The sequence below is a fragment of the Saccopteryx bilineata genome, chromosome 3 (assembly GCF_036850765.1).
Source record: "Saccopteryx bilineata isolate mSacBil1 chromosome 3, mSacBil1_pri_phased_curated, whole genome shotgun sequence".
In the NCBI taxonomy this organism is placed as follows: Eukaryota; Metazoa; Chordata; class Mammalia; order Chiroptera; family Emballonuridae; genus Saccopteryx; species Saccopteryx bilineata.
Genome location: NC_089492.1, coordinates 316,563,320 through 316,630,355, shown reverse-complemented (window position 1 = coordinate 316,630,355; position 67,036 = coordinate 316,563,320). Strand labels below are relative to the sequence as shown.

The following is a 67,036-nucleotide window of genomic DNA, read 5'->3' as shown; positions in this document are numbered from 1 at the left end:
CTCGGCCGCCTAACTCCTTCCCCTCCGCGACCCCTCCTTTTCTAACTCGGATCCTACATTCCAACTCTTTCTTTTACCAGTCCCCCACCCCACCCAGGACCCCCCCACCCCCCTCAAAGGTTTGAAGCGGAAATGGGGCACTGCGACGGCGGCGGGGGAGGGGCGGGGCGGGGGCGGCGGCCAATGGAGCGGGAAGCAGGACAAATGAGGCCCGGCCCGCGCGGCCGACAGGCCCCTCCATCTTCCCATTAGCGCCTAATGGCCCCCCCGCCGCCTTCTGATGAAGATTTATCGGCCCCGGAACTCCCGCCCTCCCCTCCTCCCCCTCCTCCCCCTCCTCCCCCTCCTCCCCCTCCTCTCCCTCCTCCCCTCCACTCCTCCACCCCTCCACCCTTCCTTCCCCTCTTCCCTTCCTTCCCCTCCTCTCCCTCCTCCCCCTCCTCTTTCTCCATTCTCTCCGCCCCTGGGCCTCCCCCTCGGCGGCCCGGCCGCCCCTCCCCGCCGCCGGACACCTGATGAAGCCCTCACCGGTACTGGAGGGGCAGCGAGAGAGCCCGACCCAGGACGGCAGGGACCGACCGAGACTACCAGACAGAGACGCTGCGACGGCCGAGAGAAAGTTCCGGAACGCAGAGTCAGAGACCTGGGAGGGAGTCGAGGGAGGGGTGTGACCAGCGGCCAGGGGGCTCCGGCCACCGCTAGAGCCCAGCACGGCCTTCTAGGGTCTGCTCGGCCCGTCCAGGGTCTGCTCGGGTCCAGAGACGGGTCTGAGAGAACAGTGGACTCGGGGCCCGGAAATCTGGGTCCTGAGAGAGGTGAAGGTTGGGGGTCTGGACTCCTGGGCCCTGGGCAGTGAGGGGGCTGGGAGCCTGGCATGGGGGTGGGCTGGGTTGGGAGCCCCCTGATTGATTTCTGTTTACGGCTGTCCCCGCGGGCGGAAGAGCGAATCGCGCCCCATCCATCAACAGGCTCGCAGCCTCCCTAATAAAAACATTTTACTCCTAAATGATCTCGAACTAATTAACTCAAAGTGTTAATTAAAGTTTGCGCAGACAGCATTGTCATCAAGGAGGGCGGTGGATCCATCTTCTTGAGAGAGAGAAAGGGTTTGGGGGGGCATTTGAAGAAGAAAGGCGCTCCCCCTCCCCCTCCCACGGCGGATCCCTCCTCATTGCTGGGCCCAACACCCCTGCAGCCTTCCTGGCTTCTCTCTTCCCTCTCTGTCTCTGAGTTTTTCTGTTCTCTTTACCTGCCTGTCTTTCTCCCATCTCTGTCACTTGGTTGGTCTCTGGCTCAGTTTCTGTCGTTCCATCTCTGCCTCTTACTATCTTTTGCAGGAACACTGTCTCCCCAAGTTGTTCCCATCTCCCCTAAACGTGGAGTCTACCCCTATGTCTGTGTGCCCTGGGGTTATTATGTGTGTGGTCACGTGTGTGAGAGTATACATGTGTGTCAGTTCATGTGTTTGAGTCTAAGGGCCTGTATGTGGACAAGTGTCAGGGTTTGTGCACACACAGGTATAAGTGAGCATGGGTATGTGTGTGGGCACATGTGTCTCGATGTGTGTGACCAGTGCCAACAGACAGGCTGAGGGACTCTAGCAGTGTGTTTAGCAGAAGACCTCTGAGGGTCCCTGTGAACAGTGCCTGGCTCCCCTTCCTGTCTCCCTCTGGCACTGGCAGTCAGGAATAGACCTGCAGGTACACTAGGTAAGTGAATGACCAAGCGTGAACTCAACTGTGAACTCAGACGAACTCGTTCACAGGTGCACGTGCAACCCCCTCCTCCTCCCAGCCCCACTCAGTTCTTCCCCCTTCCCCCTTTTCCAAAGCCTGCAGCCTGCAGTGGCAGCCGGGCAAGGGAGCTGGGGCCAGGACAGGCCACTAGGCCATGGGCATCTGTGGGGTAGCTGGCTGGGCGGCCTCTGTGTGAGCTCATACATCAGGGCTGACAGGCTCCGAAAGCCCCGGAATTAAAACCTAAATCGAATATTGATCACCTGCTCTGGCTCAGGCCATGGCGCCCACTGCTGCCCCCCCCAGCTCCTGCTCACACTCCCTGCTCCCCTGCTCTCAGGCGTCACCACTGTCCTTTCTCTTTTTTGCCACCTCTCTCTCCTGCTTCTCCTCACCCTGACCCCACTTCTGGTCACTTGTCACTGGTCCCAGCATGTGCCCTCTCAGAGATGGACAAACACCCAGAGACAGAGAAACAACAGACAGACACAGAGATGCGGCTGCACAAAACAGACCCAGACATGAAACAGTTAAAGGCAGACCAGCAGTCAGATCCAGAGCAAGCAACGCGGGGACACAAACTCAGGCAGACAGACAGACGGAGCACATAGGCACCCACACCCACAGATGAACACATAGGAAGTCACACACAGTCACAGCCTGAAAGTCACACAAATACTACCCACAGAATGTACATAGAGAAAGTTACACTCAGACGTACGAGTAGAGAGACAGACATCCACAGGCCGATGAAGTTACAGTCACACGGACAGATCACAGGCATGGCGTTAGTGACACAGGCAGGTACAGTCAAGTGACAAAACAGGCAGAGTGAGATGAGAGAATGTACTAGTCATCCATGCATGACACAGACACACTGAGCTGTCCCCCCATTTCCACTCATCCTGCCACAACAGCTCATGCCTCTCTGTGACTCACCCCCCAGATGCAACCCCCAGTGCTGGGTCCAGAAACCAGGAGGACCCGCTTCACAGGGAAGATGCTCTCAGACCTCATTGTCCCCATCCCAAACCCACTGAGCAATCCTCTCCATTCCCCAAGGTCTTAAACTCAAATAAGGGAGCTGGAGAAGTGGACCCCAGAGGAGGCTAAAAGGAATCCCCATCACAGAGGGGCAGGGCCAGGGCCAAGGTCATGCTACCCAGGCTGGTTCAGGGATCCTGGGTCCCAGTTTCTGAGACCACCTCCACAGGTGGAATGGAGGCCAGACAGCAGGAAGAACTTCCTTGGGCCATGCAGGCTGGGGCCCCACAGAGTGGGCAAGGACCCTGCCCCACCCCACCCCCCACCCCATGGCTTCCAGGCTGGAGTGGGTGGCGGTGGAGGCAGGCGGTGGCGGCTGCCGGGGAGAAGATGAATCTTTCATGAGTGATTTGCGGCCGCCTCTTCTCGTCCTGTGTTGTTTAATGTTTCAATTTGGGCGAAAGCAAAACATTCAATCAGGCGGATTAAGTGCGTAATGCGTCTCATCGCTCAATCTGTCGCCTCCGCCGGGCAGCCCGCCGGGTGGGGGGATTAGGAGGGGGTGGTGGGTAGAGACCCCAGCTAGGGGAGCCCCTGTCCCCAGCTCCACTCCTCCACTCCTAAGCTGTGCCTCTGGAAAACCCTCCGGAACCCCAGCCAGGCCTGGGTCCAGCGTCACCCCACATACCACTTCCTGCTCCGTCACTGGGCATCCACTTGCCTTTTGGGCCCTGGCTTCTCTGTACTCTGTGCACCTGCCTCACTCTGCCTGCCTGTCTTTCCGTATGTGTTCACCTGTCTTTCTCTGTCCATCTCTTTCTTGTCTTCCTGGGTGTATTGTCTGTTTTTTTATCTCTATGTCTGTCTGTCCACGATTGTCTGCCCATCTCTTTCTCTGACCTTCTTTCTCTCTGTCTGCCTGTATCTCCTGCATCTCTCTGTCCACCCCTCTTCTCCCTTCTTTAGATCTCTCTGCTATCTCTCTGACACACTCTCCTCTCATACTATCTGTACTCAAGTCTTCTCACCAGCCCAGACTTTGTCCAGAAACAGTCTTCCTGTCACCCTTACTCTCTCCCCCCTGTCTGCAGGGACCCCCTCCTCTGTCCCCCATCTTTCTCTATCCCTCTCTGATTTGGTCCATCTCCATTACTCTCCCTTTCTCTCCCACTTTCTCTTTCAACAAGGGTCTCAATCGCTGTATGCCTACTTCTCTGTCCTTTATTCATCTCTGTCCCTGTATGTGTCTGCCTCTCTGTCCATATCTCTCTCTCTCTGCTTCCATTTGGGTCTGTCCCTTGTCCTTCCTTTCCCTGGGTTCCTTGACTTGTCAGCTCCCGATCCCTTGGCTGGCCCAATCTCCATGTCCACTAGGGGGCAGCAGGTACAGGTTTTTCAGGTGGGAAGGCTGACTGTATGGCTGAAGAGCTTCCCAGTCGGCCCTATTGCTGGTCTGCAGATCTTCCGTGCCAACCAGCCCCTTCCTCCCTCAGCTCCCAGAGTCCAGGCCCCCATCCTCCTCCTCCATCAGACTAGGAGCCCAGCCCCCCAACCTCCTCTTCCCTCCGCCCCAGGAGTCAGGGTCCCTAGCCACCTCCTCTATTAGACTCCAGGAGTGCTATCCCCCAGCACCTTCTTTCCTTTTCCAGGATGCCTGTGACCTGCTTAGGCATAAATAGAGATTTCAGCTGGGGACCTGACAGGCACTAACCAGAAATGTTGTCACCACTGCCTGCTGCTGAGACCCATGGGGCTACAAGGCCAAGGACCCACAGTGGGTACAGACAGAGGAATGGGGCACACAGAGATGGACTCCAGGAGTCACAATATGCAAGGACCCAGCAGTAACCACAGGCATGCCCCTACCCTAAACACAACCCATCACACTGCGTCAGACCCCTTGCTCCCCAGAGAAGCTCAAAGACACACAACACACACACACTCACACCAGCCCTGCAGTTTCGACCTGGATACACACACTCACACTCTCCCCCCATTCAGAGACTTTGGGGGACAGCACAGGTAGGGCAGGGGGTTCTCCCCAGATCCCCATCTCTGTGTGTGCCCTTAGCTCAGGACCGCTCTGCCTGTGTCCTTGCGGGCAAAGCCCCCCCCTCCTCCCTCGGCCTCCATTTCATCTCTCCTTTCCCTATCTTCTCCTCCGTGTTGCGAGATTCCCCCAGTGTCTCTCTCCCCAGCTCCCTAAGTTTCTCTTTCTCCGTCTCCCACTTCAGTCTCTTCCATCTGTCTGTAAGTTTCTCCTGCCTATTTCTCTGAATTTGTCTTTGTCCATTTCTTTGCACCCTCTGGCAAGCCGCTACCATCTGGGTTTCTCTGTGAGACATGCTCAATTTGTCTCTCTGTCGCGCTTTCTTGGCTCCCCCACCCTGCCTCTCTATCTCTGAGTCTCTCTCGGAATGTCTCTGTCTCATCTCCCTCCCTCTCTAACTCTAGGCTTTAGTGTGTCTAAGTTTCTCTTTCTGTGTCTCCAGGTCTCTGCGTATCTCTGTCTCCTCTTGCCCCCATCTCTCTGGGCCTCTCTCACACTGACTGTCCCTCTCTCTGTCTCTGTCTCTCTGTCCATCCGTCTCTCTTTCCTCTCAGCCCCTCCCTCCGTCCCCCTCTCTCCCTCTCTGTCTCACTCTTCGCCTCTCTCTTTTCTCTCTCAAGTGTTTTCAATTTTATTCTGAGTGGAATTAACTACCCCTGATGTCAAATTGCCGCCGAAATCGATAATAATATCTTTACAAAAGAGGATATTCTTCTCTCGGAGAACGGCCTCTGAAAAATGGAAAATTTAGTCGAAATTGATTCATTACTTGACACTTTATAGAACGGCTGCGTATTGATCGCACCTGTCATGTCCCATCTCCCCTAATCGAAGCTGAAGGCCGGCTCCGATGCCTGCTATTTTTCATAATTCCACCGCAGCCGACAGCTCCACAAACACCGCGCTCGCCCGGCCTCCGCCTCCCGCTCTGGCCGCCGCGCCGCGCTCCCTCGGCCTGGCCCCGGCCTCTCGGGCCGCGCCTGCCCCGCCGTGCCTCCGGCGTCCATCTGTCCGCCAATTCCCTAACGTCTTCTGTCTGTGCTCCCTTACTCGCGGCCGCCACTCCCGCAGTCGGTCTGTCCTCTCCGCCCAAACCCTAGTCTGTCCATCCTGTTCACGGGACCACCCGCGTCTGTCCCACAGTCCCAGCACCCCCGCCCCCGCCCTCGTCCCCCTGTCTGCCGCCCACCCCACCCCCACGCACGCGTGTGCCATGGCTGGCTGCCTCACCCTGATGTGCTTCTGTGGGGCTGTCTTACCTCCCCGCCAGGGGCCAAGTCGTCCCCCTTCTTCACCTTTCCCCCACCTTCCCAGGGGTAGGGATGGTGGGGTGGGGGAAGGATGGGAATGCTGTGTCCTTCCCTCCTGCAGACCGGAGTCTCCCTTGCTCCGGGTTCCCTCAGCGCGCCCCAATACCCTGGGCATAGCCTGGCCTAGCTCCAGCCCCGCACTGCTGCCCTCTTTCTGCCACCTCTCTAGGAAGCTTCTCTCTCCCTGAAACCCCTTCCCCCCACCTTCCCTGCTCTCTTCACCGTCCTCCTCCTCCCTCCCGTCCTATTCCTCCCCAGGTCCCCCAAAGCCCAGCTTTGCCCTCAGTGGAGACCCCAAGACAAGTACGACACAAGCCCTGTCCTCAGATGTGGAGCCAGGGACCACGTCTGACTACCCTCCCACCCACTCTGGGGATGGGGATGTCACATTGTGCCAGGGGAGGTGCAGAGAGCCTGGTGGCGGGTGGGTGGACTCTGCTTGGTGTGTGCGGGGGATTCAGTCAGAGGTGTTGACCAGAGTCCACTATGAGGGGTGGTTGTGGGTGTGTATATAGCAGGGCAGTATGCTGGGTATTAGGAACACAGTCCTGCCCCTAGGGCCACGCTGCCTTGGCTTGGGTTTTATTTCCAACACTATCTAGCTGTGTATCAGTGGACAAGTGACTTGTGAGCCTCAGTTTCTTCATCAGTAAAATGGGGATAACAGTAATAGCACATACCTCATAGGGTTGATGTCTTGAGATTGAATTGAGTTCATCTATGTGTAGAGTTTGGGCCAGTGCCCTGTCCAGCGCAAATACCGTAGAAATGTTCGTTGTCCTGGTTATTCTAATCTTACCCTGAAACTGGTCAGCCCCTACCTCCACCTCTGTGACCCTGTGGTTGAGGGAGGGCCATCTGGGGAGTGTGTTAGGGAGATGGATTCTTGGGTGAGGGGGTTACTTCACACCCATCCTGGTTTCACTCTCCGGTGTTAAAAACAATCTGAAGGAAGGCTTTAGCCCTCACGGAGGGATCCTGTCACTGGTTGGGGGTTTATAAAGAGCCTAACAGATGTTATAAACCCCAGAAGTGTCCTCTCTCCTTTGTGGCTAATAAATATAGTCCCTTGGGTGTTAAAGGCTATTCACTTTTTTTAAGGTGTCTTTTCCTTCCTTCTCTCTCTCTCTCTCTCTCTCTCTCTCTCTCTCTCTCTCTTCCAGGGGGAATTAAACATCCTGAGGGTATTCTCTCCCATGGGGGTCTTAACTGCAGTCATCTGCTATTACAGCCTCCCTGGGGATATTAACTACAGCCTAATGGTCCACCTACTGTGAGATGCTTCCTTCAGTCGAGTAGGCCTTGGCAATATTGCTAATGAGTGGATATACAGCCTCGGTGGGTGGTAGGTCCCTCTGCAGGAAATGCTGTACAGCAAGAACGCTCCCTTTTATTGAGCACCTTCTATGTGTGTACAGGGCATGTCACACTCTGATGTTCACCTTCTCTTGAGTCCTCCCAACCATCTGGGTCTCAGAGAGGGAATGTAGATGGTCCCAAAAATGCACAGCCCAAAAGGTGTTACAGAAATCAGGAAGGTGTCTTCTTTGGGGAGGGTGCGTTCTGAGCAGTCATATGGATGTTTTCATAAGTCCATTGTCAAGTCATCTAGCTTATCAGATCCTGGTCACTGAAGCTATCAGAGCTGTCCCTGGGGGGCCTTCATACCCCCACTGAGCATTGTAAGCCCCTCACAGTTGTTGCCTACAGGGTAACAAGTGTTTCTGACACTGTAGGATGGTTTCATCTCTCCCAGACGTTGAGTTTAGGGCCCTCTTTGCTGATGTTTTTAGTTGTCTTATGGGTGTTACTAACATCCCGGGGAAGTTCTATTTTCAGGAAGGGTGTTGTATACAGTGTAATAAGTGGTGTCTTCCCAGAGAGTGTGCTATCATACTGAAGGCTATTACATACAGTCAATTGGGTTCTTTCTGCTTAGGTGTTTTTTCTCTTTTTGCATGTGTCCTTTTGCACATTTACTGGTCATCAAATACATTTAGTTGTTTCAGCTCTCTTGAAATGTGTCATATCCACCTGGAGGGTGTTTTCTTTCCTCTCAAAGGGCCTTGTTGTGTGCAGGTGAGGAGTCATACTCCACAGAAGGTGTTCCAGAATCTCCTCCTTGGCATTCAGAGCCAAGCTCTGCAAAGGTCCTGGAAGAATGTTCTCCACAGTCTGGTGGGTGTCACAGATACCCAAGGGGTATGGATGTCAGAGACTGTCCAGCTGGTGAGCTGTCTTCAAGGATGCTGTGTGCAGTTAGGGTTGCTGTAGATACCAGAGGATCATGGCTTCTCTGAGGGATCTCGGTACTATCTAATAAAGGGGTGGAGACACCCAGTGCAGGGACTTCTTGCTGGCTCCTTGAAAGAGTGTTGTTCCATGCAGAGACAGTGAGGAAATTCTTGTTTTCTAGCAGAATGTTAAGTATTTTTAAATATGATTAAGTTGAAGCAGTAACACTTAGAGCAAATGTGTACTTGTTGCTTGGAATGGTGCCAAATATGCTCTTCTGTCCAGCTGTTTAACCCTCCCAACAACTCTAGGAGGTAGTAATCATTATTGCTCCATTTTACAGATGAAGAAACTAAGGCTGGGTTGGGTGACTTGCTCAAGTGAGTGGTGAGCAGCGGTGGAGCTGAAGCCTGTCTGAAGTCCCCTTCATCCCCTCAGCGCCTGGCAGAGCTGTCCTGACCATGGCATGTCCACTTGCCCCAGATCCCTCCCTCTTCCTGAGACAGGGGAGTCTAAGAGCAGTCCCTGGGAATGTGGCTTTGGGATTTGGGGTTGGGAGAGCCTGGTTTTCGAATGGGAGAGTAAGGTGAGAAAGGGAAGTGATGGGGAGAGGGAGAAAGGCTAAAGGGAAGGCACCAAGGAGGGGGCAGGAGGGTGGATAATGAGCGTGGAGCTAGGGAGTCAGGACTGGAACCAAAGTCAGAGGCTAGGGGCTTCTGCTCTTAGGGCCTGAGGCCAGGGGATATTTACTTGCTGTTTCAATGGGAGCAGATCTGCTGGGCTCTTCCCTGTCCCTGCAGGTGTGCACTGTGCTCTGAGTGGGCATTAGAAGGAGAGTGTCAGTGTGCCTGCCCTGAGTTCCAGGTGTGATTTTCTGTGTGTCTGTCTACATGCCCGAGGCTCACGTGTCAGTGTGGGCTTTGTGTGTCAGAGGGTGGCGTGTAGCTGCCTGTCACCATGAATCTTGTGTATCCCTGTGTCCAGTTTGTGGGTCAGGGTAGGTCAGTGTGCGCAGGCTGTGTGTCCATCTCTTTGTATATATGCTTCTCTGTGTGTTCCTAAGTAGGGTTGTGAGTCCATGTGCCCACTAGGCTGTCCTATGTGAGTGGGCTTGCACTATCTGTGTTACTGTATCTGTGTGTCCTTATGTTCATGTGTCTACTATCCAGGCTGTGTGTGTGTCATGTCCAATTACGTGTGTCCAGCAGGGGTATGGCCTCCACCTCTCGCCTGGTAGGTGTTTCCAAGGGCGTCCTCCTCAGGATGGTGAGGGGGCGAGGCAGAGAGGGGAGGGGGGCTTCTCCACCTCTCCACCCATCCCCGCCCCCACCCCTACTCTCTCAGTCCCGGGATCGAACCTTATTTAGAGTCGCGATTCGACATCTGTTTTCAAATTTGATCAGCTCTGAACTTTATTTTCCGAGTTTGAGGAAAATTATATTCCATCGATCGCGCTCCCGCCCCCTCCCCCGCGCCGCCGCCGCCGCCGCCGCCTCCATATATCTGCGCGCCGAGCCGGGCCGGGCGGCCGCGAGGGCGGGAGGCACGCGGCGCGTGGAGCAGCCCCGGGAGGAGGAGGAAGACGAAGAGGAGGAGGAGGAGGAGCAGGGGGCCGACCCCCCGCGCCCTGGGTCCGGGCCCGCGCCCCGCTCGCCGCACCGCAGCGGGCGCAGAGCTCTGTCCCCAGCTTCCCGCCTCTCCGTGTCTCTCCGCGCGTCTCTGTTTCGTGTCTCTGCATCTCCCTGTCTCTGCTCGGCTGGGTCTCTTGCTGTCTCTCTGTGTTGGGTTTCCCTCTGCTCTGTCTGGGTCTCTCAGTGACCCTCGCGCCTTGCCCGCGCCCCCTGTTGCTGCGCCCCCACCCCGGGGTTCCCCGCACCTCCCCTGCCTTGCCCTGTCCCCGCCCCGGCGCCCCCTCCCCTGTACGCCGCGGGGCCATGGCTGCGGGACCCGAACTTTAAACACTTCTCCCCGGACCGGTGCGGATGCGCAAACCCAGCAAGTGAGTGAGCGGCGGGCCGCGCAGGGGCGGGGATGGGGGGCGGGGATTCCTGCCCCGGGCGGGGGCCGGGGCACAGGAGTGCTCCCTGGAGACCTCTGGAGCCAGGCTGCGGGAGCCTGAGGCGGGGCGGCGGTGGGGTCGCTGCCCCGGCTGTGGGGGCGGGTGGGACTCTGCGTCCATCCCTGGGGAGCTCGGAGAAGAGGAGAGGGCTGGAGGTGCGCCCTCCGGGCACGGGCCGGGATAGGAGTTGGGCTAGGGGCCTGGGAAATGTGTGTGAGTGCAGGAGAGGGGGGCCGGGAGAAACAGGGGTCTGAATATTTGTGAATGGGGCTGGCGGGCCGACCTGAGGGTGAGTCTGGACATGCGGCATCCTGGTGGGGTTTAGAGGATAGGCTGAAGGCTTGAAATTTGGGACCCGAGAGCACAGCGCTGGAGACTGGGTAGTTGGAATTGCGAGCTGTTTGGGGCTGGGGGTCAGGACTGGGTGTGTGAATATTTGGGGCTGGGTTAGCATGGGGGAGTTGGATTTGGGGAACTGGGAGCTATATATTTGGAACTGGAGTTCGTTCAAGGCTAAAGATCTGGATATTTGGTGTGAGGCGTCAAAGGGGCTGTGGGAAAGACATCTGGGCCAATTTTGGGGTGTGTGCACAACTCGGGATTGAGAGCACAGTCTGGGCCCTGACTTTCAAGGGATCATGCCCTTCTGGGGTCAGGCGGCTTACTGTGCCACACACCTTTCTGTCCCACCCATTCCACAGCCATCACAAGGCCATGCTGGGCCACCTCTGCCATCGCTCCCCTGGCAGCATCTCTCCTAGCTGTGTCTCTGCTCCTTCCAGCATCTATGCATCCACCTCTGACTCTCCCAGAATCTGTCTCTGACTCTTTATCTCTGTCTCTTGCAGCATCTCTATCTCTTTGGGTCCAACTCTTAGACTGTCTCTCAGAATCTCCTTGCCCATCTCTCTCTTTCTCAGCATTTCTCTGTCTCTGACTCTGTCTCTGACTCTCTCTCTGTCTCTGTCTCTCCCAGCATCTCTGTCTCTGTCTCCCCCTCGTTGGTTTCCGCTCAGATTAAGCCGGGGACCTAATTCCAGGCCCAGGATCGAATTTTCTGGCAACAAAGGGAAATAGCGAATCGATCGGTCGCTCCGGAGATTAAGAGACAAGCGGCGCGCGGATCTATCACGGCTAAACGGCCCCCCCCTCCCCGCCCGTCCCCCCCTCCCTGCCCTGCCGGCCGCCGCGGAGGCCCAGACGCGCTCCGCATCGCCAAGCAGCCTGAGGAGCACCCGGGCGGCAGGCCGAGCCTTACTGAGCCCAGAACTAACTGTGTGCTCTGCTGAGGACCAGAGCCGTGGGAGGGATGGGGGAACCAGAATGGACACCCTAGGGTGGGTGGGAGAGGGGTGTGAGTGAAATCCAGGCATCAAACCACTAGGAAGAGTCATGCTGCACACACCTGTGGCCTCAGGTAACGCCTTGTGTCCCCACCTGTCTATCAACACACCTGTCACATCAGTGTTCCTCCTTCAGTTCCTCACATCTAGATCTTCAGGTAACATTTGTCTTCTTATACCTGTTCCTCGCAGGTAACACATGTCCTCTGTACCTGTTTCCTTCATCTGTCTCAGCAGCTATCACCTATCTACTCTTACCTGCCCCCTCGAAGTAACACTTTTCACCTTGAAACCTGCCCTAAAGATACCCATGATCGATCTGTCATACCTGAGAGGCTCTTTCTATCTGCCTCTCTAGGAAAGCCTTGTTCCTCAAAACCTGCTCTTTCCACCTGAATCCTGGCATCTGTCTCATTTCACATCTCTTTGCCCCTTCCTCCTTGCGCCCGCACCATCCCATCTGTCCCCTGAAACAGCAAAAACACTTGTTTCTTACACATTTATATTTATTCACATACGCGTCCTTTCAAGCAGTAGATTCACAAACATACACGTACACACACACCTTCCTTTGCACATAGCACTCACATGTGCATCCTCCTGGTCTGTCCTCAGGTAACACCTGTCCTCTCCCACCCACCTGGCTCTTATTCATACTTCTCCCTCAAATGCTAATCTTGTCCACCCTCTCACCTGTTTTGTCTTCCAGAAGCATGAACACACCTGCTTCACACCCCTCTCTCTGCCTGGACCTAGCTCACTCAGACTCCATCTCCCATCGTTTTCCATAAATATACCTACTTTCAACTGATTCCCTCACATCTGTCTTTCACACTTGTCATTTCAGGTGAGTCATCCCAGACAATATGGGCACCAATCCCACCTGTCTGCTAACGCAACACCAGCTGATTGCTCACACACACCTTAGTCCTTGGGTTTCATTTTCCTTGTGTCTTTCTCCTGCCATGATGTCTCTTACAAGCCCTTGTCCTCTGCAAATCCCACCTGTTTGACTTGCACACTTGCTGTTTGCCTTGGGTGTGACTCCTCACTGTCTCTCTGTCTCTCTCTGTCTTTCTGTCTTTCACAACACACAACACCACACGTACACACGTTTTGGCAGGGAATCTGTCCTTGGCCATAGGTATGCTTTACCTGTATACCTATTTCCTCATACCTACCCCTTAGGTTCTAAGGTACTATCTATCATCTATCTATCTATCTATCTATCTTCTTTTCCCACATACCTAATATCCCATTTTTCTCACTTTCTCTCTTGCTGGACAAGGTCACACCAGTATCTACACACCTGCCAATTTCTCACCTGTCTGCCTCAGGCACCATCACCTGCCCTGGTACAACGTTCACTTGTTTCTTCAACAAATAGGTACTGAGAACTCCACACCCTCCTTAATCTCTCTCTGGTTTACATGTCTTCAACTGGGTCTTTCCATAGCCCTTGTCTCCCGATCCTGTCGCCAAAGTGGGCCACACTTCTGCCCCACAGATGTGCACCTAACTCCCAACACTGGGTCCACCTCTGCCCTCTCTTCCCCATCAAAATCCATGTAACCCCAATCCCTTCATAGCTTTTTCAAACACTGTACCCACAACCACCTTGTCTCAGCTCTATTTACTTCACTACGTGCTTGTGCAATGTGTCACCCCCACACCTTGGGAGATAAACATTCAGACCCCTCACATCTGTCTCCAGCCTGCTACCCTCGGAAATACCTGTCCCTTTTCACAGAACATGTCCCCAGCCACCTATCTCCTCAAGGAATACCTTTATGGTGAGCATTAGTAACACCTGTAGCGTTTGTTACACATGTCACATCTGTTCCCAGCCGTCCACACAACTTGCCCACTGTATTGTACAGAATCCTTTAGGTCTGAGGCTCTCAGATTTCAGCATGTCTCAGAAACACTTCGGGGGCATGTTGGAACACAGAGGTCTGGGCCTCACCCCAGAGGATCTGGTGCAGCATGTCTGGGGTAGAGCCTGAGACTCTGCATTTTTAACACGCTTCAGGTGCTGCTGCCGCTGCTGGGTTCCAGAGCACGCTTTGAGTAGCACCTAATCAGCATGTTCCCAGCTACTGCTTATTACACCGGCCCCTGTGACAGGCACTGTTCTCAGTTCTTCATATCCATGGTTTCATTTCATCTACCCAAGAGCCTTAGGAGGCAGGTGTTTCTCTTATCCCCATTTTACAGAGAAGAAAACTGAATCCAGAGAAATAGAGTTATTTCTTTGAGGTCTCAGAAACTGGTAGATATTGGAAGTTTAAGTCAAATTGTGGCCATGTGACTTCAGTTATTCAGATGTTCTTGCCTCCCACACCTGCCTAGCAGGTGGCCTCTTTCCTCCAAAGACTCTCTATCCAGCTAGTCACTGGGGTCAGGCTTGCTTCTCCAGCACCCGACCTTACGTTCTCCCTCCCCTCCTGCCTTCAGGCACGGCACCTCCCTGCTCTCATACCAGCCACTTTGACACTGACTCCTTGCCAAGCTTGTCATCCAAATTTCACTCCCACCTGCTCCTGTTCAGCCTCATGGAGCTAGCACAGCTACCTATTACCACACACCTGTCTCCTCAGACACACCTTGGTCTCTGGAACTACGCATCTCTACAGGCACTTCTTTACGCGCTTATGTTTCTTACTTGCCTGTCCTACCTTTATTCACTTCTGCTGTCTTCATTGCAATTTCCTCCTGTGCCTGCCTATCTCTGAATCTGACTCTTTTTCTGTGTCTCTGTCTCTCTGTCTCTTTTCCTCCCTCTTGGTTTCTCTCTTTTTTGTCTGTTTCCACATTCCTGTCTCTTTTTCAGTGTCTCTGTATCTCTTCACATCTCTTTATAGCTCTCTGACTCTGTCTCTGTGTCCTGCACTCTATCTCACTCTCTCTCTGTTTGTCTCATGCTTCCTCTTTTCTGTCTCATGCTTTCTTCTCTGATGGTGCAAATGTTGAAGGGCTTGAAGTTATACTGACCCCCATTTAAGTCCAGGCATCAACCTTAATCCCTTTGAAGCTTTAACCAAAGTTACTTTCCCTGCCTGAGCCTCAGTTTCCACATCTGTGAAATGGGTATTATGACAGTTGCTATCTCCCAGGTCATGGGGTCATGCTTAGGATGGGGTGAGTGGCTTAGGGCCGTGAGAGGACCCAGGACAGATTGGGGCTGATCTTCTGTCCATAGGTCCTTTTCTGTTCCTGTCTCTTCCCAAGGGCTGCAACCCTGCCTGACTGTCCATGGGAGCGTGTGTGGTGGGGAAATGGAGAGAGACATGGAGAGAGGCGTCCCGGCCGAGGCCTGGGCACAGGACCAGTGTGGGGCTGGGGACAGGGATCGATCCATTCGGCAGCAGTGCACGGACCAGGATTGCATCTTGTCACAATAATTTATTGCTCTCATCCCGTCTGATCGATGGCGCTGAATTAGCACCGTGAGATGCCCCTGGAGCCCCGAGCCTCCCCAAGCCTGCTGGACCCTGGCCCTTATCTGGCCCTGTGGGATCCCCTACAGCCCAGGCACCCAGTTCCAGCCGGCCCAGGCCCCACACCTGGCCCCAGGCAGGTGCTCAGGCCCTGTTCTCTGTTTACTGTTTTGCTGTCCCCTCTGTCTCTTTCCCCTGTCACTGTCCCACTTTGCCCCTTGTGTTTGCCTTCCTGGGCCTTTGACCCCATGTATCTGTCATTGTACTTCTCCCCCAGTTTTGAGCCTATTTCCTTATCCATTTATCTTTTTGTTCTTCTCTGTTTCTGTGTCTCAGAGCCCCACCTACCTGTCCCTCTGCTTCTCTGCTCCATTCCTGTCTCTCAATCCCTGGGCACAGGTGACTAAGTCCTGCTTGCTTGCCCCTTTACCTCAGGTCTTGTGGCCTCACCTCCATTTCTGTCCCTTGTTCTCTGACTTTCTGTCCTTTTGACTCACCATTCCTCTGTCTCTGTTACCCTGCTTCACTCCATTTCATCTGAGTTCCATTTAAACAGTTTTTTTCCTGAGCACATACTTGGCACCAAGCCCCGTGAACAGGACGCACAGCGGCCCTGCCCCTTAGGCACTCCAGCCAGTGCCCGTCTGTCATGGTCTCTCGGGCGGAAGGCTTGAGCGCCCGAAGGCCCAGTCAGGGCAGCCTGGGGGCCTGGGGTTTGGAGCTGAGGAGGCAGGGAGAGAGCTGGAATCGAGGAGTACCTTGCACCAGGAAGAATTTGGGGTTCAGGATGAGGCAGGTTGGGGTGTGGAGAATGGCGCCAGGTAGAGGTGAGGAGGATGAGGATGGGGTAGGGAGGGGTTTGGATTTGGGGAGGTAGCCCTGAGCTGACACGCCCAGACTGCTTAAGGGCTGAGGTGGGCTCTCAGTGGTCCTGAGCCCACACTGAGGCCAGCCTGGCCTACCAGCCTCTCAGGCCTTTCCCATCCCTCCCACCTCTGCCCTGCAGCTGCTGCTCTCCCTCGTCTACTCCTTCCCCTCTGCCCTAATCCCTCAATTTTCCGCCTCTCTGCCCCCTCCTCTCCTTCCTCCCTGGCCAGGGTCTCTCCTCCACAGCTCTGTCCCCTTAACCTCTAGCTCTTTAATTCACCTTGTCAAGCCTCTCTGACTCACTCACCTTTTCCCAGTTTCTCTGACTTGGATCTCTCCCCACTTCGTCTCTGTCTCTGCCCCTCTCTCTGTCCCTCTCTGTGTCTCTGCCCCTCTCTGGGTGTCTCTCCTTCTCTCTGTCTCTCCCAGCACTTCTCCATCTCTCTGGGCCTCAGAAGGGCGGGGCAGGGCCCCTCCTGCAGGGGTGGGGGAGCAGCCCGAGCTCTGGGTCTGCGGAGCAGAGCGATTTGCCTCTGCCTCCCTCTCTCCTCTCCCTGTGCTGTTTGGTAGGCGGGGTGCGTGGCACTGCGGCTCCCACCACCCTAGGGACGCTCGCTCACTACTCCCCCCACTGACACCGTTCTGCGTGCTGGCCGCAGCCCCAGGGACAGTCGTGCAGAGACTGGGACTCAGGGAGAATGACAGACCCAGAGAGACCCACGGCCCCAGACAGAGATGCCAGCTGAAGAGAGAGATGAGGAGAGAATGGGTGTGAGGTCTCTGTCTCTGCCCTGGCTTGGTGCCTTCCAACCACCCTAAACCAGTGTCACAGACACCTTCTCTGGGCTGGGAGCCTGTGTCCTGTTGTCTGTCTGCAATCTGTCCCTCAGCCAGTTTTGTATAATGCAGAGGTTCCCGTGTGTGTGTGTGTGTGTGTGTGTATTTCTGTGTAAGCTATAGTGACTATGTGTGTGATGTGTGACACTACATATGAGTGTGGGAGAGTCTTGGCTGTCTTTCCATGTGACTGTGTGACTTGTGTGAATGTGAGATGTGTGCATGTGTGGAGATGTGTGCATTCCTGGGCACAGGTGACCAAGTCTGGGTGCCCTAGTAAAACCATGCATGTCATGTTTGTGAGCATGTCTGTGACTTGTGAGCAGAACCCAGTGTGAACATCTGGTGTGACTGTCCAAAAACTCTGGAGTTGTGGCATGTCTAGAATTCTTTTTTTTTTTAATTTTTATTTATTTATTTATTCATTTTAGAGAGGGGGGAGAGAGAGAGAGAGAAGGAGAGAGAGAGAGAGAGAGAAGGGGGAGGAGCAGGAAGCATCAACTCCCATATGTGCCTTGACCAGGCAAGCCCAGGGTTTTGTAATGACATGGTAGCTTTCTGACAAAGCATCACACTTAGTTTTATTTATTTTATTTTATTTTTTTATTTATTCATTTTTTTTTAGAGAGGAGAGGGAGAGACAGAGAGAGAGGAGAGACAGAGAGAGAGAAGGGGGAGGAGCAGGAAGCATCAACTCCCATATGTGCCTTGACCAGGCAAGCCCAGGGTTTCGAACCGGCGACCTCAGCATTTCCAGGTCGACGCTTTATCCACTGCGCCACCACAGGTCAGGCATGTCTAGAATTCTTAAGTCGGGTGGCCATGTGGCATGTCTGAATGACCAGGACAGGATAGCCCACATCTCGGGGAGAAGTGACTTTGTCCACAGGACACAGGGTGGAAGGACTGAGTGAGGCCGCCCCAGCGGGACTCCAGGAGCCCAGCTGGTGAGGGTGGGCGTGAGGAGCTCAGCATAGAGCTGCTGTGGGAGGTCACAGAAACCCGCCCCAAGTTGGTGCATCAGAGACAGGCTGTTTGAACGTGTACGGCAGTGTGTTTGTCTGAGGAGTTGCTGTTGTGTCTCAGAGCCTGTGGGCATGTGTCTGAATTCGAGATCAGATGTGAACAGTGTTTTTGTGTGTGTCTGTGCGTGTGTGTGATCACTCTGCGGAGCAGAATGTCACAGGCTGGGTGGGTAAGGAGTGCCAGACCCTAAGAACTGAGCACGTGATACTGTGTGACCAGCCCTACAGGCTGTTAGAGACGGTGTGAGTGGGTGTGTACTGTGTGTGACTGTTGGGTGCTGCGTGTGTGCACTCCTGTGTGAGCTGATGCCCTAGGATGCTGTGTGAAAGCAGGCGTATGTTTGGTGCTTCTGTGTGTGTTCTGTGTGCCTGTGTGTTTCCATTCCTGTGTTTTGTGTGCCTGGGTGGGGACAAGCCAGCTCTCAAAGGAACCAGCCTGTGTGGGGATGACAGTGTGTAGCCTCGAGAGAAGCAGTGTGTGAGATGCCCTCACCCAGGCTCAGGCCAGAGCCTTTGGTTGATGTGGGCAGGGGCAGGAGTGGGGGTGACCTTGGGGGTGGAGGGCAAGTCGTGGTAGGAAAGTCCTTGTCACCTTCCTGACCCTGTCTTCCTCGGGGCCTCCTGAGTACCTGGGATGGGGCAGTCCTTGAGCCTGGGTTTGTGTACCCATGGCTGTGGCCGTAGTCTATGTGGACAGGTGTGCGAGTGAACATGCACACGTGTAGTGTGTGACAGCAGGCAGGCAGGCTGTGTGTGGTGTGGGAAGTGTGCCCACTGGTGGGTGTCTGGAGAGGGTGTGTGCAGGGGGACCCACTGTGTGTCTCTGCCCTGTGTATGGATATGTCCTGTATGAGTGTGTGTTGTAGGGAGAAGTGTGTCCCCTGGGTGGGTGCAGGTGGCATGTCAGGTGTGTGTGTGTGTGTCCAGGCGTTCAGTGTGTGGCTGTTGGTGGGGGGGGGCAGAGGGAGAAGGGTCTTGGTCCGCATCTCTCTCCTCTTTAGACAGAGCCCCGGAGAAGATATGAAATTTAAAAAAAAAATCAATTTTCATTCCACTTGTGCAGATTGTGTTAAGGGGAGGTGGGGGCTGGGTGAGGGATGAAGGGGCTGGGTGGAGGGTGCAAGGCCCGAGGCGGCTCCCGAGGCGGCCGGAGCAGCTTAGAGAAATCAAAACAACTGGTTAAACCCCAGCCCAGGGGACCTCAGTGATGGGAGGCGAAGAGAGATGCAGAGAGACAGAGAGAGACAGAAACACCCAGAAACAGAGACACTCACAAACAGAGACATTTGGAGATAGAGGAAGACATAGAGATGGAGCCACAAGACTCTCAGTGAGAGAGAGAGAGAGAGAGAGAGAGAGAGAGAGAGAGAGAGACTGACAGCCAGTGGGGTCTGAGAGAGGCCAGGAGACCTGTCTCTAGAGAGGCAGCACCAGAAGCAGGCTCGAGACAGTGCACACCTTGCACGCATGTGTGCACATGCAGAGACATGCTCGAGAAGGGTGGGTGGGTGGATGGACAGGCAGACAGCTGGGCAGATGGCAGCAGGAGCAGTGGGGTTCTGGGTGGGGTTCCCTCTGAGTGCCCACCCCTGTCCCTACCCAGCGCCTCACCCAGAATGACAAAGGGTCTGAGTGCGCCCCTGTTCAGACTGGTCCATGTGTATGTGTGTGTATGTGTGTGCATCTTTGTCTCCATGCATGACACAGCACATGTGCATGCAGAGTCTCTAGTGCTTGTCTGTGTGACTGTGTTTTTATGTCACTTGTGTGTGACTGGCTTTGCTGTGTTGGTACGTATGGCTGAGTGCCTGGGTGTGTCTCTCTTTCTGTGTGGCATTGTGTCAGTGTAGGTCTATATATCTGCATTGATTGTGAACTTTGGTGTGTGAGTGTGTTAGTGTGCGCCTGTCTATGATTTGTGATTGTGGGTCTTTGTTTATGTATGGGGCCGAATTGACTTGTGTCTTGTGTGTGTGTCTGTGTATAACTGTGCATTTTTGTTTCTATGTGAATGTCTGTGTCATGATGTATGTGTGACAGTCGTGGTGTGTGTGGTGTGTGTATGATTATTTTGACAGACCTGTCCAGGTTGTGTGACACATTGGTATGTATGCTTGAGTTGCTGTTCGGGTCTATGTAATGTGTGTTGGTTATGATAATGTTTGTGCATATGATTTTGTTGATATGTGTATCACACATCTGTGTGGTATGTTGTGTGTGACATTGTGGTTTGTGTTTTGTTGGCATGTATCTATGTGTTGTGTTGTGTGTGACATGTATACTGCTTTGTTGACAGGTGTCTGTGTGATGTGTTGTGTGTGACAGTGTGTGTGTATGCCTGGGTTGGTGTGTGGGTCTGTAACATCTGCTTGGCAGCCTTGGACTGCCCAGCCTCTCTCTACACTGCTGCGTGCACACGCACAGCGCACACACATTCAGTGCCATGGCTGCGGGCGGTGGAGATGGGGGGCAGGGGGGTGGAGGAAGCAAAATAAAATTAAAAATTAAAGCTTGCCCGGAGTCCCCATCCGCACAGCGCAGGCCAGTGGGGAGCCGCAGGGGGCGCAGCAGCTCCCCCTCCACAGCCACCCAGGCTGGGGCTGTCTGTCTGTCCTTCACTGCGGCTGTCCTACCGGACCCCTGCCCAGCTTCGCAGCCCAGCCCCGCAGGCCCGCTCTGTCTGTTGGTCGATTGGTGATCAATGGGACCAGGGGCGCGCCAGGGGCGGCATGAGATCAAAGGGGCCCCACGAGATGGACACAGGGACTGAATGAGAGACGTGGAGACAGACAGATAGAGATCTGGAAAAACAGAGACAGAGAGATAGGGAGATGGGATGTGAGGCAGAGAGACCTGGAGACCAGAGACGTAAAAGCAGAGTGATGTGGAGACACTGGGCGTGTGGGGGGGAGGCATGACCCAGAGATTGAGACATGGGACCTCAAAAACGCAGGGCTTAGAACCAGGACAGCCAGGGGGAAATGCAGGGGAAGGGACAACACTGGAGGAGGAGGCAGGGACCCCGTCCTGACTAGCCTGATGAGACAGAGACGGGAGAAGTGGCGGGCAGAGACCGCGAGATGGCAGAGACGCGCGTGAGAGACGGCGGGGGAGCGTGGGAGCAGGGCCTGGAGCGCCGATCCCACGGCTCCTCGTTATAACGTGTCCGGAGGAGGCGGCGGGGAGTTGAAAGCGTTGGGAAGAGAAATCAAAACCAACACGGAAATGAGAGGGGCCAATGGGGGGGGCGGCGATGGAGCGGAGGAAGGAGGGGGGACCCAGAGAGGCAGAGAGAGCTGGGGAAGTGGGAGAGGTGGACGGGGAGAGGTGGGAGTCGGGGTGATGGAGAGAGGTGGGGTGACAAATGGGAGGAAGATGAGGACAGGGACAGGGTGGGGAGAGACACAGAGATGGAAGGGTTAGAGACTCAGTGAGAAGGAGGAAAAGAGATGGTGGAGAGAGAGAGCAAAAGAGACTGAGAGATGGAAGGACTGGCTAGAGAGACAGAAGGGGTGGGGGAGAGACGCAGAAAAGAGATGGGGATGGGCATGGAAGAGAGAGAAATAGGAAAAGAAACTGAGTGATGGAGGGTAAGAGACCGAGAGAGATGGAGAGAGACAGAGGCCGCAGTGACGGGGAGAGGCCGCTGAGGTTGAGGGGAGACAAGGAAAGAGAGAAGAGAGACAGAGAAATGGGAGAGATGGTGGGAGGAGAAAGAGAAGGAAAAAGAGAGGCTGAATGAGGAGAGAGAGAGATAAAGAGGGAGAGGAGATTGGGAGGGAGACAAACAGAAAGTTGGGCAGATGGGAAGTGGGACTAGAGGGCGACCCTGAGCGGGCAGAGGCGTGGGGGACTGGCCGCCAGAGGGGAGTGTGTGGGCGGGGCCTTAGTAGACGGGGTTTAGGTGCTGGGGCACCGGTGTCTGTGGACAAGTCTGGGGGAAATGGGCCATGTGACAAGTCTTGTCTGGTGTCTGAAGGGTGATGTGGGTTTTAAGGGGGAGCAGAGTGTGGGCTGCTGAGGGGTGTGTGGGATCTTTGAGAACAGTGGGGAATCTAAGAGGAATGGTGTATTGGAGAGTATGCGGAGCTGAAGTATCTAAGGAGAGGGGTGTCTGGGGTGGGGAGGGGGAGGGGCTGTCAGAGAGGGGAAAGATGCTGAGAGAGGGCCAAAGAAGGGGGTATCTGAGGGGGAACGAGGTGCCTGAAGAGAGAGGTGTCTAGGGAGTGGGGGCCTGAGGGGGAGGCATAGCTAACGGAAGCAGTGTCGGAGGGGCTGTCTGGCAGGAGGAGGCAGATCTACGGAGGAAGAGGTGTCTGGTGAAGCAGGTCCAAGTGGCCGGGGTCTGTGGGGTGACCTGAAGGAGGCTGGAGGAGGGGTGTATGTGGGGGTGCTCTGCCAGGGGGTGGGGGGCAGGGGCCCGGCCCGTCCCCTCCCTGCCCGTCGGGCAAGCACTGGTTCGGCCAGCTCTGGGAGGACAGGAGAACGCAGGGCTTCGCGGGGCTCGAAGAACCAGCCCGGGGGACCAGCCGGGGTGGGGCATGGGGGAGCAAGGCTCAGAGTGAGAAATCTCGGGCAGACACAGAAAGAGACAGGGGAGACCCAGAGACGCACAGAGCAGGACGGGGACGGAGAGATGGTGGCAGAGAAGGTGTGGGGCGGGCTGGGAGAGCCGGCGAGTGTGGGCGCGAGTGAGTGGCGGGGAGGGAGGCTGGGAGCACCCCGCTTGTGGCAGAGGGGCAGAGTCGGGGGAGGCTGCCGAGCGGTTGGGAGGGAAGGGTCCAGGAGAGCGACCAGGACCAGCGGCCGAGGGGGCCAGGGCAGAATGTGGGGGGAAAAGGTGGCGGGTGTGAGTACGCACAGGGTCTTGGCGCTGACCCCTATCTGTCTCTCCTGCCTACCCCGGCCTGTCCCCGCGTTTCTGTCCCGGCCTCTCTGCAGGGCCGGCGCCGCCATGGACTGTAGCTGCGTCTCCGACCTTCTCTTCGCCCCGCCTGCCCTGCCGGCTCTCTGGACCCCCGGTAACTGGCCCGAACTCCCCACCCACCACCCCTTGGGCCTTCCCAGTGTCCCCTCCTTTCTGATCTCTTCTTCTCTTCTCTCTGTCAGACAGAGTCCTTTGAATCTAATCCCTTAATGAAAAACTTGGCTAAAAACTTCACAGCCAGATGTCCCCACCACCTACCTGCTAGGATGTGAGAGTCTTTGTGGGGTGGGTGAGGTATTGAGGTCTGAAAGGATCCAAGAAGGAGTCAGAGGCCTGATCTTGGGCTGTCTGTTGTGCATGTGTCAGTCTGCTGTCAGCTAGGACCTGTGGGCAGAGAAGCAGGCGGACTGGAGACCCACAGGCACCGCTGGAGCAGAGACGGGACCAGAGAGGGCACTAGGCCAGGTGCTAGTGGACAAATGGACAGACAGGACTGTCCAGGCAGTGGGAGGCAGCCAGGTCCCTGGGAGAGAGGACGACTTGCTCAGAAGAGGATGCTCAGAGCTGGGCTTGGAGACAGTCAGACTAGCTTGGATGTGCATGTGAGTCCAAGTCACATGCTCCTCAGATGGGCAGTGTGCATGTGCACTTGGGTGTGTTTGTGGAGACTGAGACCGTGCCTGGTTACTTGGGGCCTTGTAGTGTGACCCTGTGTCACTCTTGTGTGTTTCTGGAAGAAGGGGTCACACTAGGAGACTGTGTCTGTGCAGTGTCTTTGTGCAAGCTGCTGTGCGTACTTGTACGTGTACAACTGAGGCGACCTGAGTGTCTCTGAGCTGGGCGTGTCATGTCTCTTTGGGATGTCCAGTGTGTCTACATTTTAGGATTTAGGGGCTGTCAGCTCGCTGAGTGTGCACCTGCCTCAGTGGGGTGAAGACCCTTTGCCTGGTCTTTATAGGTCTGTCAGATGATGTGTGGTATTCCTAATGTGTTGTGAGGGTGGGTGGCCCCTGGGCCTCTGTGTTGGGAGCTGTGTCTGTGTTGATGTGTGCCCAGCGTTTCTTGCATCTTTGTGTCGCTGAGTGTGACTGAGTATTGGAGGCTGTCTGTGACAATGCGTGTCTTTGTACTGAGATTGTGGGTCCTCTCTCTAGTTGTGTGTGTCTCAGCAGATACAACACACTTGAGGACAGGTGGTGTTCTGAGTGGGGTTGTGTTGTATTCCTGTGTGTGGCCAGTTGCGCTGTCCTCTTTGGGGTTGTGTGGGTGTGTCTGTGAGAGCTGCTTCCCCACTGGGGCGCATTCCGGGTGTGGAATAGGCCTGAGCTCATGTGTTGATTGAGCCCTGGGGCCTGAGATGAGAAAGACTCAACATGGAGGTGAGAGCAAAGTCCCTTCAGGGAGGAAACTGTTTATATACCATGCAGCCTGGGCCAGACCTTGCTCCTCTTTGCCTCCCTCCCCTGAAATCCTAAGAAGCCAGAGAGGGTGAGGAACCGGGGATCACACACAAGGAGGTCTCCCTGCTCGGCCTCCCCTCCCTCACAAACCTCCTTCCCTTTCCTGCACAGCTCACAGCTCTTTACAGGCCAGTTCTGCCTCTGCTCTAATGTCAGAGTCTGGGGCTCTGAGGAAAGGGAAGGGGACAGATAATGTGGCCCAGGAGTGAGCACAGAGATGGGACTCAGGGTTGGGGGCCTTCTGGATAGTGAGATTTAGGGTGGCAAGCATATTCCATTTCCCCCCAACTTGCGGGCATGTTTGGAGAGCGGGTTGCAAAATGCCATCTGAGTGCGGAATGTGTACTGCTGAGCGAGCTGTGGGTGTTGAGAGTGTGGGTGCTTGTGGGGGGAGGCTGTTCAGTCATGGTGCCACCCTGTGTGTGCCCGACAGGTTGACATGTGGGCCTTGGTTCTGACTCACCATCTCCACCACATTCTGTCTTATTTGGGTCTTTGGGGTCCCGTGTGTGTCTTGTCATGGCTGTGTTGAGGTAGGTCGCAGTTCTAAGGGGACGTGTAGCTGTGTGTGTTGATGGGTGTTCAATGTTGATGGTGTGTCTGCCTTGGTGGCACATCGTGTTGGTGTGCTGTGCCCCTGCAGAAGTGTGCCAGTCTGGTGCATCTGTGTCCCAGGGTGCAGCTGATGTCCCTCAAGGGCGACACCCTGCTCTCAGATTGACACAGCATGGATGCAGGGAGGGGACCCAAGGGCACGAAAGGCATAAATACATGAGATGTTGAGATGTGTGCACAGAGCTCAGCCTGGAGGTGCGAGGCGGGGCAGCCCCTGGAGAGAGCTCTGGGGAGATGGAGCAGGCAGCACGGGGAGGAAGGGAGAGGCTGAAACCCAGGCTGTTCAGAATGCAGGAGACTAAAGACCTCCCGGAGCCGGCTGGGCAGGAGGGTGGGGGCCAGGAGAGAAAGGTGGATGCTGGGAAGGGGTGCCTGTCCCTGTCCCTGCATGCTGGCCCTTCCTAGCCCCCCCCCCCCACAGCCCAGGACGCAGCCACTGGCGCCTCCTGCCCTCCACTCTGGACACTGAACCCGGGAGGGCGGTGCCCCAAGAAGGGCCCAGTGCCGAGTTCCGTCTCACTATCCGGGCCGTGTGGGGGTTAGATAGCAGGTGGGGTGTGGAGAGTGGGAGTGGGCTCCCTAAAGACGCCTGAGGCCGGGCAGCTCCTCGTCAAGAGGCCAGGAGTCAGGGAGGTTGGGTGACTTCTGGGTTCCAAGCACAGGCCACTCCCCTGCCTCCCGTTCCCAGGCTTTGCCTTCCCGGATTGGGCCTACAAACCGGAGTCGTCCCCCGGCTCAAGGCAGATCCAGCTGTGGCACTTTATCCTGGAGCTGCTGCAGAAGGAGGAGTACCAGGGTGTCATCGCCTGGCAGGGGGACTATGGGGAATTTGTCATCAAGGACCCCGACGAGGTGGCCCGGCTCTGGGGCATCCGCAAGTGCAAACCCCACATGAACTACGACAAGCTGAGCCGGGCACTGCGGTGAGGAGGGCTGGGCCCTGCCCCTGGGAGCTTTTCCTGGATTTCCTGGGGCAGAATCCCATTAGATCCCACACAGGGCTCTCTGTGGGTGTAACTGCCCGCTTGAGGGGAAGGCGAGCAACAAGGAAGGACCCATGCTCTGGGCTTTGGAGCCACACAAGCCAGGACCCCGCCCCACCTCTTCCTTCCTGGGACCTTGGTCAGGGGGTGTCTGTGAACCCGTTTCCCCAGCGGTGCTCTGTGGCTGGTACAGAGCACGGACCTTGGGCTCTCACTTCGACCCCGTCCTCCCTCTCCCCACAGCTACTATTACAACAAGCGGATTCTTCACAAGACCAAAGGGAAGAGGTTCACCTACAAGTTCAACTTCAGCAAAGTAGTGCTTGTCAATTACCCACTGCTGGATGTGGCAGCAGCCACCACGGGCTCCCCACTCTTGCTGAGCCCTGGTCCCTTTGGAGGGGCCTCTGGGCCAGATGCTCCCCCCCTCACCCCTGAGGTGAGTTAGGATGCTGAAGTTCCACAACTGGTGCCCCCCATGGACCCCTGGGGAGCAGCCAGTCTGAACGCCATGCCTCCCTCACCTCCCTCTCCAGACCCTGCAGACCCTGTTCTCTGCCCCACGCCTGGGAGAGCTGGGGGCCCGAGCACCCCTGTTTACCCCCGAGACGGACAAACTGCGTCTGGACAGCCCTTTCCCATTCCTGGGCTCTGGTAAGGGCCTGGGGAGCGGGGGTGGAGGGGTGAGCTGCACTGCTTGAGGGGAGAAGATGGGAGGACAGGAGGCGGGTGCAGGAAGGACGCAGCAGCAAGGCTGGTATGCCTGCGTGTGCACGCTCAAAAGCTAGAGAAGGATTCACCGGGAGCCGGTGAGGAGGGAAACTGGAAAGGGGGATGGGCTGGGAGAAGGGCTTTCAGGGCACAAGGGGAATAGGGCAGGTGGGGAAGCCTTGTAAAGGGGGACACTGGGGAGACCGTGCAGACAGAACACAGGAGGTGGGGGGCACCCTTTGCTCAGGCCCAGGCAGCCAGCCATGGCTGTGGAGCAGGGGCTCCACCTGATGCCCTGCTTGTGTCCCCAGGTGCCGCTGGCTATTCCAAGCCCCCTAGCCTGCTGGGTCCTTACAGCCGAGCCTTCCCAGAGTACCCCTGGAACTTTAACCCATACCTCGCTGGCCCCTTCCCCAAGCTGCCTCCCTCTCTCTACCCCCCACACTTCTACCCGAACCCTCTGGCCAGCTCCCTGGGCCACCTGCCCTCAGCAGGGGCTGGGGCAGGCCCCACAGCCACACCCCTACTGGCTGCCACAGGGGAGGGCTTGGGCGCTGAGCACCCCTCGGGCCTGGCAGCCCCCCGCCTGGCACTGCCAGGGGCCGGGGGGCCAGAGGCCACACTGGGAGGGAAGGAGGACAGCGACTCTGAGCTGGAGATCACAGATGTCAGCGGCTGTAGCTCTGACAGCGAGGGTGACGAGGGCCTCCCCATGCCTCCCAAGGCCAAGGCTGGCAAAGGAGGGGTCGGCAGCTGAGCAGGCACAGGATGATGGATTCTGCCAGGGCAGCAACCAGGGCCACTGGCTGTGCAGCTTCTTCTGTCTTCTGGTCTGCCCTTGAGGTCCTGCTGGAGGCCAGGGACAAGCCCTTGGCCCCTTCCAGGGCTGGACACATGGCTGCCCTAATCTTCTTCCCCAACCCCAGATTGGGGGGGGGGGTGTCTCACCTGCCCCTTGTCCAGAGAGGGGAGGGAACATGATGGCCTCTAGCTTCCTCCCCAGGGTCCAGTTTGAGGGGGTCCCCACCTGGCCCCACTCCCAAAGTGCAATATGGTGCCCAGCTTCCCTGCCCGCACCCTGCCCCTGTGCTGTGACCTGTGTGTTTATGCGGCTGTGTGTCTTGTGTTGGCCCCAGTCCTGCTACCCTCTCTACACAGGCCCCCTGGGGACAGGGCGCTCAGAGCAATAACCCCGCCCCCAGCCCCGCCCAGGAGGTCTCCTCTTCCTACCAGCTCCCTGTGATGCCCAGTAGCCACCTCCAGAGTTTACTACAAAAATAAAAGAACCGAAAGGAGTGTGGATGTGGGGCGCCCGCATTGTGGGTGACCGTGGAGGCTCGGGGTGGGTACTGGGAGGGAGTATGTGGGGGTGCCTGGGCAGAACTGTGGAAACATGGAAGGAACAACTGGAGAAAGGCAAGAGGCACAGGGGTGACGGGGCGGGACAGACTCGGGACGGGCACGCTGGACGCAGGGTTCCAGACATCGCTCCAGGGCCCCGCCCTCACAACACAGAGCTCACCTTAGATAATATATATTAAAAAATAAACCTCCAATTCAGGGTATAAAAACAGCAAAGGCACTTAGGGTGGGAGATGGAGGGGTGGCCCCCCCCAGGCAATACTGAGACGGCCCAGGAAATGGGGATCACTGTGGTGTCCCCGGGAATGAAGCCCTGAGTTCCCCAAGCAGGAGGCCAAGGTGAACAGGGGGCTGGGGGAGGCAGCGGCCCCAGCTGGCTGCCCCCAGATGTGGCCGAAAGCCCATGCCCTCTCCGTGGACCCTTGGGGTTGCAGATACCGCGGCAGCTGTGCAGTGGCAGGTGGGTGGTCCTCAATTCCTCTCCATCTTGTAGAGGCCTGGGGGGGGGCGGATGCAGGAGAAGAAGGGAGACAGGGAGAGAGATGAAGTGGGGGGGGAGAAATGGAGAGAGAGAAACAGGGAAAACAAGGAAAGGGAGGGTTGAGTAAAAGCAAACACTGGCCAGAGAAACAGAAACCCACAGAGATGGAGAGATGGGAGGTGGACTGAGGAGAGTCAGAAGGACGCACAGAGAGAAGCGGATGGGTCTGTGGAGAGGGGAGCCCCTGAGGTGCTGACTCTGGTCTCCCCAGCTTCCCATTCACCTGGGGCAGGGAGCCTCAGGTACAGCCAGGCTGGGGGACAGTGTTCTCCCCTAGCTGAGACAGGATGAGTCGCAGGCGGCAAAACTCCTCCTCCACCTCCTGCTTGGGGGGATCATCCATGAGAGGGGGCCGCTACTGCGTCAGCCCCTTCCTCCCCTCCCCCTGCCACTCCCTACCCCCAACCCCACACCCCGGCTACCACCTCCAGCTGTTTAATGGTCTCCTCCAGGCTGAGTAGCTCCTCTCGGATTTCCTGGGCCTGTTTGGGGTTCAGGGGGCCGCAGCCTGGAACTCTATCCCCTTCAGGGGGTGGCCCGGTCCCGCTCTCTTCCTCCGAGGGGAACAGAAGCTGCTTCAGGGACAGCACTGGCACAGGGCAAGAGAACAGAGTCAGACAGGGCTGGGGTGGGAGCTGGGGGCGCCCCAGGAGCCTAAGGGTGGGAGTGAGGGTGGGTGAGCTGGGCCTGCAGATGGGACTGGGGATGTGAGAGGGAGTGCAGAGGTGAGGCTGGGGCAGGATGGGGGCACCAAGGATGGAGATGGATTTAGGGAGACTGAACTGAAGGTCAAGGAAGGGATGGAGGCTGCGGAAGAGGGGCTTGGCGCCAAGCCTGTGGTTGGCTGGCACACTATCTGCGGTGGCTGGGCAGGAGACAAGTTGGAAGTTACCAGTCTGGGCTGGTGGCGGCCACACAGGGGATGGGCAGCTACCTTTCTGGAGGGCTTTGGCAGCAAGCTGGCCCTCAGGGCCAGACCTGCAGAAGGGCAGGAGGGCGCTGAGGGTTCTCTCGATCCGGCCTGGGAGGGAAGCAGGACGGGTATTCAGATTCTGCCTGACTTCCTGTGGATACCCCAGCACCGACATGAGGCCCCCCCAGGCTTACCGTCAGCTGGGGGCATCTCTCGGTTGCTACCGTTGCCATTTTCAGAGCTAAGCAGGGGTTCTCGAGTGCTGTGGGGAGGAAGTGCTGGGTGACCCCCACACCCCTGGCCCCAGGGATAGCAGGGGCAGAGAGACAGAGAGCTGGAGGTGGGGAGGTTCAGAGACAGAGACAGAGACAGAGGTCAAGGCTTGGAGAACGGGAGACAGAAGCCTGGCAGTGGAAGACAGAGAGGAGAGGCCCGGGTAAGAGACATGGGCCGTGGTGGGGCAGCACACACATGCACACACTCACAGCACACAGGGAGCGGGGCCCAGCCCCCCAGTCCCCTCCCTGGCTCCCCTCACCTGCTTGGGCTGGGCCGGGGTTTGGGGCGGGAAGCAGGGGCGGGGACCTTCAGGGATCCCGCTGTCTCAGTGATAAGGTTACACCAGCTGGGGAGACAGGCCAGCCCCTGGGCAGTTAGAGCCCCCAGACTTGTGCCAGGGCCACCCACCCTCACCTTGTCCCCAGGGACTCAGGGACCTAGCCCTCTTTGTGGAACCCAGACTCCCTTACTTCTTTCGCTCTGACACGGTCTGTGCCACCAGCTCGTATATCTGGGCCTCCTGGTCCCAGGTAAAAATGACATAGAAGGCTTTGTGATCTGCAAGGGGAGGGGGTGGTTAGGTTCAGAGCCAGGGTGGCTCCCAGGATGCTGGGGCCCTTAGGGCTCCCTGGACTCAGTTCCCTCTCCTGTGTCCCTAACACCCGCCCCCATGTACCCTCCTCCCAGCCTCCCTCTCATGCCCCCACATCTGCCGCCACCATGGTCTTGGGACAGCTTCTTGGCAACATGTTTGCAAATCCCTTGTTACTGGGCTCCTGGTTCCCATCCCTGAGTCCCTACAATCTACAGGCGGCAGCCAGGGGTCTTCAAAATCGCAGGCAGAGCTGGCTACTCTGTTGTGCAAACAGCAAACACCTGGAGCAGCTTCCCACAAAATCTATCACCAGGCCTGGGCACCGGCCCTGCCAGGTTCTGGGACTCCCTCCCACAGCCCGGCCACAGGCCCGCCAAGCGGCCTACTTCTCAACCCACGCTGTGGCCTGCCCTTTGCCAGAATGAGAGCCCCTGGCTCTCGGGGAGCCAGCCGTCCTTGAGCCACAAGGCAGGCCTCACCGGTGGCCACTTCCCGGGTCATGGCGGAGGTAAGCCGCAGCACCGGCCGCAACATCATCTTGCCATCAGGCGTGGGTGTTAGCGTCCGGCTATGCGACTTGAGCAGCAGCCGCTCATCCTGGCGCTGAAGCAGCAGCAGCAGGTCATCCAACAGCAGCACGTGGACCTCTGCAGGGGCAAGGCTGTGCTCGTCACCCCTCCCTACCTGAGCACCTCCCCCCAGGCCTCTGCTTGCTGCCCTGGGCTCACCCACAGCCTTGTCCTTTGTCACCCGCCACGTCAGCGGACCCTCGTGGACCAGCTTCTTCTTGGTGATGTCCAGGTTCTGGAGGCGGGAAGGAGTGATGGTCAGCGCAGGCCAGGGTGGGGCAGGGGAGGGTGGAGATGCCCCTGGCCCTGGGTACTGCAGCCAGGGGTCAGGGCAGGTGCTGGCTGGCAATGGGAAGGGGTCAGAGCTGAGAGGAGGTGAGGGCAGGCGGGGTCACCTTGAACTCGCTCAGCATAGGGTCACTGCTCTGCCGCAGATGGGACAAGTCCAGGCGCCTCTGATAATCCTTAAGCCGCTGAAGCAGGGAACAGAGTGTCACAGGTAGGAGCCGATGGCCGGGGCCATCCCACAGTGACCCCCATGGGGACAAGCCCAGGGGGAGGCCTGACCTCCAGTGATTCTGAGAAGGAGGAGCTGACGGCCCAGGCAACTGCTGGCCAGGCAGTGACCCCTTGGGGTCAAGCTGAGGAACAGGCCTGACCTGCAGAGCAGAAACGACTTGAGATGGACAAAACCAGGCTCACCAGCAGGTCCTCCATGTCCCGCACGGCTTGGTTGACATGATGCAGAATTTCCCGGCAGCACTCGGCCGCCAGCTCCACTTTCTCCCGTTCCGCAGGCTCTTCTGTGGGTGAGGGAGGGACCAGCCCCAGTGAGCCCCAAGCCTGGACGCTGCTCGTCCCTGGCCAGGGTGGGAGATGGGAGAGCTGAGGTCCAGCAAGGATGCCGGCCTACCTGTGTTCTGACCAATGCTCTGCAGGAGCAGGGGGTACTTGGTCAGCCGCTGCATCTCTGTGGGGATCATATCCTTCAGCTGTAGGCGGCGGCACCGTGGGCGGCTCTCGGCCTCCTGAGGGGACATCAGTGCTCAGGTAGCCCACGACTGGGGCTGGCCTATGGAAAGGGACATCAGCCCCTCCTTCCTGGGACCCTGGTCAGACACCACCAGCCCTGCCCACCCACCTGCCCCGCCCACTTCACCTGCACGAAGGCGCAGAAACGAGGCTCCTTGCGCTGCTTGGCTTTGAGCTGCTCTAAGGCAAATGACTGGCGGCTGCAGAAGCGGGAGGAGATTTTCTGGAACCAGGAGCCCTCAGCACCATCAAACTACAGCGAGATTCAGGCCAGGGGTGTCTCAGGTGGGACATGGAAGCCCAGACAAAAAGGCAGGACTGGGGGCCCAGAACCCTGACTTCTGGGTCCTTGGCTGAGAGGAAGGGTTGGGGGCTGGGCTGGGCGCCCTCACCCGGGCCAGCAGCACATCTCCAATCTCCTCAATGAGGTAGCCGCTCTCCTGTCTCCGCTTCATTAGGCGATCGAGGAACAGGGCTGTGGGGGGCGGTGAAGGAAGGGGGTGCTGTCAGGACCTGAAAGATTGTGTAGAGCCCAGTGGGGAGCTGGCGGAGGTGGGGTTGCAAGTATGCCTGATCCTAGGGAATGGTGGGCTGTCCATCCTGCAATTTGAGCTTTAGGACTCTGGGGCGGGGCTGTCCCCAGTGCTAGAACAGAGGCTGCTGGCGATGGGCACTCAAGGAGAATGTGCTAGACCCCAAGTCTAGTCTCTGAGGTCTCCAAGGAGGGAGCTGGCAATGGGGCGCACAGTCGGGCTGTGGCACTGCACTCACAATGCACCTCGATGAGCTCGTCCAGGCTGGGGAAGATATTCTGCAGTTCCTCCAGGGGGAAGAAGCCCCCATCGGCCATAGGCTGGTAGAAGAGGTCATGCAGCACCCGCAGCATACGCACATGGGCTGCCTCTGTCACCAGCAGCTCTGCGGGGCCACCAGGAAGGAAGCATGGTTGGGGAGGGTGTCAACTATGGAGGGCAGTCTCAGACGTAGGCTGGGGGGATGAGGAGAAAGGGACAGGATGGGGGTAACTAACTCTCTTTCTCTGGGTTGAAGTCATTTGCCCCTGAGAGAGAACCACTAAGGATTTGTTGGCCCACTGCCTCTCCGTTTTGGCAGTAATGGCCAGCCAGGGTGATCAACATGTTCCAGTCTGCCTGGCACCAATGGGCTTCTCGCTACACGGAGTTTTTAGTGCCAAAATGGGGAAAGGGAGAACAGGGGAAAGTCCTGGGCAAACCAGGATGACAAGGCCACCCCATAGCCAGCAAGCTTGTAGCTGTGTTTAGTGTCTAAACGTCCAGCAAGTGAATTAGCCTCAGATTCTGGGACAAGACCCCCTCTGTGCACAGGCTGACAGCCTCGGACCCAGGGGCCCACGTGTACCGACATGCTTGAACTCCAAGGGCCCCAGCAGTCCCCAGAGACTAACTGCATGTTTGTGTGTGTTATGCGTATTTTTCTGGTGAGAGAACTTGCTATGCTATCTGATGTAGCTACCAGCCACATACTCTTCTTTAAAATATTAATTAAAATGAAACACAAAATTCAGTACTCGCCACAGTTCAGGTGCTCAACAGCCATTATGTGGCTGGTGGTTACTGCGCTGCACAGTGCAAATATCACCATTTCCATCATTCCAGAAAGTTTGGGAGCACTGCTTATATTTTGATCATATTCTTAGAAATATCTGTGACCTAAAAACCATTTACATACTGCCCTAAAAATTCTGAATGAGTATCTTCTTTAAGAAAACTTCCAAACAAGCTTCCAAAAGCATCTATATACTTTTGCCAAATCCCCTTTACATCCTCACAATTCAAAATCACAGACAATAATCAAGTTGAAAATGATATTCCCATCATCTCTCAGACCAGAAGCAAACACTAATATACTGATTATCTTCCCCAACTTTTTCCCATGGACTCCCTTGCACAAACGGGCGAGATTGTAGTAATAACAGCGGCTGTACTAGACTGCCCTGACTCCCCGCCCAACGCCATGCTGAACACCTCACACGAATCATCTCATCCTCATGGTAGCCTGAGATAGGAACTGTTACTGCTCATGTTTCACAAATAGGGAAACAAAGGCTTATGTTAGAAATACAGTTTTATATGCCAGTTCCTGCTCTTAATATCACTGTCTTGCACTGTCAGAAATTCTTTGGAAATGTGACTTTGCAAGCAGCATTCCTGGTCCACAGAGTGGCTGTTCTATCACGTAATGCAATAAATGGACCTCTGCCTTCAAGTTCTGCCTGTTGTGAATAACACTGAGATGGGCATACCCGTGTCCGTCCCTGTCTTTGCCAGTGCTGGGCTGTGTGCTTGATCACAGGGGGCCGGAGGGGGTGGCACTCACCGCTAATGACCTCCTGCCGCTTCACCTGGCTCTTGAGCAGGCTGTGCAGGGTGCTGGGGGGGACGAGCTCCCGCCACCCGGGGGGCTCTTCCGGCTCCAGCTCTAGTCCTGACCGTCCTGGGTCTCCATCCTCTCCAGGCTCAGGGCTGTGGGACAGAGGCCTTGCCGGTTAAAACCCTGGCTTTAGGCATCCCAGAGAGGACACTTTGAGTCCTAGTGTTCGACCTCAGCATTTGATGCCCCTAGGGTGACCCATGCTGCAGACCAGCCTCCAGGTTTCTAGAAAGAGCGGTCCTACCCCTCTCCTGTGACCACTATAAGCCTTCAGTGATCTCAGCGTCTGATTCCCAGTTCTCTGTGACTCTGGCAACAACCCATTTCCCTACCCCCCAACTCTCCAGGCTGACTCAGTGGACTGGGGGGGAGGGGAGTTGGAGTGACGTACGTGGCTCGTCGGGCAGGGCCAAGCACAGCCGTGGCGGAGCTGGGGTCCATGTCCACGTCGCTCCGGGAGCGGCCCCCACCCCGGCCCTTAGCCCCGAGGCTGCCCCGGGAAGGCCGGCGGCGGTCACTCACCCGCAGGCTCTCTGAGCGCCCCAGACGCCCCGACAGCCTGGACCCCAAGGCCAAGGACAGAGTCAGGCAGAGGCCAGGACAAGGACAGAGACAAGGACAGACCAGGACAGGAATAGATGGGGAGAGACCAGGACAGGGACAGTGACAGTGACAGACCGTGACAGGGACAGACGGGGAGAAAACAGGACACAGGGAGACAAGCAAAGACCAGGACAGGGAGAGATGGGGATAGACCAGGACAGAGATCAAACATGCAACAGAAAAGAGGAGAGTCAGAAGGAGCAATGGGATCGAGGCGGGCTGGGGCAGTTGGGGCTGGTCAGGATGGATTTTGAAATTTGGTGGGGGAGGGGAGGGGAACCCCATGTGAAGCACAGGACTGACCCCTCCCTTCACTAAGGCAGGGGATGGGGGCAGAGCCAGGAGTTGGAGGTGGGAGAAGGGAAATTTTAATACTTAGCTCTTTGGCTGGGAGGGTGATGTCCCCACCCACCCCTCTCAGGGGTGAAGGGGAGTGGGTGGCCCATGGGGAGAGGGGAGGGGCTGGGAGAAGTGGGGGAGGGGCTAGCCCTCCCCCAACCCAGGGCCCAGGCACCCACCTCTTCCACCTTCTGGGGAAAGAGGGGCACAGGGTCAGAGGCAGACCCAGATGGAACCCAACTCACCTCCCCCACCCAACAAAGGGTCCCCAAAGCAGCAGCACAAGGACAGGCAGGGGGCAGAGCCTGCCCCCCAACTCTGAGGGGGACAGGGCCCCCAGGCATGGAGCACGGAGGACTGGGGGCTGAGGGAAGAAGCACTGGGAGGCAGGAGCAAGGCAGCTGGGCTGAGGCTTAAAAGGAGGGATGAAAAATGAAAGGGTGAAGGGGGAGGGGAAGGAGAAGAAGGGGAGGAGAAGAGGCAGTGATGAAAGAAGAGGAAGAGAAGGAAAAAGAGGAGAGAAGAAATAACTGAAAAGGAAGAAGAGGGAAAAAAGGGAAGAAAAAGGAATGAAAGAAATAACAGGAGAAAAAAGGGGAAAAAAGAAACGGAGGAGCAGAGCAGCATGGAGATGGCTTGGAGATAGCAGGTGGAAATGGCAGCAAGACCCCAACACGCATCCTCCCAGCCCCGGTTCCTGCGCTCAGCTTCCCAGACCCCACAGCCCGGGCACCTCTCTGTATCTGGACCCTCCTCGGTGTTCTCCAGGGGTGCCGGGGACTCCAGGCTGGCTGGGCCCTGTGGGGCCGGGTCCCCCAGCTCCAATGAGGCATCAACACCTATGGGAGCAGCAGGGAGAGCAGTGCAAACTGAGAGTCCCCCTTGGCATGGAGATGGGACTCAGAGGGTCTCAGTTTCCTCTGCTGTGGAATGAGGGGCGGGACACCAAGGGGCTGCTCTGTGTTTCCATGAGGATGGACAGATGGAAAGACTTCTGAGAACATAGCCTGGACAGGACTGGTGGGGAGAGTGGATGTTCTCTTCAATGTTTCCACATCCATCTGTTCTCTCAACCCTCAACAAGGACTTTCGGGAAGCAGATATACCCCATTTAGAGATGAGGAGACTGAGGTTCAGAGACATAACACAAGTAAGCTGCAGAGCTGGGATTTGAAACTGGGCCTGGTCAAGTAGCTGTCTACGGTCTCAGGGGCTGAAGGCCATACAAGGAATGTAAGAAATGAAGTTAATGGGACTGGTGGGCTCACCATCTTCGGCAGGGGTCGGGAAACTTTTTGGCTGAGAGAGCCATGAACGCCACATATTTTAAAATGTAATTCTGTGAGAGCCATACAATGACCCATGTACATTACACATTATCCAATAAAAATTTGGTGTTTTCCCAGAGGACAGCTGTGATTGGCTCCAGCCACCCGCAACCATGAACATGAGCGGTAGGAAATGAATGGATTGTAATACATGAGAATGTTTTATATTTTTAACATTATTAAAGATTTGTCGGCCCTGGCCGGTTGGCTCAATGGTACAGCGTCGGCCTGGCGTGCAGGGGTCCCAGGTTCGATTCCCGGCCAGGGCACACAGGAGAAGCGCCCATCTGCTTCTCCACCCCTCCCCCTCTCCTTCCTCTCTGTCTCTCTCTTCCCCTCCCGCAGCCAAGGCTCCATTGGAGCAAAGATGGCCCGGGCGCTGGGGATGGCTCCTTGGCCTCTGCCCCAGGCGCTAGAGTGGCTCTGGTCACAACAGAGCGACGCCCCGGAGGGGCAGAGCATCGCCCCTGGTGGGCAGAGCGTCGCCCCCTGGTGGGCGTGCTGGGTGGATCCCGGTCGGGCGCATGCGGGAGTCTGTCTGACTGTCTATTCCCGTTTCCAGCTTCAGAAAAATACAAAAAAAAAAAAAAAGATTTTTGTCTGTGAGCCAGATGCAGCCATCAAAAGAGCCACATCTGGCTCGCGAGCCATAGGTTCCTGACTCTACAGGGACTGATTGGCAATGTACTCAGAGAGGGTTCTGGGAAATGAAGCCATGGGGATGATTGGAAATGAAGTCCAAGGAGGTGGGAAACACATTACCAGGACAGAGGTCAGAGCCTGGGAGGAAAGCGCGGAATGGGTAAATTGAGAGAAGGGGTGGTTTTATTATTAACACTGGTGACCAAGAACAGGGATGGACATTCAGGGAGTACCAAAGGGTGGCTCACTATGGGGACCAGGAAACTCACCTGGTTCCCGGTCAGGGCTGTCCGTAGACAGAAACTGCAGTGAAGCTCCAGGGGTATCCTGCCCAGGAACCCCAACATTCCGGTCCTTGGAGGGCACACCCAAGCCTCCCTTCCGTTCTGTGAGGCCTGGCTTCTCAGCTGGGGAGACATTAAGGGAGAAAGGGGGAAATGAGTCCAGTAACTCATCCACAGTAGCCCAGGGATCTGGTATGCTGTGCTCTAGCCCCGTCCCTCTCCATCACCCAGGAGACCCCTCCTCCTCCCTCAGACCCGGGAGTCCTGGCCCCCAGCCCCTATCCCCTCAGACCCGGAAGATCCCTCCTTCCCCTCTTAGGTTCCCAAGATGGATGCTCTGGCTTCGGCATCATTACCATCAGCCTCCACTTTGAGGTGTCGATAATCTGGGCCTGAAACAAGAGATGGGACTAATGGGGCTGTGAGGTGGGGAACGTGGCATGGGGAAGTCAGGGCAGGCCAAGACTGGCACCTCACCCTGGGTCTCTCCGCGGTTCCAGCGGGCGGCATCCAGAAAGCTGCTCAGTCCTTTCTTGGTCTTGGTCGGCTCATCTGACCGCCGGTTCCCCATCACCTGTGAGAGGTAGGGGGAGGCCAGAGATGGCCTTTCTGAGCCACCAACATAAAGGAATTGGGCCCAGAAGCACAGTCATGGGGCTTCCCATGGGGTCTCTGGAAGGAAAGGCCCAGGTCTGAACACTCAGGTAAACACCTTTTTCCGGAAGAAATTCCTCCCTGACTTCTTGTCTCCACTCTTGGTCCGCACCCCAAGGTGGCGCATGTATAAGCTGATGGCGTGGACCACAGCAGCACTGCAGGGAGGGGATGGTAAGGAACCCACAGGCGGACATGTGCACTGCTCCCCCACAGCCTTTCCCCCTGCGTTCGCTTCCCTCCCAACACCACAACCCCTTCCTGCTACATGGGGAGAGGGTTCCAGGGGACAGGACCAGACACTGCTCTCCCCAGAATCCCATGCCCCCAGTGCCTCCTCCCTGGAGCCCAGGAGACTACAACGCCTGGCCTGCTGTCTTCTCTGCTTCCATTACCTCTTTTCTTCATCAGTAGAGATGGTATGTCTGTGAGGAGAGCAAAAACAAACTTGCTAAGCCTGTAGTCTCTGTCCACCCAGCACAAATGTCCAGGTTTTTGTCCCTTTGAAGCTAGGACAGGACAAAGGAGAAGCAGAGAGGGCACTGCCAAAACAACTGGAAAGAAGGCTCACAGGAGGGAGGAGATGATCTTGTCTGGGTACAGCAGACAGGAGTGAAAGGACCGAACCCAAGTGCCAGGCCTGAATACAGGCCAGGGACGGCCCTGGAAACGGGGAGAACCCAGGAGTGGGGAGGGAAGACGAATAATCAGATGGGCTGAAATGCTGGGGCCGTGGGATCCAGAAGTCCAGAGGAAAGGCTAAGGAACACGTCATGGAGCTGCAGGGGGAACCCTGAAATGGATGGGGAGGCTGGGGCTGGGGTGGCCCTACTCACTGCATCTCCTCCAAGTGGGCCAGCAGCCGCTCAGCCACATGCCGCTCCCGGGCCTCGAAGCCCGCACGATCCCGCACCACCCAGGCCTCCAGCTGGGCCAGCTCCTGCTCCCAGGGAGTCATGCCCATGAGCCGCTTAGAGCGGAAGTCCTCCAGCTGCCGGCTGACGGCTGCCTGCTGGCTCTGCACCACCTCCTGCACAGACTGTCGCTGGAGGTCCTCGGAGAGGAGGTCTGGCCGCGTGCGGTCTGCAGGAAGAGGGACGTGGGCTGGGGGCCACTTTCCTGGGCCCTGGCTCACCACCCACCCTTGGACTCCAACAGTCATGCTTGCTTGGGCTGCTGCTGTGGCCAGGAGGAAGTAAGGAATCCCTGCTAACCAGGGAGCATGGCACCCGGCCTCCCTCCCTGGGCCTCCTGGGAGGACTGGCCCCTGCTAGAGACCCCTCCCTCATCTCAAAGTCCCCTCTCTTCACCTTACCAAGTTCAAAGGCGACTGTGGGAGGGACAGGCACCCGCAGAACCTGCTTGAGAGAGAATGGAGTGAAGGGGAGGACCTGGCAGTGACTGGCATGGCAGCTTGGGTGCTCCTGGGAATGGCGGTCTGAGAGCAGAGCTGTGGGAGGGCCAGGCTGGCGCATGTGCTCCCCGGGTCAGGCCACCCTTTAGGCCGCCCTCAGCGGGGCGGGGGTTGAAAGACACAGGTGGCTCTCAGGGCCAAAGGCAGGGGGAACTGGGGCCCCTCGAAGGTGTCTCTCACCGCGGTCTTCTCCAGGAAGCTGTGGTAGAAGTCGAGGAAGGCCTTCTTGGCCTCCTTGGGGCCCAGGGAGCCCAGCATGTCCGCGTGCAGGCAGCAGAGCTGCGGAGACAGAGCTTGACCTGTCATCCCTCCCGGCCACCCAAACCATGCTTCCCCTTGGAAAGCGTCCGGGCTCAAATCCTCTAGGAAGTGTGCTCCCTGGTCTCTACGGTCCCCACACCCAGGACCTGCCTCTCTCAAGGCCTCCTGGGGGCCACCATGAGCATTTGGTGGCTTTTTATCCTGTGGAATGGTTTGTTGGGGCTCTGTCTCCTCCCTGCTGCCACTACCACGAGCTACACAGGTATATACCGGACGCCTTCTAAACCCTCCACATACACGGACTTGTTAGCTCATAGGGACACTGTTATCCTGTTTCACAGATGAGAACACTGAGCTCGAGTTTACTCAAGGTCACATAGTAAGTGACAGAGTGGGGCCTGGAGTCCAGACAGCCTACCTCCACTACACGCCCTCACCTAGAGAGAGCATGAACAACTTGAGGGTGTCGTGAGGGTGGGGGTGTAGGTTCTGATCCACCTGTGTCTCAGCCAGGGCCCAGTACACGGAGTGGGCTGGGTAAATAAACAGGTGAACAAGTGGGGCTCATTTATACATTCATTGAGCACTTCCTGCGACTGCCTAAGGCCAGCCTTTTACTGGGTAACGCTGGAAATGCAGTGGGGACTCCAATCTGTCCTGACTCCTGGGGGCTCTCATCAGGTAAGGAACATGCTCTTGGTCTCAGTATGCTAAAGACTCGGTCCAGTGGGGGTGGGATTCTTGTTTCTGCCCCTGTAAACACTGTCAACAAATCTAAGTCACCCCACCCTCCACTCTAAAGCAAAAAACCCATGAAAGGCCTGACCAGGCAGTGGCGCAGTGGATAGAGTGTTGGACTGGGATGCGAAGGGCCCAGGTCGCTGGCTTGAGCCCAGAGGTCCCTGGCTTGAGCAAGGGGTCGTTCCCTCAGCCGGAGCCCCCGTGGTCAAGGCACATATGAGAAAGCAATCACTGAACAACTAAGGTGTCGCAACTAAGAACTGATGGTTCACATCTCTCTCCCTTCCTGTCTGTCCCTATCTGTCCCTCTCTCTGAGTCTCTCTCTGTCTCTGTCAAAAACAAAAACAAACAAACAAAAAAACCCCATGAAAGGCCACTGGGAAGCAGCCTAGGCCCACAGCTATCCCTTCACTGCTCTCCCAAGCAGTGAGTGAGGGAGCAGCATCGGAAAAATCTCACAATGCCAGAGGCCACCTGGGTCACCTCAGCCAAGCCCTTGGTTCTCTCAGGCCTCAGGTTCCACATCCGTGAAGGACACTGTAGTCAATACCATCCCTGGGGTGAGTCCCTTGTCCAAAGGACCAGAGCCTCCCTGCACCCAGGGAGGAGCTGGTACTTTTCTGGGGAGAAGACAATTTCCTAATTTCCTTCCAGTTTCTGAAGCCTCAGTGTCCGTCTACGGGCCCTTTAGTCTGTGATGCACAGGCATCCCTCCCTGGCACTCCCACCAGTCACCCTGTCTTCAGGAGGGATCTGCTGTGTGTTTCCAGGACAGCCCAGTGCCCTGGGTTGACCCTGCGCTTGGCCACCCTGGGGCTTCTTGGGATGGGCCCTTGTCCACAGAGCCTCTTCCTTCCTACGTCACTGCTGGGTTCCCTAGACCCTCGGGGCTTCATACAGCACGGCTCTGCATCGGCAGCTCTTGGGTGCTGTCTGCTTGATACAGGTTTCTGGATCATCAATTACATTTTCTCTGCCTTGTCGGCTGCTTGTGGTGGCTGCTTGTTCTTGAATCAGGACCTGCAGTTCCACCTAGATCTGAGGAGGCTCATGGCTTCTCCCAAGCACCAGCCCTTAATGACTGACTGGTGGCACTTGTCAAGGCCACGGGGAGAAGGATTAGATTTCCAGTCTGTGGGAAAGGGTGCTGTCACTGATGGGTGACACTGCCACAGGCACAGGAGGGGGTGGGGGCGTGCCGTTTGCCAGGCTTCTGGATCCTGTTGCTCTCTGCATGGCTCTGCTGTGTGTGCTCTCCCGGCCTGTACTCGCTGCTTGCTGGGATTGATACAGGGCACCTGCAATCTCACACAGGGGCCCTCCGGCTGTCTAGGTCTAGCTCTGCCCTCTTGGACTCCTGGCTCATCTTCACCAGCAGCCTACTGAATGCACCGCCCACTCTGGCCTGGCCCAGCCCCGCCCTCACCAGGGGTCCTGGCTCGAACTGCAGGGCCACATGCTGCAGGAGGGCCATCAGGTGGGCCGGGCGCCGCTTCACCTGCTCCAGGCTCTGGAACTGGCTGTTCTGTTCCTCTGCATTCTGGGGGGGAGGAATGGGGGTGAGACTGTGGGGTGCAGAAGAGGGGCCTTGGGCTTGACCCTCCCCCTCCCCTGGCACTTCCCGATGGATCCCAGCTGGGGGGAGCGGGTAATGACAGGCCGATGCTGTAATGGTGGCAGCAGTACAGAGGTTAGGGAGAATGGAGATTTCATGTTATAATGAGAGGTGATGAGGACAAAACTTAGGTGAGATGAAAGGGGACTCTGTACTGTCACTGGGAGGTGGCGACAATAATTGGGGTGAGAGTAAAAAGGGTGGGATAAAGAATGGAGTAGAGGAGTGAGGAAGGAGGAACCACAAAGATGAGAAAGAGAAGGGCAATGGGAGGATGCAGCAGGTCGCCTCTGAGGGGAGAGAACTGGACCTAAAGTGGGAGGGACACTGAGGATGGGCCTTGATGTGCTGGGGTCCCAGGGAGCCAGGGACAGAAGCTTTCCCACTCCATCTCCCCCTCACCGTCTCCAGTTCGTTCTCAAAATCTTCGTCCTCGGCCCCAATGATGCTGACGGGCACCAGGCCAGGCCTCGGTGGCCCCGGGGCCTGCGGAAAAGGAGGCTGGCTTCAGCCCACAGAGCTCCCACCTCACAGCCCCCCAGCACCCTCACCCCTCTGCTCTCTCCACTCACCACCCCTCGGGCCACGACGTTGTCTGTCTCCATGGGCTCCGCAGGGCTGGGGGAAGAGGAGGGGCAGCGGTTAGGGGATGGGAGGAGGTGCACAGGGCGGTTACTCACAGATTCCTGGCCCAGGTGTGAAGGTGAGTAAACAGCCTTCCCCCATCTGGGCCTCTGGAGCTCAATGAGGCCTCTGTGTGGCGACAAAGAGCCCTTCAGAGGCCAGCCAGGGCAGGGAGCCCAAGGGACAGGGATCCATGTGGGGGGAGAAGCTGCAGTCCCAAGAGCCTGGGTGCATGAAGGAGCTGTGGCCATGGCAGCCTGCAATGTTTGGGTCCCGAATGAGGAAGGGGGGTAGGATTCAGACTCTGAGATTCAAGGGAGGAGGGGCCAGGCCTGCAAAGTTGGGGAGCTTCAAGGGGAGGTAGGAATGCTATACTGGGGTATGGGGGGGCTCTCCTCTGATCTGTGACAGGCTTGGGGCAGGATGTTGCCTCTGAACCCACCAGCCCCACTTCCTGTGACAGGAAATCACAATGGCAAATTTTCCAACCCCCAATCTCTCCACATAAGAAAACAAAGCTCTGAGTACTCCTCCCGCAGGGACCAAGAGCCTGGACTCTTGTGTTCTTTCCCTCAGGGATCTGATATTTCTCTGGCTTCTAGTCCCAGAAAAACCAGGAATGATCCTACACAGCTCATCCACCCCCAAGGTGTGTCTGTCTCCCTCACCTACGTCCATCTGTCTTACCAGCTCTCTTTCCCCCAGCCAGCACTCCTTGGCTGTCTCTCCCTTGAATCTACCTCACTTTGCCTCTCTTCTCCATGTTTCCTCGTTTTCTCTCTTCCTTCAGAACTGTCTCATCTTCCCCACTGTCTCTGCTTCCCCTCCTCCTCCTCCTCCTCCTCAGTCATCTCCACCCCATCCCTATTTCTGTTGCTCTCTGCCTTTCCCCTCTGTCTCTTCTTTCTGCCTGGCACTTACATGTGTAACTACCACATTGGTTTCTGCACCTCTCTGGGTCATTCATAACTTTCTCTACCCCGTCATCTCCCTCAGAGTCTCCACTTCTCCCTGTGTCTTCCCACTGACATCTTCTGTGTCCTAAATTAGGCTAATGCCACACGAACCCATGTCAGGCAAGAAGAACTGTGGAAACAGGGGTGGGGTGAACCAGTGAGGTGGGCGCTCTCCCCACAGTCCAGAGCTTTTTATTTATAACCCTAGTTGCCTGAGACCTGCCCTTCTCCCTCTTCCATGGGCTTCCTCCCTAGCACTCAATAAGTGGTAGCTATAATTTTGATTATGATCATTAAACAATGATGCTTTCTGGAGTGTCCAAATGCCGTACCATGGGTTCATTCAAGCAGGCATCATTTTTATTCTTTTCCATAAAGGGTAGCTTTCCAATATCCAAGCTTCGGTAATTTAAGATTTGAGCATTGTTAAATGTTCACATAAATAAAATTGCAAACCGAGGCAGAAAAATAATATTATTTATTATGAGATCTAAACTTAGAGGTGCCAGGCCTTGCTCTGAGTGCTTCACATGCAGTAACTCACTTAACCCTCACAACCACAAGCACCTGATGCTATTGTTATTCCCACCAGAGATGGAAAACTGTCACTGGACTATCAGCTGCCACTTCTGGACCGGAAAACACGACCATGAAGATGGAGAGTCCATGCTTATGCCACTTAGGAATGAACAGGTTCAACAGAAGCAGGGAGATTCCCAAAGAGCACAGCAGAGGACACATGTTATCTGAGTAAATGCCAGGCAGGCCCCAGATCATGCACTTGACACATACTATCTCCTTTACTCCTTCTCACAATGATATGAAATAATAACATTTAATGTGTACTAAGTGCCATTAAGCATGTGCCAGGCACAGCATACTGCTAATAGGTATGAGCTCATTTAATCCTCTTAGTGACCCCATGAGGTCATTATTATTATTATCCCCATTTTACAGAGAAAGAAACTCAGACACATCTCATAAGGGACAGACCAGGATTCAGACCCAAGCAGCCTGGCTTCAGAGTTAGCGCATTTACACTTTATCTTAACCAAAAGGCCAAGAAGCGACAGTTTATACATTTAACTACCAGAAGGCGCTGCTTCAGAGCATGGGAAACACCAGCCTTAGGAAACTGAAATCTGAACCAAAGCTGAGACACATCAGGTCTTCTTATGGGGCCTGGAAAAGTGGGGGATATGTGGACACTGTGGCCTGGGCAGGAATACCAGGTTGGACTTTGCTCTTCAGAGAGGGTTGGGGCTGAGGGTGGGGGAATTGGCTGCTTAGGAGAGGGAGGGTGAGGGGCTGCCATTAGGTTGAAGCTGTGGGTGGATCTGCAGGCAACTGACAAGGCCCGCGGTCCAGCAAAAGGGGTGCTATGTGCATAGGGCTGTTGGACATCAGGACAGGTTTAGGGGTGGGGACCCTACAGCAAAGCAGGCAAGTGTGGAGAACATGGACACCTGGGTTCTATGCAGGTCTCAGGGTATCTTTAAGATACTGCATGGATGAGCATGGTCTCCAAGAACTTCTGGGAGCCTTAAAGAACCTGAAATACAGGGTAGTCCAGGTGAGTCCATAAGAGGCCCAGATTCCATTTGACACATGGCAGGTCTAAGGGATCCCAGGGTCATACATGATCACAAAACTAAATAAAATCCATTTACGAGAATCTCTGGAGTTTAAAAGGGGCTCAGAATTCTACAGGGTCCTGTGGTGGTTCCTATATTCAGGATCTACAGAGTCCCGGGTTCTAGGGGATGCTACTGACTGATGGGGACCCCAGGTCTGTAAGGAGCCGGGTCTCCATAGCAGGCTAGCAGAAACCCGGGGAGTCTGTAGTACCTTGATAATCTACATGGAACCTGGTGGGTCTACACGATCCGCCAAACCTACACGAGTCTACACGGGCCCCAAATCCTATAGGTAACGTGGTGGTGTGCAATGCCAGGGATGCTGGGGCCGACTTGCAGAGTCAGGGTCTGACGCCCGCCGGGGGCCGCGTCCCTCACCTGCTCCGGGTCGGAGAAGCCACCGCAGTTGCCAGAACCGAAGCCTCCGCGGGCCGGCTCCCGGCTCTCCCCACCCGCCCCCGAGGCGCTCTAGCCACCCCAGAGGCCACTTTTGATTCTAACTCCACTCCTCCCGCGAGCCGCTCTAGCCCGGCTACTGCCAGTCGACTCTATTCCTCCTGTCGGCCGCTCTAGCTCTCTACTGCGCCAAACTGGCCAGATGGGGCCGCTCTGGCCTGCCTTGGAGGACTGGCGTTTTTGTATTTCGACTGCTTCCGTCACTCCCCTGGGCCCCGCCCCACCTCCTGCTAGAGGTGCGGAAGGTGCGGGCCCTACCGCCAGTGTCTACCTGAGATCTCAGAGTCACCCCGGCCCCTTAGTTCCCGGACTGCGCTCCTCGCCCTGTCTTGTCTCCCTAACCCGGGGACCAGTTGAATACCCAACGCTTGTACATTAATTCTCCCCGCATCCCCGCTTCCCAACCTCCGCACACTTTCCTCTGGGCTGGAATGCAAAAGTCCTGGGTTAGAGCGTATCTTTCCCTCTGACATACATTATAACATGGAATAACCAATTATTTCTTTCCGAGCCTCAGTTTTCCTATCCATACAATGGGATAAGATCGCTAGCTCTGTCCCTTACAACTCAGCTCTCAGGATATATGGCAGATGCGCTTTGCAACTTTCAGCTTCACAGCGGCCCACAACGTTGTTAACTGTCGTTTTCTTTTTAGGGGCCCTAAAGCAAACGGGGTTGGAGGTCGACGCTTAGCGGAAAGCACGTGCGAATCAAGTTCCAGCTCCACTCGGTCTCACGTGTGTGCCCCGGGAGTCGGCTCTGCCCCTGGCCTCAGTTTCCCGACCCGTCCAGTGGGAGTGACCACCCGTTCCCCGCGGGACAGGTGGAGGCCTCGAGCCGGGCCTCGCAAGCCTCACCCTCACCTACTGGGCCTCGGCAAGTGTTCCTTATCCTCGCTTTGCCCCTTTGACAGGTGGGAAAACTGAGGCTCGGGAGGAGCGCCGCTGGCTCCCGGGGGCCCCGAGGAGGCCCCTGCACTGCCCGCAGCGCCCCAGCCCCTCCATCCTCCTCCCACTTCCCCGAGCAGCGAGGGGAGGGGCCGGGCGGGGCCACGGACGGTGTACCTGGTGTCCGCGCGGGGAGGTGACCGGCGGGGCGCCCGAGGTCGGGCGCGGCGATCCCGGCCCTGCGTCCCGGCTCCCGCTTCCTGGCTCCGGCGGGGCAGGAAGTTGGGGCGTTTTTCCGGAGGCCCCCACCCGGCCGCCCCTCCCCGCTTCCTGCCCGCGCCCCGGGCCCGCCCGGCACCTCCGCTTCCTTCCCCTTCTCGCCGCCCGCCTGGCCCCCGCCTGGCCCCGCCCTGGCCGCGCCCGACCTCAGCCCGCGGAGTCCGGCCGTGGGTTTGTGGGACGCGGGCTCCTCGCTGACCACAGCTGCCCGGCGCCCGCATCCCCTCGGGGCGGGACTGGGCGGCCGCGCCCGCCTCAGTCTGGCAGCCTCCCCCTTTCCGTCTCTCTGTGTCGCCGGTCTTCCTCTCTTTCTCTGGCTCTCCGTGTTTGTGTCCCTCCCTCTCTCTGTCTCTCTCTCCGTTTCTCCACTGGGGTCTTCCCGCCCGCCCCCCTCCTCTCTGTCACTTTCTCTCTGGGAGCCCTTCTCTTCCCACCTCTGGGTCTCTGCAGAGCCATCTGTCATTCCCCCGCGGTTGCTTTTCTCTAAGTCCGTTTTTCTATGGAACCTTCCTTCCTTTCCATCTCTTTTTGCCCTGTCTCTGAGGGTCTCCCTCTCTGATTCCCTGCCCTTCATTGTCTGTCCCTGCCCTTACTCTGTCTCTGTCACTATCTGTTTCTTAGTCTTTCTCCCCTATCTCGGAAACTCTGCATCTCTGTGCCTCTGTCACTGCCCCTCAGTCTCCCCACTTCCCCCAAGCTAGGGCCACAGACTCTCCAAACCCCCTCCCAGAGAACAGGTGTGGCCATAGAATAAGGTACCAGCTCCACCAGACAGTCCTCTGTGATTCTGGGACTTAAATACATATAAATAGATATGGTCACCTTGATTCCCTCCTGTGCCCCCCTTGCTCGGGAAGATATGGCCTGGGGTGGAGCTGTCCCCAAGATACCTCCTGACTCTCCCAGGGGGCAGCCAGGATTGGCTGCCTGGTCCCAGGTAGTGGGAATGGGCAACAGCTGGGGGCTCAGCACCCTGGGTCTGAGGGAGGAAGGGACTAGAGGCCTGGACTCCTGGGCCCCAGGGGAGGAGGGTGGGCAGTCCCCATGATATCCACAACTCCTGCCAAGGTCTGCAGTTGGGAAGCATTTATTATCACTAAGTGGCCATGACAGCAGTGGAGGGTGGAGGTGACACTGAGGCTGCTACAATCAGTCCCCTAGAAGCAGTAATGAAGGGCTCATTCCCTGCTGGGTGGGTGATTGGTTGGGAGCCTGGGAAAGCTGGGGTGGGGGTGGGGGTGGGGGTGAAGGTGGGACCAAGTAGGGTGTGTGGAGGGGATGAGGCCAGTCTAGAGGGAGGGAGAGTGGACACTCCCAAGAGGGAAGTTGATGCAGGATCCTCCCAGGAATGATTGTGAAAAGAGCTGGTTCCAGGGAGAGCTGGGAGACACGGGAGTTGGGAGCATAACAGGAAGGGGTGGCCTGGATGGCTGGCCGCAGTCACGGCTTTTCTAGCTGGACATCTCCGATGTGGAGGCTGCCAACGTCCTGGTAGGTGCCCTGGAGGCCCCGGGAGATGTCCTCATACATGGAGCAGTCATCAAGGTTCAGGCCCTGGGGTGCAAACAAATTCAATGATATGTCTGCATGGCCTGCTCACACTCTGTGGGCCTCAGTGTCCTGATGCCTGGGTCCCTGTCCCCAGCCTCTCCCATGAGAACCCCCATGAGACCCCCCAACACACCTGTTCCTAACCTGTCCCCCACCCTCCACTCACCTCATAAAGATTTTCATCTTCATAGTCATCCCGGGTGTCTACCCCAAACTTCACATTCTGCCATCGTTTCTGTGGGGAGTCAGGGGCCTCAGTGTGTGTGAGAGGGATATGTTTTCAGGACCTTCTAGATGCCAGAGTGCTTTACCAGAGCAACTAAGGGATGCTGCTCAATGTCCCATACTGGGTAAGTGGCAAGTCTCTCTGGGTCCAAGCCAGTGTCCTTTTGGCTTCTCCACTGCCCAGTTGTTCTCCACAAATAACAACATCAATAGTAAATGGCTCTAGTTGCCTATGGCCTAAAGAGCCTGCAGGTCAGACTCGGAGGACCTCCAGTCCCCATCTTCCCTGGCCTTGGCTACACCTGGAGGGCCACAGCACTCCTGGGTCCAGGAGAGTAAAGCACCCTGGGGTAGGGGTAGGGGTAGGGTGAGAACATCCCTAGAGAAGGGCAATGAGGACAGCCTTGAGGGGAAACTGAGCAAGGACACCCCTCCCAGCACCATACAAAATTCTGTCATTGAATTCGTTTACCACATGGCTCCTGTGGGGTGAATGCTGTCATTCTCCCAAATTTTAGGTGGGGACCCTCAGACTCCAGGACCTGGCCCCTGTGGCTCACCCTGAACAGCAGCAGTGTCCCAGGCACCACGGCGCAGAACAGCAGGATGATCCCTTCGGCTGTGATGATGTTGTTCTTAGTGCCCTCCCCCATGTCCAGGAAGGGTCTGGGGGTCGGCTCTGTGAGGAGGGGTGCTGCTCAGAGCCCGGGCACCCCGTCTCCGCCCCCCTCACCCCCCCTCTGGCCCTCCCCCCAGCAAGGCTCTACTGAAGCCCCCATTCTGGCAGATGAGAAATGGGTCAGAGTGTGAGCAGACCACGCAGACAGTGGCTGTATCCACACTTCACAGGCAGGAGGCCCAGAGTCCCCAGCCACGGAGTGGGAGACCCTGGAGCCAGAACGAGTACTCACCTCGCACGCGGAGGTAGGTGCCGCAGGAGTACAAGGTATTGTTGTTGATTGTGATGTGGCACCTGTACAGTCCGCTGTGGGTCTTGTTCACCGATGAGATGGTCATCTCGCCCTGTAGGCCCTGGCCACGGCCATGGGACTGATAGGACCACAGCCACGTGTCGTTGACTTGGAGGACCCGCCACCATGTGATGTTGAAGTGGTGGTGGTGGCCTGTATCATTATTGTGCAGGCACAGGAGACGGGCCTTGTCCCCCACATTCACTGTCACCGATGGCGGGCCCCACTTTATCTCCTGGGTCCAGTGTCCTGGGTCTGCAGAAAGGGGGACAGGTCAGGGACTGGATAGAGGACACAGGCTCCAGCCCTGGCCCCTGCCCACGCCTGGGTGTGTGCATGGGGGCAGTATGAGGACAGTCCGGGGGGAGGAGAGAGAGGGATGGAGACAGAACAAACAGTGTTAAGACTGCGAGTGAGGCGCTGGCCGGTTGGCTCAGCGGTAGAGCGTCGGCCTGGCGCACGGGGGACCCGGGTTTGATTCCCGGCCAGGGCACAGAGGAGAAGCGCCCATTTGCTTCTCCACCCCTCCCCCTCTCCTTCCTCTCTGTCTCTCTCTTCCCCTCCCGCAGCCAAGGCTCCATTGGAGCAAGGATGGCCCAGAGGCTGGGGATGGCTCCTTGGCCTCTGCCCCAGGCGCTAGAGTGGCTCTGGTTGCAGCAGAGCAATGCCCCCGGAGGGTCAGAGCATCGCCCCTGGTGGTCGGGGCATGCGGGAGTCTGTCTGATTGTCTCTCCCAGTCTCCAGCTAAAAAAAAAGAAAAAAGTGCTCGCTTCGGCAGCACATATACTAAAACTGGAACGATACAGAGAAGATTAGCATGGTCCCTGCGCAAGGATGACCTGCAAATTCGTGAAGCGTTCCATATTTAAAAAAAAAAAAAAAAAAGACTGCGAGTGAGGGGGTACCTAGGTGAGGAGAGAGAGAGATACCTCTGGGAAGAGGAAGAGGTACACCTTGGCGGGGGGTGGGGGGTGGGGCTGGGGGTGGTTTGAGGATGTCCTGGGGGAGGAGAGGAAGACATATCCCTGGGAGAATCTCCATTTTCCTCTCCAGTGTCACCTCTTGCTTTTGGATACTTGGTTCCCTGATGCCAGGGTGCCCTGCGGAGGCAGCAACTCCAGAACCAGTTTGGGCATCACCTCTTCCTGGAGGCCTTCTTGGTCTACTGTCCCAGCTCAGCTGCTGTCCCAGGCCCAGCCCGGCACAGCCCTCCACCTTACACTTCTATGTAAGGGTCACAAAACCTTTAGAAGGTTCTCTTATTATGCCATTTTTCAGGTAGGACAGCAGAGGCCCAAAGCAGCAGGAGTGGCCGAGATTTCAAACCCTGGGCCCTTCAGGCCTCCTTCTGCCGGCCACCGGCTCTGGCTGTGAGCCTACTCTTCATTCTCTGTGAGCTGCATGTGTCAACCTGGGGCCAGGGGTAAGTTTAGTTGTTGGGCTGGGGGTCAGGGGAGTGTCTCAGCAGGGAGGGTGGCTGATGGGGAGCCAGGTGGCCCAGCAAGCTGCTCTGGGAGGGCCTGGCCTTCAGTGCCCCAGTCCTGTCCACGTGGCTGCTTTGCTGCTTCTGGAGAGGGGAGGAGGTAGGCAAGGAAGAGACCTGCAGAAAGAAGAGGGGAAGGAGGCAGCAGCCTCCGGGTCACCGCCTCCAGTCCTGGCTGCCAGTATAAACGTGTGTGACCAGCTGCTTCTCTGAACTCCTCAGTCAAACAGCTGGTCGCAGCGCTGGCAGCTGGCATTGCGGAAGAAGGGTGGGAGGGTGGGGTCATGCGGCACCCCTCCCCCCAGCACTGAGAAGGGGCTCTGAGCAAGGCTGAGCCTGAGGTGCCAGGCCGAGAAAGGGAAAGCTTTTCCCTCCCTCTGACGACGCCCCAGCTCTGAAGGTCAGCCCAGGGCAGCTGTAGTTCCTCAGTTTGCCCTGCTGATGGGGTGGGGAAGGAGCTTCCATCCCCCTCCTGCCTCTGTGGGGCTGCGGATGCATCTTCAGTGTCCCTGAGCCCCTCTGGTCGCCCCTCGGCCTGCTTGGGACAGTCAAGCAGATGGGCGGGCGCAGTTTCTACAGAGGCCTTTCCCAGCTTCTCTCCTGCTGGCTCCTCTCTGCCCCTCCCTGCAGCCCCTTCCTCTGCCAATGTCCTCTCCCAGTCTCCCCAGCACCCCCCCCAGTACCTTCCTGTTAGCCACGTACCCAGGCCAGTACCCAGGCCAGCAGTGGAGACCAAGAGGAGGAAGATCATGCCAGGCTGGGTTTGCGGGACTCCGGGACCGCCAGGCATCTTCTCCCAGCGGGTTCCTTCGTCTGGGTTAGGGCAGTCCTGAGGTGCCCCATCCCACCTCGGTGGGCCCCAGACTCCACCCCACTTCCTGCCCAGCCCTGCCGGAGATAGGCTCCACTGGGCCCACTGCTGAGAGCTTCAGCCTTCAGCTGTCAGGCCAGGCGCTCCTGCCAGCGCTTCAGGATGTGAGTGCAGAGGAACTGCACCCTGCACCTGTGGGGCCACAATTCCCTTGAGGAGAGGTTGCTTGGGTGGGAGGAAGAGGCTAGTTCAAGGCCTCTGAGCTTTCTCAGTCATTGCCCCTACAGGCCTTGGGCAAAACCTTTCCCCTGTCTGAGCCCCTGTGTCCTCACTTTGTGGGATTGGAAATGAGGATTTAAAGGTGTAGTGTATACACAGTGCTGAACACAGCACCTGCCACATAGTAGGTGCTCAGTAAATGATGGTTGCTATTAATGCTCATGAGGAATAAATGAGGCAGGCTGACTGGCTCTGGCTCTGTGACTAAGTGGTGCCTTCCCTTTCCAAGCCTTGGCATTTTTAATCCAAGAGACAAGGGAAAGAATATTTCCCTGGTGTTGGACATGAGGTGATGTTCCTAGCACTCATGGAGTTAACAGCCATGGTGGGCTCTTTCTTGGCATTTTTTTTTTTTCCTGAAGCCAGAAACAGGGAGGCAGTCAGACAGACTCCTGCATGTGCCTGACCGGGATCCACCCGGCACGCCCACCAGGGGGCGATGCTCTGCCCATCTGGGGAGTCGCTTTGCTGCGACCAGAGCCACTCTAGCGCCTGAGGCAGAGGCCACAGAGCCATCCTCAGCGCCCGGGCAAACTTGGCTCCAATGGAGCCCTGGCTGCGGGAGGGGAAGAGAGAGACAGAGAGGAAGGAGAAGGGAAGGGGTGGAGAAGCAAATGGGCGCTTCTCCTGTGTGCCCTGGCCGGGAATTGAACCCAGGACTCCCGCATGCCAGGCTGACGCTCTACCACTGAGCCAACCGGCCAGGGCCTCTTGGCATTCTTTCACTTCAACCTTCCACAAGTGGGCAAGCCTCCCCCCCCCATTTTACAGAGGAGGAAACTGAGGCCCAGAGAGGGGATGCTGTCACTGTCACTTGCCCAGGTTCCTTTGAGCATCATTTTAGGAAACCATCACGCATGTGTGTGCCTGCACATGCGCACACAGACACACACACACACACACACACACACACACACACACACTGAGAAGATACGGAAGCATGATACAGTTGATTTGTTTTCAAAAGGCAAAACAACAGTGTGTGCTATTAAGGACATGTGCATCTGTAGTAAAGATGTAGACTTGTGCAGGGGAGTCACACCAGTTCTTGAGAGGGGTTGCCTCTGGGGAAAGCCAGGAGGTTGTGACTGGGAAGGGTACAGGAAGGTCTTTGTCTGTCTCTGTTCTATGCCTTGTTTCATTTTATTTCTTTTTTTTTTTGTATTTTTTCTGAAGCTGGAAACGGGGAGGCAGTCAGACAGACTCCCGCACGTGCCCTACCGGGATCCACCTGGCATGCCCACCAGGGGGCGGTGCTCTGCCCATCTGGGGCGTCGCTCTGTTGCAACAAGAGCCATTCTAGCCTGACCTGTGGTGGCGCAGTGGATAAAGCATCGATCTGGAAATGCTGAGGTTGCAGGTTCGAAACCCTGGGCTTCCCTGGTCAAGGCACATATGGGAGCTGATGCTTCCAGCTCCTCCCCCCTTCTCTCTTCTCTGTCTCTCTCTCTCTCTCCCCCTCTCTAAAAATGAAAAAAAAGAAAAGAAAAAAAAAAAGCCATTCTAGCGCCTGAGGCAGAGGCCACAGAGCCATCCTCAGTGCCCTGGCAAACTTTGCTCCATTGGAGCCTTGGCTGCGGGAGGGGAAGAGAGAGACAGAGAGGAAGGAGAGGGGGAAGGGTGGAGAAGCAGATGGGCGCTTCTCCTGTGTGCCCTGACCGGGAATCAAACCTGGGACCCCTGCACGCCAGTCTGACGCTCTACCACTGAGCCAACCGGCCAGGGCCTATTTTATTTCTTAAGTTGGGTGGAGGGCTCAGGAGTCTTTGTTACACTATCATGTACTGTATACTGTTTTGCTTGCTTGAACTATTTCTTAATTTAAAAAAAAGCAATTGTTGCCTGACCAGGCGGTGACGCAGTGGATAGAGCGTCAGTCAGACTGTGATGCGGAAGACCCAGGTTTGAGACCCCGAGGTCGTCAGTTTGAGCGTGGGCTCATCTGGTTTGAGCAAAAATTCACCAGCTTGGACCCAAGGTCGCTGGCTCAAGCAAGGGGTTACTTGGTCTGCTGAAGGCCTATGGTCAAGGCACATATGAGAAAGCAATCAATGAACAACTAAGGTGTTGCAATGCGCAATGAAAAACTAATGATTGATGCTTCTCATCTCTCTCCGTTCCTGTCTGTCCGTCCCTGTCTATCCCTCACTCTGACTCTCTCTCTGTCTCTGTAAAAAAAATAAAAAAGCAATTGTTGGCCCTGGCTGGTTGGCTCAGTGGTAGAGCGTCAACTCGGTGTGTGGAAGTCCAGGGTTCAATTCTTGGTCAGGGCACACAGGAGAAGTGACCATCTGCTTCTTTACCCCTCCCCCTCTCACTTCTCTCTTTCTCTTCTCCTGCAGCCATGGCTTGATTGGAGTGAATTGGCCCCGGGCACTGAGGATGGCTCCATGGCCTCCACCTCAGGTACTAAGATGAACCCAGTTTCTGAGCAATGGAGAAAAGCCCCTGATGAGCAGAGCATCACCCTCTAGTGGGCTTGCTGGGTGGATTCAGGTTAGGGCACATGCAGGATTCTCTCTGCTTCCCCTCCTCTTGATGAATAAAAAATAAATAAATAAAACTGTTATCTTCACAGAAGAGCATGACCTTGAGTCACCATTCCTGGGTCTGAATTTCAGCTCTGTCCGGTGGTCGGTCATCTGAGCCCGTTTCTTCTGTAATCTGGGCACACTCCCCGCCCCCACCTGTGAGCTGTGAGACTATTAGTGTGCTTAGCAGAGTTTCTAGGACAAGTCTCTCTCTGGCTCAGGGGCTCTCTCCCCTTTCCTCCAGAGACCCAGGTGTTCTGTTGGGACTGTTGATGTACAGAGCAGGTCATTAGCCCCTCTGTGCTTTAGTCCTCCTTCCTCATGATCCCCTCCTAAGGAAGAAGCCTGGAATCAGAGGCTGCAGCCCTAGAAATTCACCTTCGTCAACCGTCAGAGGCTGAGCCGGTTTCCAAGCCCATGACTGCCCCCTAGCGGTGTAGAGGCGCGGCCGCGGGATTGCTGGCCCTCTCAGGCCCAGCTGGCCAGTCTGGGGCACCTCCACCTCCCTATCACCTAGCACCCCTGGTCTCGCGCTGTGCGTGGGAACCAGATACTTGGCATTGCGCTCTCATGACAACTCTGGGAACTGTCTTCCGTTTCAGTCGGCAAAAGAGGTAACAGGACAGAACGAAGAGGCTTTGGCTTTATTTTTCTCATTCTCTCACTTCCAAGGGACAGTGCACAGTAGTGGATAAGAGCCTGGGGCTGGAACCAGGTTGCCTGGGTTCAGATGCTGGCCTTGCCCCTCTCTAGCTACGTGACATTAGGCAAATTACCCACCTGTGACCGCTTCTCCAAACTGCAGGTGCTTTTTGGCGCCTACTTCATGGGGTTGCAGAACATGTTTATTCAGCAGATTTTCAGCACTGACAACTGAGCTGGGAGGGATGGCAATTTCTGGTTTGATATTCTTTGAACATCTTGGTCTTAAATTGGTAACGCCAACTGGCTGCCACGGGCGCTGCTGAGCCACAGCACCGTCTACAGCAGTGGTAGTCAACCTGGTCCCTACTGCCCACTAGTGGGCATTCCAGCTTCCATGGTGGGTGGTAGCAGAGCAACCAAAGTATAAATAGATACATTGAACTATAGTAAGTTGCTTTTATAAGATTTATTCTACCAAACTTAGCAAAAATCCGACATAAAATACTTGGTAATTATATGCTTTAACTTGCTGTAACTCTGCTTTACAAATTTTAGTTACTTCTCTACTTTATAAATTACCATTACTGTGGAACCGGCGGGCAGTTAGAAAATTTTACTAACAGATACAAAAGTGGGCGGTAGGTATAAAAAGGTTGACTACTCCTGGTCTACAGGCACCATCTCCAGAATCCCTCAGGAGTAGCCAGTGCTGCAGACCAGGACTGGAAGGCTGAGGGGGTGTGGTTACCCAGGGTGGCATAGAACTGACAGGAGTTGTAACTTGAACCCAAGTTGTTTGGAATTCAGGGCTCAGCCTTGGTACTGGAAGGAAATGGGTCCTATCTGAGGAGTTACTTGGTCTGGGGAAAGCCTGGGGGGGCTTTGCCACCCACACAGGTCCCTCCCCAGTAGCAACAAGATCTGTCCTGAAGACGAAGCTGCTCCTTATGGGGACTAGGCACTCGGTACCCCTTAAACCGCTGGGTTGGCAGTCAGGCTCCGTGCTGTTTCTGCAACCTCACACATTCAGGGGAGGCACACCCAGTTGCGTCACAGCAGCGCCCATGGTCAGATGATGTGCAAGCGAAGGCCAAGGACTGCCCTGCCCATGCAGGCCGGGGGAGGAGATGTCTATCAGGCACACCGCTCAGAGCTGCAGGTGCATGCCCACACGGAGACAGCAGGGTGTTCCTGCCCACCTTTCCAAAGTACAAACCACAGGGCTCTCCTGCTTTTCCCCAGCAGGAGTCAGAGTGTCTCTTCTTTCAGTTTCTCATTTTGAGAATCACCCCAGCAGGGTGTGAGGCAGGTGCAAGGGCTTCTGGGTTCGGGCTTACCCACCCACTGGCCCAGCTGGGATGTCTTGCTCACTTGGGGCAGAACTGTTTGAACTGGGAAGGCTGGGCTTCAGGCTTCCGCAGCCACAGCCAACCAGGAACCCCTGGCACCTCCTTCCTCACGCCCCCACATGGAAGAGGAACAACCAATCAAGAGACCCAGACCAGGATTACAAATGAGGCAATTTATTAACCCAGCATCATTTGTTCTAATGTTTCTTGTTGGCAGCTGCCACCTGTGGGAAAAAACGGAAGAGTGTTAAGTTAATTAAGATCAGTCATGGGACCTGGGTTCCAGCATTTTGCAATAGTTACCCACTGCCCCGAGGACACGGCACCCAGATTTGTGGTCTCACATGGATCCATCTTCCCCAATCCCCACAAGCTCAGGTACTTCCCCATTTTACAGAAATGTCAACTGGGACTCCAGGAAGAGTGTGGGAGTGGGGTTCCAATCCCAGCAGAGGCCATCATTCACACTGATGGCTGAGCCAGGCCGCCTCTGAAGAGCGCGCCTTCTCCTTCCAACCCACCTGACTTTCAGGGGGCACAAGTCCACACCTTCACCTTCTATTCTTTTCCAGACACTTGACTAAGTGACTAAACACTCTAAGGCTCCTATGAGGCTGGAGTCAAGAATACAGAAAAAAAAAAGAAACCAAAAATGGGTTCCTGCCAGGCCCTGGGGGCTCCTGCTGCTTGCAGCTCACTGAATCCTAAACAACCCTGAGGCAGTCATCAGGGTGGAGACCTAGGTTCTCAGCCGGCCAGCCTCCCCATCTGATGCTCAGTAAGCAGAAGAGTAGGGAGGAAACACTTAAGCCAGACCGTGCAGGGTTAAGGCCCTGCATGAAAAGGAGCCCTGCTGCTCTCTGGGCTGGGGTCCCTTCACCACAGCTCCGGGAAGAAGTCAGTCAGAAATGCTTCCTCCTGCCCACTCCCAGGGAAGCCCTCCTGACCCCCACCAGCCTGGGCTGTGCCCTCCAGGGAAGGAAGTTCTGATTCCACAAAACCTGGGCTCAGGGAACACCCAGGCAGCTGTGAGACCCAGCCCAGCCTGTACCCAGGCCTCACCTGTCCAGCGATCCTGTCCAGATCTCTCTGTCCCTGAGGTGTCAGTTTGCGACCCCTGGGGGGGGGGGGGGAGAAGGGTCACGCAGCTCCGTAAGTACAGGCTCTCCATGCTGCTAACAGGCCCCTCCTAGATGTGAGCTAGGAGCCCCCAAAAGGAATCTGGCTATGGGACCACATGCTGGGAGCCGAGATCTACTTAGGACCCCAGTGGGCTGCATTCTAACCAGCTTGGGGCAGGAGTGAGAGCCCCCCTGGGAGCTGACAGGGTGTCGTTTGTGCAAGCATTAGATCAAAAGCCCAGAAAAATCAATTGGGCAAAGTTAACGAGCAGGCTAATGAAAGTGGACAGTCGCTAAATTACCTTCCTGGAGCCCAGGGTAGTCAGCTAGAGAGGTCGGGGTGAGGCCCTTAGCTGTTCGCTTTTCTGCAGAATCTGCTGCCCACCGGACAGTCAGGTGCAGACTGCCCAGGGATAGACCTGACCCTCTGTGTGGGGGTAGTGGGATGGCCCTTGCTAACATCATTATAGGCAACTTGGCCCCAAGGCTCCTCCATCACCCCCTATTCCCTCCCATGCTTACCCATCTTGGTCCTTTTCCACCATTTTCAGCCCCTCTAGGGCTTGAAGGACCCGACGGGCCACGCTCTTGGAGCCTCTGCTAAAGTGGCTGGGCATGACACCATTTCTCTGCCGTCCTCCGTAGATCTTGGTCATGGAGCCAACACCAGCACCACCCCGGAGATATAGGTGCCGTGCTGTGGAAGCTGGGGGGGGGGTGAGGGAGACTTTAGGGACCCCTCTGAGGCAAGGGCCTGGCCACACACACAGTTCTGTGTGGCAGCTAATTCTCATCGTTTTATAGCCAGGGAGTCTGGGCACACACACCAAGGCCCATGTCTGACCCCACTCCCACCACAGCCATATTGCTAAGGCTGGACCTGAGGGTCAGTGGGTAGAGCCTAGCAAATGTTTAAGCCTTAAACATCTCCACACACCCAGGGGCAGGCGTGGCGAAGGGACTTACATTAAGTGCAGCTCTGAGCCCTCAACTCCAGAGCCTGGGGTGGGCAGATAGCGGGGCAGGGCTGAGACCCCATGCAGTGGACGTTCCCAACCTGCAATGTGATTTACTGTCCTCCGTGGACACAGGGTTATTGTCCCCAGACTGGCCTGGGGAAGTCCCTGGGTCACCCCAGGCAGCATTTCATTTCAAGTGGAGCGCTCACACACCAGGCCCTGTGGACCTGCTTCGCATTTTCTCCTATGAAATATGAAGATGGCCAAAGGAGTTGGCCGAATGGGGTCATCCTGGCAAGTCGCCTACCCTCACCCAAGAACCAAGAGTAACTGTTCCTCAGACGAGGGGATTCCAAGTGAATGTGTCAAGTGCTGTTGTCCTTTACAGAAAAGGAAACAGGCTGCAGAGGGTACTCACTAACCTCATGTCACACAGCTCTGGATGGACAGCTCCCCCAGACTAGTCTACCTCTGGGGGCCAGTGAATGTAAAGAAATCGGGGCCCTGGTTGGATAGCTTGATTGGTTGGAGCACTGTCCCGAAGTGCAGAGGTTGCGGTTCAGTTTGAATCCCGGTCAGGGCGTAAACAGAAACAGATTGACGCTCTTGTCCCCCCCCCCTGCTAAAAATCAATAATAAAGAATAAAACTGGGCCCAAGGTGCAAAAAGTGCCCAGTCACCACATGGTCCTGCCCCGCTGGGGGCCAAAGGGCAGGGACTCCAGGCCACTCCAGAGACTCTTACTGCTAAGCGCCAGGTGCTGGGACTAACTGGTGAGGTGGGTTCCACTTCCCCTGCAGCCGCTGTACCCAGAGCTTTTCTTCCACATCCTCCCCTGACCTCTGGTTGTCTTAATACAATACAGAAGCCGTGGGCTTCTGGGGGTCATCAGCACAGCCTCTCTGTGGTCTCACTTCCTCTGCTCCCTTATAAACCACTCTCCTGGGTCCTTTCTTTATTACTATAATTTTTTTAGAGGAGGGGAGGCAGAGAGATAGATTCCCGCATGTGCCTTGACAAGGATCCACCCAGCAAGCCCACTAGGTGGGACGGGTCTCCATTAGGAGCTATTGCTCAGCAACTGGAGCCATTTTTTTTTTTTAGCGCCTAAAGTGGAAGGCATGGAGCCATCCTCAGTGCCTGGGGCCCAGGGCCAACTCACTCCCCTCCTATTGAGCCATGGTTACAGGAGCAGGGGGGGGGGGAGTGGGAAGGGGGGGGAGGGAGGGACAGGGAGGGAGAGAGAGGGAGAGAGAGAAAGGGAAGGATAGGGGTGGAGAAGCAGATGGTCGCTTCTGTGTGCCCTGACGGAACACTGAACCCAGGACATCAACATGCCAGGCCAACACTCTACCACTGAGCCAACCAGCCAGGGCTTCCTGGGTCCTTTCTATCGTAAACCTCCCCTCACCTCACTAATGCCCATCCACTGCCAGGATGAAGAGAACTTGGTATAAGTTACAGCCCACAATCTTTCTACCAGGAGTGACAGCACTGGAAAACTCTACCCAGTGTAAGTGCCCAAAGCCTACTGCCGACCCTGACCATGCCCTGGCTCTGGGTGACCTGTCAACTCAGGCCAGCCTCAGGATGGGGGTAAGATGAACATCCCTAGGATGCCCAAAAGAGGCCATACACCAAAAATGAGATGCCCAAACTCTGACTCACTGAGCTGGGACCAGCGCTCCCACCAGTTGAAGCCTGGGTTTGATATGGAAAGGGTGGCCCAGGCCCGAGTTCCTCTTCAGCTGTGACAGTCTGCCCACCTTTCAGGTTTGTGAGGTGGTGCTAAAGGGGATAGCTTCCTTAAATCTTTAGTGACTGGCAGAGAATCTGTTCCTGTAAGGTCTATCATTTCCCTCCAGGGGTTGGGTCGGGTTTGGTTTAAATCTTAACACCGTATAAAATTATCTGGTGTGCTCTCAGATGTTACAGGGACCTCTCCTGTCACCTCAGTTTGTGACAATTATATTCCTGTCCGCTAAGGAGGAAGAAGAAGATATTAACGTCACAAACTGGAAGCTTTAACAGTTGAATACTGAGTGCTACAAAAATACTGCCTTCTTTTTCACTCTCTTCTCTTCAGCCCTTGAGACCAAGGCCCTAGCCCCACCTTGTGAAGTGGAGCTGTAATCACACAAATCCAGGCCATCCAGATGCTCTCACAAATGGCATCTTCTTCACCCCCCTGATAGCCTTCTGCTCCTTGGCATGGCAACCTTTGTTGAGGAGTCACCCCCCAACACAAACTGTGAGAGGGACTGTGTAGGACCCCCACCCACTGTCCCACTGTGAGTCCAGGCAGAGCAGCTGTGTCTGGCTGGCTAGGCCACTAGGTGAGATGAACTGCGCTGAGAGTCACTGCACCAAGTAGGCTTTGCCACAAGTGCTGTCACAGTTTAGCACCCCAACTGCTGGTTTTAAGTTCAGATTCAGGCCCCATCCTGACCTGAGTCAAAGTGGGGGAAGGAAGCTTCCTAGAAGTATTTTGCCCTTGAACCCTCCCTGCTTAATTCTAAGGGGAAAAAGTCATTTCCCTGACTTTGATTCACCCCTTGACTTGGTCCTGCAGTGTCTCCCAGGCCTTGTCCCTTTGATTATCAAAGCATGAACTGGGCACCCAGCCCTATGCAGGGAATAGGACAGCCCAGCCTCCATCTCCTTTTTTAATTTTTTTTTTTTAATTTTCTGAAGCTGGAAACGGGGAGGCAGTCAGACAGACTCCCACATGCGCCCGACTGGGATCCACCCAGCACGCTCACCACGGGGGCGATGCTCTGCCCATCCGGGGCGTTGCTCTGTCCCGACCAGAGCCACTCTAGCGCCTGGGGCAGAGGCCAAGGAGCCATCCCCAGCGCCTGAGCCATCTTTGCTCCAATGGAGCCTCAGCTGCGGGAGGGGAAGAGAGAGACAGAGAGGAAGGAAGGGGGGTGGAGAAGCAGATGGGTGCTTCTCCTGTGTGCCCTGGCCGGGAATCGAACCTGGGACTTCCGCACGCCAGGCCGACGCTCTACCACTGAGCCAACCGGCCAGGGCCTCTTTTTTTAAATTTTTAAATAAAATTTTTTGTGAGAGGAGGGGAGGCAGAGAGACAGACTTTCACACGTGCCCCAATGAGAATCCATCCAGCAGGCCCCCCTAGGGGGTGATGCTCTGCCCATCTGGGGCCATTGCTCAGCAACTGGGCCTTTTCAGTACCTGAGGCTGAAGCCAATCACTTAAACCAACTGAGCAATGGCTGCAGAAGAGAAAGTAAGAGAGGGGTGGGGTGCAGAAGCAGATGGTCGCTTCTCCTGAGTGCCCTGACTAGGAATTGAACCGGGTAATCTATACACTAGGCAGATGCTCTACCACTGAACCAACCGGCCAGAGAAGCCTCCATCCTTGTAATAAAACGCACTCAGGTGTCCCAATTTAGCAGTTCCTCACAGCTAGCTGCCCCAAACGACAAACAGTGGATTTTCACCTTCTTCCCAAGTAGGCCATATTTGGCAACCGAAAGATCAAGAGGTGTGTAGAGGGCCACACCAAACCACCTTTCATGAGTGGCCTTCCCGACACTGTTCCTCCCCTTACAGCAGATCTCCACTACCCTAACATAGGTCTTTTCTAGCCCTACCTCACCTCTCCCCGGACTCCTTCTTCCACCTCCTGGGGGTCCCTTACTCCTACAGCTTTACCCTCTTTTAGACCACCCTGAGAAGGGCCCTGCCTGCTCCACACTGGATCCTACACTCCTCCAGAATTAATACACAATCACTGCCACAGCTCCAAAATTGAAGGGGCAAAACAGGCCAATCCCCCCACCCCCATGATCCAGACAAGGCAAAAAGTAAATACAACACAACAGACTGTGCCGTGCCCTCTCAGGGTCACTTCACTGTCTGTACCTGTTTCCTCTTTGGGAAACAAGAATCTCCTGTGACTTTTTCTACTTGTCCAGAGTATAGGCCGACTACCCAACTCGGCAGACCACTCTGGACTCTAGAAATTAGCAAACTTTCCTTTAAAGGGCCAGACAGTAAATATCAGAGGCATTGTGGGCCATATAGTTTGTCACAACTCAACTCTGCCTCTGCTATGGATGTAAACAGATGAGTGTGGCTATATCCCCAACAAAAATGTATACAACAGACCTTGGTCTAGAACTATTGCTCCATGCCAACAGGGCAGCTGAGAAAATGTCAAAAAGGGAGCTTTGGAGCTCTGGCCAGATAGCTTGGTTGTTGGGCTTCGTCCTGAAGCTCCCAGGTTGCCGGTTTGATTCCTGGTTAGGGCACATACAGGAACAGATCAATGTTCTTGTCTCTCTCTTCTCAAATCAATTATACAAAAAACAGGCCTTGGCTGGTTGGCTCAGTGGGTAGTGTCAGCCCAGGGTATGGACGTGCTGGGTTTGATCCTAGGTCAGGGCACACATGAGAAGCGACCACCTGCCTCTTTCCACCCCACCCCCAACTCTTGCAGCCAGTGGGTTCGGCTGACTTGAGCATCAGCCCCAGACGGGGTTGCCGGGTAGATCTTGGTTGGGGTGGGAGTCTATCTCCCCTCTTCTCACTTTAACTAACTAATGAACTAATTAAAGGGAGTTTTGGGCCCTGGCCGGTTGGCTCAGCGGTAGAGCGTCGGCCTGGCATGCGGGGGACCCGGGTTTGATTCCCGGCCAGGGCACATAGGAGAAGCGCCCATTTGCTTCTCCACTCCCCCCCCCCCTTCCTCTCTGTCTCTCTCTTCCCCTCCCGCAGCCAAGGCTCCATTGGAGCAAAGATGGCCCGGGCGCTGGGGATGGCTCCTTGGCCTCTGCCCCAGGTGCTAGAGTGGCTCTGGTCGCGGCACAGTGACCTGGAGGGGCAGAGCATCGCCCCCTGATGGGCAGAGTGTTGCCCCCTGGTGGGCGTGCTGGGTGGATCCCGGTCGGGCGCATGCGGGAGTCTGTCTGACTGTCTCTCCCCGTTTCCAGCTTCAGAAAAAAAAAAGAAAAAAAAAAGAAAAAAAAAAGAAAAAAAAAAGGGAGTTTTGGAAACTCCAAGAAAGGGAGACCGGAAGGGAAGGCAGAGGACACACCCCAGTGTGGCATGGCAGAGTTGCCAGTTCAATCCTTGGTCAGTGTGTGTACAGGAACAGATCTATGTTCCACACCCCCTCCCCCGCCCCAAGGCAAAAATACGTAGTCCCTTGATCAAATGGGAAAAACTATAAGATTCTTTCTCCAAATCTTAGATCCAAAGCTACTGATCTACTGAGTCTTGGGGCACTGCTAAAGAACATCCAGGACCATACAGCCTTGCTTCCAAAGATGGGTGATGGGATGATATTTTTGTCCAGATCCCATCACCACTGTGTGCCCAGGGAAGTCAAGTCAGCTTCCCTTCATCAACTCCATTTTCTTTCTTTTTTAATTGAGAGCAGGGGAGGCAGAGAGACTCTTGCATGCAACCTGCCAGGGATCCATCCACCCAGCAAGCCCCCTATGGAGCATTGCTCCATTGTATGGCAACTGAGCCCTTTTTAGTGTCTGAGGCAAAGGCCACAGAGCCGTCCTCAGCTCCTGGGGCCAACCTCACTCCAATCAATCGAGCCATGGCTATTGGGGAGGGGTGGAGAAGCAGATGGGCACTTTTCTTGTGTGTCCTGACTGGAATCGAACCTGGAACTTCCACACGCCGGGCCAGTACTATACCACTGAGTCAAATGGCCAGGGCCCCCATTTTCTTTCTAAAAGAACAGCAGTGGGTGGATAGATGTGACACCTACCCTTCACACCTCTCAAAGTTAACCTTTTAGTCCTTAGGAGCCAGAGGCTGTGGGTTGGGCTGTATTGGCACCTGTCTCGTCTATGGCCTAAAACAGAGCAGACCCCATGGACATCTGATGTATGTGTATACCACCAATCTACAAAACACATGTTCTGAAGTGCTGCCTAACATTCCCTGGCCAACTCTTCTCAAGATCATTGAGTTTATAAATTTTAAAACCTATGCTTTCTACCAAGTTCCCATCTGAAGACAAGCTTTGGCCAGGATGGAACACCCACTTCACAGAGGACAACTGGGGGTGAAAGTTTGGAGAAACAGGTGAGAACTAGCATTGTAAAGTGAGGGATTACACTAGCAATCTTTACAAATTGTTATTACTGGAAGATTAATAAGGGGCCGGGAAACAGAGTGACCATAAGGTTTTCTTCTGAGCATTTGGGACTTGTCAAGATTTAAATCAGGAGTGAGCTGGCCGGGCAGAGGCAGGGAGACAACTGGTTTGATGATCTGAGCAATAAAAATAAGATGGCCATTTTTCTTCAATGACTACTCTGCAACAGGCAAGCAGATTTTAAAGCAGTTTGACTGTATTAAGCTTACTTGATCCAACAGTAATTCGCATTGACACATTTTTACAGATGGGGAAACGAGATACAGACAGATGGAAACCACAAGTTGAATGTAGAGAAGGATTTGAACTCAGGAAGTTGGGACCCTATGTACATAAAAAGGACAACATCTGCCTCTAAAACAGACCACCTCTAAGCAAAATGTGAACACTCATGTGTCTCTGAAACTCCCCTCCAGGATTAGAGGAAGCCACAGGTCCTCGTACAAACCTTACGCCAGAGTATGAAGTTATTGAATGTCACACAAAACATGCAGTGACGGAACCAAGAGTTTCTGCTCTCTTGCAATCCCAGGCAGGGGGTTCACAGAAGGGACGAGGTGACAGAAGCATGGTCTGTGCCAGGGGTCACCCAGCTCCCCACTACCCACCCAGAGGCCCCAGCTCCTCTCACCAGCCCGTGTGTAGAACCAGTTCTCATCGTAGGGAGCAAGCTCTTTATGCTTGGCCAGCTTGACAGTGTCTACCCATTCAGGGACTTTCAGCTTCCCGGACCTGAAACCAAGACGGTGAGAAAGGCACAATTCAGGTTCTCCACAAAACCCCACATACCTCCCCGCCCACAGCAGGATGATAGGTTAACAGGAGCCAGATGTGACCCAGACTATAAAGAGACTGCAACTCCAACACAACTCAGGCCTCACGAAGAAACGGTGGACTCCACACTGAGACCCCCGGTACGTCCCCCTCACCAGAGGGCACCGCGACCACGGGGTCCGGCAGACCCCTCAGCCACCATCCACTCCGAACCCGTTCCGCACTCACTTTTTGAGAAAGGCTGCCAGAGCTCGAACAAACTCTTGCTGGTTCACGTCTTTTACAGTAACGCCAGGCATCTGCGAGAAGAACGAAGCACATGAGCACGGAACTGGTGGAGACGACCGGCAGGGGCCGGGGCCCAGCCCTAAAGCGACCTAACCCGCCGCCTCCCGACTTCGACCGCGGGCCCCCGCTACTCCGGTGCCCGTGCGTCGTCGAGTTTGCCGGCGCCCACGGCCTTTATGGACCGCACAAAAACAGCCCGCCCACGTTTGTGGAGACACTGTATGACCCCAGTTCCTGATTCTTGGGGTCCCTGCACTCCCGGATGACCAGTAGGCCCAGCGTCGCGTGCCGGACCGCTCGGAGCCGGCATGTCCGGGCCTACCGCTCGCACGTGGCTGCGACTTCAAGGGGCGGGGCGGCGGCGCGCGGACACTCCAGAGCTCGTAGGCAAGCACTTGGGCCTGGGAAGTTGGGTCTCGACACCCGACTTTCCAGTCCGACCCAGAGCTCCCACCTTACCGTGCGGCCTCCGCGCTGCCAGCCAGGGGAAAGGGAACAACGGGGTTTCCCGGGCGCACAAGTCGGGTGTCGGGTCTCGCGAGAGTTCTGAAGCTCGCGACAACTGAGTTAGACAAGGCGGCTCCGCCCATCTCAGGGCAAGTACGGCTTCGCTTTCGTCGAGGTGTGGCGGGTGTGTTGTGAGGGAAAGCGAGGGCAAAGGAAAAAGCTAGAGGGACGAGTGTGGAGGCCAGGTTTTTCTCCGGCTCTTCTTCTGCCATAGCGGACTAGAGAGAAGACAGCATTCCCTTCTTGACCTGGGGGTTATGTTGTTTCGTTTGCGTTGATGAAAACGGCAGCGGAGGACACTGTGATGGCGGAAGTTATGGAGAAGTTTGGTGGGAAGGGAAAAGAGCGACTTCCGGTATCCCCGGCGGGACGACCCTCCCTTTTGCGTG

General features: G+C 56.0%; 4 protein-coding genes and 1 non-coding gene across 15 annotated transcripts; 2 read left to right on the top strand and 3 right to left on the bottom strand.

The window, feature by feature from the left end:
- The first annotated feature begins 22,840 nt into the window (after positions 1–22,840).
- Positions 22,841–27,760, top strand: ERFL (ETS repressor factor like). The gene is made up of 5 exons (XM_066265351.1): positions 22,841–22,907; positions 25,577–25,811; positions 26,115–26,310; positions 26,408–26,525; positions 26,894–27,760. Exons 1-5 carry the CDS (start codon positions 22,841–22,843, stop codon positions 27,337–27,339), a joined length of 1,062 nt encoding a protein of 353 aa, XP_066121448.1. The 3' UTR covers positions 27,340–27,760.
- A 340-nt stretch (positions 27,761–28,100) lies between these two features.
- ARHGEF1 (Rho guanine nucleotide exchange factor 1) lies at positions 28,101–47,227 on the bottom strand. Of its 4 annotated transcripts, none has more exons than XM_066271924.1 (31): positions 46,905–47,227; positions 42,740–42,785; positions 42,570–42,653; positions 41,979–42,092; positions 39,730–39,828; positions 39,451–39,493; positions 38,972–39,218; positions 38,531–38,560; positions 38,194–38,293; positions 37,959–38,055; positions 37,838–37,873; positions 37,467–37,604; positions 35,961–36,066; positions 35,407–35,418; positions 34,677–34,844; positions 34,232–34,377; positions 32,645–32,791; positions 32,266–32,348; positions 32,001–32,126; positions 31,755–31,869; positions 31,544–31,644; positions 31,237–31,314; positions 31,001–31,076; positions 30,752–30,919; positions 30,148–30,235; positions 29,937–30,023; positions 29,593–29,660; positions 29,420–29,506; positions 28,911–29,074; positions 28,709–28,807; positions 28,101–28,441 (listed from the first exon to the last, which is right to left on the bottom strand). In XM_066271924.1, the coding sequence occupies exons 1-30, from the start codon at positions 47,225–47,227 to the stop codon at positions 28,724–28,726; spliced, it is 3,261 nt and encodes a 1,086-aa protein (XP_066128021.1). In that variant the 3' UTR covers positions 28,101–28,441; positions 28,709–28,723. The 4 variants fall into 4 exon arrangements, with proteins under 4 accessions (XP_066128021.1, XP_066128024.1, XP_066128022.1 ...); XM_066271927.1 differs by lacking the exon at positions 46,905–47,227 and adding an exon at positions 45,763–45,839; XM_066271925.1 differs by lacking the exon at positions 35,407–35,418.
- Positions 47,228–48,077: 850 nt separating this feature from the next.
- Positions 48,078–52,111, bottom strand: CD79A (CD79a molecule). Its single transcript, XM_066265350.1, has 5 exons — positions 51,939–52,111; positions 49,694–50,008; positions 49,343–49,461; positions 48,724–48,792; positions 48,078–48,560 (listed from the first exon to the last, which is right to left on the bottom strand). Exons 1-5 carry the CDS (start codon positions 52,024–52,026, stop codon positions 48,447–48,449), a joined length of 705 nt encoding a protein of 234 aa, XP_066121447.1. The 5' UTR covers positions 52,027–52,111; the 3' UTR covers positions 48,078–48,446.
- Positions 50,516–50,622, top strand: LOC136332663 (U6 spliceosomal RNA). Its single transcript, XR_010730829.1, has one exon. It is a non-coding gene; the product is annotated as a U6 spliceosomal RNA (small nuclear RNA).
- A 4,160-nt stretch (positions 52,112–56,271) lies between the features above and the next one.
- RPS19 (ribosomal protein S19) lies at positions 56,272–66,679 on the bottom strand. Of its 8 annotated transcripts, XM_066271921.1 has the most exons (7): positions 66,600–66,679; positions 66,081–66,151; positions 65,710–65,810; positions 64,686–64,772; positions 58,495–58,678; positions 57,914–57,968; positions 57,004–57,075 (listed from the first exon to the last, which is right to left on the bottom strand). In XM_066271921.1, the coding sequence occupies exons 2-7, from the start codon at positions 66,149–66,151 to the stop codon at positions 57,049–57,051; spliced, it is 525 nt and encodes a 174-aa protein (XP_066128018.1). In that variant the 5' UTR covers positions 66,600–66,679; the 3' UTR covers positions 57,004–57,048. The 8 variants fall into 8 exon arrangements, 6 of the variants coding, with proteins under 6 accessions (XP_066128017.1, XP_066128016.1, XP_066128015.1 ...); XM_066271920.1 differs by lacking the exons at positions 57,914–57,968; positions 66,600–66,679 and adding an exon at positions 66,463–66,595 and having other exon boundaries at positions 56,272–57,075; XM_066271919.1 differs by lacking the exon at positions 57,914–57,968 and having other exon boundaries at positions 56,274–57,075; positions 66,595–66,665.
- Positions 66,680–67,036: the final 357 nt, after the last annotated feature.

Coding starts and splice junctions, on each gene's coding strand:
- CD79A (XM_066265350.1), bottom strand. CDS start 52,026: ATGCCTGGCGGTCCCGGAGTCCCGCAAACCCAGCCTGGCATGATCTTC. Junction 50,009..51,938: donor TGGCCTGGGTACTGGCCTGG/GTACGTGGCTAA, acceptor CCCTTTCTGCAG/ACCCAGGACACTGGACCCAG. Junction 48,561..48,723: donor AAGATGAAAATCTTTATGAG/GTGAGTGGAGGG, acceptor TTTGCACCCCAG/GGCCTGAACCTTGATGACTG.
- ERFL (XM_066265351.1), top strand. CDS start 22,841: ATGGACTGTAGCTGCGTCTCCGACCTTCTCTTCGCCCCGCCTGCCCTG. Junction 25,812..26,114: donor AAGCTGAGCCGGGCACTGCG/GTGAGGAGGGCT, acceptor CTCTCCCCACAG/CTACTATTACAACAAGCGGA. Junction 26,526..26,893: donor TTTCCCATTCCTGGGCTCTG/GTAAGGGCCTGG, acceptor TTGTGTCCCCAG/GTGCCGCTGGCTATTCCAAG.
- RPS19 (XM_066271918.1), bottom strand. CDS start 66,151: ATGCCTGGCGTTACTGTAAAAGACGTGAACCAGCAAGAGTTTGTTCGA. Junction 58,679..64,685: donor AACTTTGAGAGGTGTGAAGG/GTAGGTGTCACA, acceptor CCCCCCCCCCAG/CTTCCACAGCACGGCACCTA. Junction 57,076..58,494: donor GTGGAAAAGGACCAAGATGG/GTAAGCATGGGA, acceptor TTTTTCCCACAG/GTGGCAGCTGCCAACAAGAA.
- ARHGEF1 (XM_066271924.1), bottom strand. CDS start 47,227: ATGCGGGCGCCGGGCAGCTGTGGTCAGCGAGGAGCCCGCGTCCCACAA. Junction 38,294..38,530: donor TCTACTGATGAAGAAAAGAG/GTAATGGAAGCA, acceptor CCCTCCCTGCAG/TGCTGCTGTGGTCCACGCCA. Junction 30,024..30,147: donor ACCGTGTCAGAGCGAAAGAA/GTAAGGGAGTCT, acceptor CTGTCTCCCCAG/CTGGTGTAACCTTATCACTG.